At 42.4% G+C, this 72,089-nt stretch overlaps 4 protein-coding genes across 4 annotated transcripts; 2 read left to right on the forward strand and 2 right to left on the reverse strand.

Annotated features, from left to right (window-relative positions):
- Nucleotides 1-5,036: 5,036 nt before the first annotated feature.
- Nucleotides 5,037-10,262, reverse strand: nt5m (5',3'-nucleotidase, mitochondrial). The gene is made up of 5 exons (XM_083903368.1): nucleotides 9,688-10,262; nucleotides 8,178-8,278; nucleotides 6,910-6,970; nucleotides 6,684-6,798; nucleotides 5,037-5,791 (listed from the first exon to the last, which is right to left on the reverse strand). The coding sequence occupies exons 1-5, from the start codon at nucleotides 10,090-10,092 to the stop codon at nucleotides 5,652-5,654; spliced, it is 822 nt and encodes a 273-aa protein (XP_083759494.1). The 5' UTR covers nucleotides 10,093-10,262; the 3' UTR covers nucleotides 5,037-5,651.
- Nucleotides 10,263-11,284: 1,022 nt separating this feature from the next.
- Nucleotides 11,285-19,192, forward strand: cops3 (COP9 signalosome subunit 3). The gene is made up of 12 exons (XM_083903489.1): nucleotides 11,285-11,443; nucleotides 12,321-12,450; nucleotides 13,837-13,949; nucleotides 14,326-14,375; nucleotides 14,462-14,554; nucleotides 14,656-14,835; nucleotides 14,914-15,054; nucleotides 15,517-15,690; nucleotides 16,330-16,416; nucleotides 16,848-16,961; nucleotides 17,082-17,162; nucleotides 18,387-19,192. Exons 1-12 carry the CDS (start codon nucleotides 11,389-11,391, stop codon nucleotides 18,438-18,440), a joined length of 1,272 nt encoding a protein of 423 aa, XP_083759615.1. The 5' UTR covers nucleotides 11,285-11,388; the 3' UTR covers nucleotides 18,441-19,192.
- Nucleotides 19,193-19,986: 794 nt separating this feature from the next.
- usp22 (ubiquitin specific peptidase 22) lies at nucleotides 19,987-35,116 on the forward strand (the record flags this gene model as incomplete). Its single annotated transcript, XM_083904232.1, has 13 exons — nucleotides 19,987-20,139; nucleotides 24,236-24,368; nucleotides 27,761-27,874; nucleotides 29,050-29,151; nucleotides 30,168-30,334; nucleotides 30,426-30,573; nucleotides 30,801-30,903; nucleotides 32,247-32,405; nucleotides 33,066-33,192; nucleotides 33,270-33,361; nucleotides 33,489-33,551; nucleotides 33,856-34,005; nucleotides 35,061-35,116. 13 exons carry the CDS (start codon nucleotides 19,987-19,989, stop codon nucleotides 35,101-35,103), a joined length of 1,554 nt encoding a protein of 517 aa, XP_083760358.1. The 3' UTR covers nucleotides 35,104-35,116.
- A 22,519-nt stretch (nucleotides 35,117-57,635) lies between these two features.
- Nucleotides 57,636-60,124, reverse strand: LOC310939383 (somatostatin receptor type 2-like; the record flags this gene model as incomplete). The annotated part of the gene is made up of 3 exons (XM_083904121.1): nucleotides 57,636-58,070; nucleotides 59,037-59,362; nucleotides 59,737-60,124. 3 exons carry the CDS (start codon nucleotides 60,122-60,124, stop codon nucleotides 57,636-57,638), a joined length of 1,149 nt encoding a protein of 382 aa, XP_083760247.1.
- Between the last annotated feature and the right edge of the window lie 11,965 nt (nucleotides 60,125-72,089).

Here is a 72,089-nt window from a genome sequence, read left to right on the forward strand (position 1 = left end):
CGCCACCTACCGCCGTCTACCAATCACTGCAGTCAGTAGAGTCTCAGCTGCCGAGCAACCACGGGTTGCCAGTTACGTCAGAAAACGAAACCTAAATTATTTTTTGAATTTTAATGTAGTAACCGTTTTTTGGCCACATTCTTGCATATGGCGCCTTTAACAAACGTAGCGACTGTTAAAAGTGGCTTGTTTTTATTGTACTTCATCCAAAATACACTAAAACGCAAGCGGATTTCGTGATGATGGAATTTAGGACCGTGACCCCCACACCTCTGCTCTATCCCCCCATTTCTCCTTTCACCGCAACCTGTCTAGGCAGATGGCCGCACATCTTTGAATATGGTTCAGTCACAGTTTTTCTCTCTCCACTGATGCCTAGTGCTTGCTCGTTGTGTAAACGATTGGGTTTCTGTGCTCTATAACGTTTAAAAGTCTTTACTCGTTGGTGTTGCTGATGACAGCGATCGACGGCGAGCGTCATTTTCAATATTTACGTATGTCCACCGGGACTTTTGTCAGTTTTCCTGAAAGATTAGTCTATCGACTCTTTACCGTCGCCGCGATTTCTGACGGTATCGCGCAACGCAAAGTACGGAACGAAAGTCTCCATCTATCTCCGTCTTTTGCGTAGAGTTCCGTTATTCGTTACCCTAGTTCCTACACTTTAAAGGTGAAAACGTCGAATGCAATCGTCGCTTTAAAGACGCCAGTTACATAACCGTCATGAAGTGTAACACGACGAATTCTCAGTATTTACCATCTCTTCTCCCGCCCTTGTCAACAACAAACAGTTGAGCAATTCAAACACAAGAGAAAGGACAACAAAGCGTGTGTGACAGGGGAGAGGCGTTCAAGGACCTGTGACATTAACGCGACTCGACAAACAGGAAGAGGCTCCACCTGACTCCTTCTCTATACGAACAGTACGTGCTCGGTAGCCACGTTCTGTTCATCCAGTTTTTTTTTTTCACACGATCGAGTATCCGAGCGCTGTTCTCTTTTCGCTTGATTGTGTCCTGTCCGTGTTTGTACTTTCTGCAGAGGAGGAATTACACCCACGATGAGTACACAACAACAAACACGGCGGAACGTTCCCCGCCCCAAGACAACAATGGAAGACTCCACGGTACACTTCGCCACCGGCACACAAAAAGGACATCTTGTATATAACGTACTCGACAGCACCAGCAATACAAATCTACACGTTGTTGTTTTTCTTCATTTGTTCAATCCGAGCTAACTCCCCTAAGCCCCCTCTCATTTAGTCCGAAAGAGAAATTCAGTGCTCCAGTTTTACTGCTCCGTGGAGATTTCCCCGAGACTCTGACGCACTCGCCCTGCGAGGACAAAACGTCTGCAGCGAAGTCGACGGCTGTCAAAGGCTGTTCTCGGCTGTGCTCTGCACTCCAGGCCTGTGTGCAAGATGTTTTGATTAGAACTGTTCCTGATAACGCTCACGTTTGTCTGCTCGCATTGTGCTCATTAAAGCAGAACACCGCGTCCGGGGTTCGCAAGGGGTTTAAGCGTGTCGTGCGAAGCGGCTTCAAATACGCTTGCAAATATGCTAAATCCATTTAAATGTAAATGCGTTACTGTGTTCTTTATGCCCTTATCGTCGTTGAAGAAACAGAAACAGGAGGGGGGGGGGGGAACCAGCGGAACCTGCCATCGACCCCGAGCTGTAATATTCTATCAACGTTTGTGTTGAAAACACACAGAATTCCTTGAATTTTGAGGCACTAAATATCGGTGAAAACGGATGAAAAGTGGGTTATACGTACAAGTGGTGCTAAATGGCTCAGTAGCGCCCGCCAAAGGTAAAACCCGGGAGGACACAACGAAATCTAAGCTCAAGACGAACCAAAAAAATCCACGAGACTGTGGCCTCAACGCACCGGGAAGTCAGCCGTTTTGAATTTGGTGTCCATCTTGGAGCAGTTATCAAAGTTGGTGAAAGGTTAGCAAAAGGTCTCGTAGATACAAAAAGGGCGTGGCCACGGCAACCATCGGAAATTTGGGCGAATTTCAAACAAATCAACCCAACCCTAAACCACAAAACAGGAAGTGCGCTATAACTTCGCCATACTTTGACCGATCTGCTCGAACCTTCATACGTGATAATGTCTACGAACTACACCCATTAGGATGTCAGCCATTTTGAATTTGGCGTCCATCTTGGAGCAGTTATCAAAGTTGGTGAAAGGTTAGCAAAAGGTCTCGTAGATACAAAAAGGGCGTGGCCACGGCAACCATCAGAAATTTGGGTGAATTTCAAACAAATCAACCCAACCCTAACCCTAACCCACAAAACAGGAAGTGCGCTATAGCTTCGCCATACATTGACCGATCTGCTCGGACCTTCATACGTGATACCCGAGACCGACCCTGAACATGTCTACGAATTACACCCATTAGGATGTCAGCCATTTTGAATTTGGCAGCCATCTTGGAGCAGTTATCAAAGTTGGAGAAAAGGTACCGAAAAGTCTCAAAGTTTGAAAAGGGCGTGGCCACGGCAACCATCGGAAATTTGGGCGAATTTCAAACGATTCAACCCAACCCTAACTCACAAAACAGGAAGTGCGCTATAACTACGCCATACATTGACCGATCTGCTCGAAACTTCATACGTGACGCAAGAGACCGACCCTGAACACGTCTACGAACATGAACTAGACCCAACAGGAAGTCGGCCATTTTGAATTTAGCTGCTGTATTGGCACGAAACGGGAAATGTCCTGTGACTTCACCGTACTTTGACCGATCTGCACAAAACTTTCTACGTGAGACAAGAGACCTGGCCAGAACTCATCAGCACATGAAAACTAAGTCAAGGGCATAGCGCCACCTGCTGATGCACAATGCTGCGGGCCTTTGCAACACTGAGGGACATTTATAGAAAGTATGGAACAAACAAAGGTTTTTTGGGTGCAGAGAAATCAACTTGTCACACACACACAGGGAAACTGGCCGCCTCTCAACTGACTGTGAGTCAGAGAGTGAGAGACCAAACACATCGTTAGACAATAGTATGACGCTACGACCAAAACTGATGTTTGGTGGCAACATTTATCAAAATGGAACATGATATAGGCATCTCAACACCAAAAGACAAAGTTCTGAGTTTATTTTATTTGGCTGAAGATGCAGGATGAGGTGTAGACTTTCAGTGTTGTTCCTGAAGTGTAAAGTAGGACAACCTGAAAGCACACAAGCAGCGACGGTACATGCAGTCCTGAAGAAAACCCAATGAAGTCAGTCTTATTTGTTCAACCCCACTGAAGTATGGACACGGTTATGAAAGTTCACACACATTCTTCCAGAGCTTCAAAAAACAGTCATTTTAGGGACGTAAACACCACGGACGCGCCGCTCGTTGACGTCGCCGAGCAGCTTCCACAGAAACAACACAAAACCATCGTGAGAGTGGTCACATGGAACGGACGGACGGCGCTTCCCGATGAATTGCTCCACATGTGACGCTCCCAGCACTTGGGAACAGGAGCTGACCCAGTTGAGTGGTCAGCAGAGGGTGGAAGAATGTAAGGGGAAACATGAGGGCGAGGGGGGGGGAGGCGTGGAAACTGAGTTCAAAGTCTCCGCTCTTGTGATCTTCCTTTTGTTTTTATATGTTGCCAAATTGGATGTTTATTAGTGATTATTTTTATTATTATTATTAAGACTTCACACACACATCATTTGTCTGCGACCCTGTGATCGACGGCAGTATACGTGAGCGAGTGCTGCAAGCCTCAAAACTTGGTAGTTTCTCGCCGCGGTTGTTCTGAGACGCGAGAAAGACGAGGCTGAGCTTTTTCTATCAATAACAACTGGTGGCAGAAGCTGGAAGTTTCATGAATAAATAAATAAAACAAGACCGTGGCCTCGCGCCAAGTTCCATGTAACTCGGAATTCAGAAAAGTCTGGCATCCTGCTTAAAGAATGAGAATGTAAACACTGCTCAGGATTCTGAGCTCCTACTTAATACCAGCACCCATAAAAGGGAGGACGTCTATTGACTGAAATGTCGTACTTTATGTACAAACGATCCAAATATAAGTAGTTTTACCATCTTCTTACAAGGCCTATTTACATATCGTTACGGCTCAGACGGGTATTCAGCAAGAGGAATTTACACGACGTGATGCACGGCAGAATTTTATTAACATGTAAAACCACAAGGTCCAAAAATGTCAAAAGCTTTGTGTGATTTTTGTTGTTTCCTGTGTGCAGCGAGAACCGAAATGACCCAAGAACAAGTGAGGTGAAAACAAACCAACACAGCATTAAAACTTGTACATTAAGCTCGGCACAAACAACATCCAAGTACATCTCTGATTAACCACTTTCTTACTTTCATCCTCCCGAAATAAAAACACTTTTACAGCAAGAGACAAAAATGAATTCCACTTACACCGACGTGAAGGAGGAGAATAACAACGCTGCAGAAGTTATTTTCTACACCTCAGACAAAAACATTTTTATGGCTCGTGTCAATCCAATATAAGGTTATTTTGTGCACATGGTAAAAATAGAAAATAGTTGTTTGGAAATAAAACGGTAAAAGTTTACATCTTAACCCTTTAAGGTTCTACTCAACCATTTGGTCGACCACACTTTAAGTCGCTATATCTCACTGAAAAATGCATCAAGCCGAACTCACCAACACTAACTTAATGTGACTTGTTCTGAATGTTGTACTTTATGAATTACGCAAACCAGGTTTATTATGAACAGACGTCTCAACCGTTTGGTAGAGGCCTGTATCTTTAATACTGCAGGGTCTAATTTAAAAAATAAAAATAAAATACTGATTGATTGAATAAAGGGTTTAAAATAACCTATAGGTACAAGTATTCATGTATTGACTCATTGTCTTGTATTTAAAACAGTAATATTGACCAAAAACTAATGACTAATGTATGAAAGTCTAAAACTAAAATGTAAGAGAAAATATATATCCTCTCTTTTTTTTATTTTAGTACCAATAAATCACCCTCAAAAATCACAATAATCCATAATAATGAGGGTTTTTTTTGGCAACATGCATATGTGTGTTCATTTTGTGCAACTCTACGGCGACTTTAACAGCTTTTCTTTATTATTATTATTATTATTATTATCAGAGTAAAATATAAGATGTTAGTATGTTTAAAAAAATACTAAGAATGAACATACAGCAGCATCCATATGAACTCTTTAAAAATCTTAAGAGGTATATGTTTGTATGTTGGATTAACGTTGTCGACAGTGGCGTGTGTGTGTGTGTGTGTGTGTGTGTGTGTGAGTCATTAATGCAACACTTTTGTGATGGGGAAAATGAACAAAAACTGAAAACAAAAACTAAAAACAGAGCAGAGGAGAGGACGGCCACTTCCCTCTGCTCTCCGTGAGTCCACTCAGTCTTTCTGACCTCGTGGTCATTTGTTTTGTCGTGATAGAAAATGTGGCGGTCAACAACGGCTTCAAACGCAGTCTCACAGTGCCCCCTTGTGGTCCAATAAGTGGACTTCTTCTCCTAGAGTGTGAAACATCTCAATCTAATTTTTTTTTTTCTTCCTCAGGATTATTTTCCCAACAATCCCTCCGAACTTTGATGATGATGATGATGATGATGATGTCATCAGCGTCCACTAACCGTGGAAGTGTCCTCAGTGTCTCTTGCTGTCCAGTACGGCCTTCCAGTCGTCCGACCAGGACAGGAGGCGTCTCTGCGAGGGACCGAGCGACAGGTGCTTGTTGTGGCAGGCGGTGAACAGGACGTGTTCCCACGCGGGTTTGGCCTCCACGCCTGTGACAGGGACACATTAGACACGTAAGTGACGACCAGCGGCGTCGTATTCCTTTTATTTTCGTATGTTTTTTAATGCTTTGGCAGATGTCACGCTATCCCGTCATAATTTGGTCCAAGAAGCTGCATTATTCAGATGCATAGACTCTGTTTTCATACAATTTGGAGATGATGGGGAGCTGTTGTGACCCCAAGGATGCCAAAATAGTCCTGAGAGAGACGGCAGAGTTGGATCGCTGCTATAAAATGCACTCAACATGAGAAAAGAAGACATTTACATGGTTTTATTGCGATTTTAAAGCAACGGAAATTAAATTATGCTTCACCTTGAGTATAAATGCAGATTTCTACTGATTTAGAGAGTACCTTTTAAGGCAGAAATGCTCCATAATCCGTCTTTAAATAAACATTTAACGTTCGAAAGTGCGTAGGCTGACTTTTCCAGTAATAATGTCTTTTTTTTCTTTCTTTCTTTTCAAACTAAAACATTCAAATATGGAGATGCTGGAGCGCTGCTGTGACCCCAGGACGCCAAAATAATCGGGGACAAGCGAAGAGGAGCACTGAGAGACGGCAGAGCTGGATCACGGCCATAAAATGCACTCAACGTGAGGAAAATAAGACATTTAGATGCTTTTATTGTGATTTTAAGGCAAACCAAAATGAAATTAGGCTTCACCTTGAGTAGAAATGCAGATTTCTGCTGATTTAGAGAGTACCTTTTAAGGCAGGAATGCTCTATAAAACATTAAGGGTGAAGGACGAAGCACAGAACTTTCTTTTGAAACTAAAACGTTAAAACCAAAGTTTCAGAGACACTTACATATAACTACGTAATAAGTAATACTATATATATTATGACATATGGTGTTTTGTTGTTGCGAGTCCTCACCTAGAATGTCAGGCTTGTCGTCTATGAGGACGTCCCCACTGATTAATGTCTTGTCCCTGGTCAAGATGACCTGCTCCAGGAAGTCATGGCCCAAATGCCTCTCTACCCAAGCATACTGGACAAATACACACACACACAAACAGCACAGAGAAGAACTCATTATCCCTCCAAAAAATGAAGCACAGCATTTTCCAGAGGGAAAAGACGATGTTTTTGATGGACTTACCTTCTCATACGGGCAGTGTTTGAAATGCATTATGGGGCTGGTGCAAATAAAGACATCTGTGCTGCGGAAAGCAAGAGAAACAACGCGACCAGGTGAGAAAGAATTTAAAAAAACAGACACATTCTTGGATATTTATAAATGGAATTAATAACAAAAGAGAAAAGAGGAGAAAACTATCCATTACAGTAGATTTCATTGATTAGGTTCATTCAAGCTCTGTAGCCACAGGAAGTCATTCACTTCCACAGTAAGAGGAAATGTAAACATAGAGTTTCATAACCGTGGGCAGGCGGCTATTTTTAGTTTGTCATTCTCTGGAAACGGCAATCACAGCCTCCTACATCATGTAAATGAAATTTCACGCATGAGCAGTGGAAGATGCTTTGGTCAACACGTGCAGTTACTGTTATCACAGTCCGAACCAGTGTTATGGTTCTGACCGAAGCAGCTCGTCGTTTTAAATCGCCTTTAAATCTCAAATATACAAACACTGGGACCATGTGCAGCAACACAAGTAGAAAACATGCTCTCGTCTATTGAAATAAACGCGTACGGACAGATTTTGCATGTAAAGTCAGTGGAGGATGTGTGTGCAGTGCAGTGGTACAACATCTCGATACTTCACTTTTCGAATTATCTGTAACTGAATATATAAATCCTCTCTTTTTTTATTTCAGCACCAATAAATAAATACATCAATAAATAATTCATATAGACTTGAATATATTCAACAATAATGGTATTTTTGGCAACACGCATGTATTTATTTTGTGCGTTATCAGAGTAAAATATAAGAAGAAACGTCCATCCATCCATTATCTACCGCTTTATCCTCATGTTTAAAAAATAAGAATACTCAACATACAGCAGCACTCGTATGAACGCTTTAAAAATCCTAAGAGGTATATAATAATAATAATAATGCATTATATTTGTTTGTATTTTGGATTAACGTTGTCAACAGTGATGTGGTGCACCCCCAAATTACTGCACGTGAAATAACAAGCTGATAAAACAATGACGCACTCCTGTGTTTACATATTGCACGGACGTAATATGCAAAAATAAATGTGCTATGCTATGTATGAGGCTGCTATAAGTGCTATGAACCACCAGGTGTCACTGTGTTGCTGCTTTTTAGGCCCCAAAACTTTTTTTCTCAGCACAAATAGAAAAACTTGAATATATTATGCAAAACATCAAATAACAAGATGCTTGTAGTGAATGCTGGTCACACAACGGTGACTTAAAGTATCTTTAGGACATACTCATCCATGCTGGCCATCTCCTTGACGGCCTCCACGCCTCCAGGCAGAGGCTCCAGGTCTATGAAGAAGTCTTTGGACTCCCAGATACTCATGGCTTTTTCCTGCACACACACACACACACACACACACACGGTTCATCACTGAATGTGTATCGGCACAAGTGTTCATGTACTCGACAAAGGACCTTACGAAACTCATGCTTTTCAAAGGGTTAGTGAGATAAATATCTCACCTTCTACACACTGAGCGAAGACCTTTTACGACCTTTGCGCACAATCTATGTCATTGGACAACGCTGTATGTTACACAATGACATGTGCGTATAGAAACTGAGAACTTCTTACATAATGGTTGATTTATATAGGCTTTATGTTCTCTTGTACACTCCAAACCTGCAGTTGAATTTGTCCTCAAATGCATGCATGGGACATTTGGTGCAGGGATATATTGACAATGTTTTATGTCTATTTAGATTAACCATTAAATTAATGCATAGAGCATTAACAGGACTACATTGACGGCATATTGACATTTTGTTTACTCAGTTATTATACTTACGTTTTCATACAGTCTGTAGTGTATGGCATCTAGATTTGAATTCTGTGTGTTCACTGTTCAGTGCATTTTTCCCTATTTTTAATTAGGTCGTTCAGGCGCAGTTTGTCCCATGTACATATAAGTCTAGATTACGCACGTACGTGTTTTTTACAATGAGTACGTTTACATGCACACTAAAAAACTGATTAATATCGGGTTTTTGTAGTTATCTGGTTATTCAAGTGCTCATGTAAACGGAATAAACTTTTCATTATCAGTTTTTTGCCATCATCGTTTTTTTTTTTTTTTAAAACCTGTTTGACTCACCTTGGTTTCTGTCAATAATCTGATGGACACACCTTAAACGGTTTATTCCAGTTACCAGATTATTACCAGTAATCGTTTTTTTTAGTGTGCATGTAAACACACTCTAAAATAGTATATATTACTATAAAAAAAAAAAAGCAATACAAATTCCATGATAAAAAGTTAAATTATATATAACCAGGGCTGAACAATGAATCGTATTATAGTCGGAATTTGAAACAACACATTAGTAAATTGTGCAAGACAGACACGGTATAATTTTATAGATTAGTGTTTTGACAGTGTCATAACAATAATATTTAAAATCGCGAAAAATGAACATTCGCTTGACTAAATTATATCGCAATACTGTCCATAGAGAACGTTTTTCCACTTTAATCGAATCAATGTGATAATAATCAAGATTGAGCATATAGTACGGCCCTTAAATACATCGCGAAATAGGTCAGATCGCTTTATATCGTGACATATCGCGATATTTCGTGATATCGATCATGTCATAAGACCACAATTCAACGTCAACCCTCAGTAAAAAACCTGAAACTACTCACACACACAGTCTCTACATGCTAATATTGTCATTATAGTAAAATAAAAACAATTCATTATTTTATTCTAAAGGGAATAGTTGAATGAAGACACTCACACACAGGTCCCTCCTCAGCCGTCCGTACTGCGCTGACACCCAGAAGCCTCTCCTGTCATCCAGGGTGATGTAGGGTTCGTCCGGGTACCTCGCCCTGTACTTCTTCAAGAACCCGCCCTCGAAGTCCGCCAGGACCCCGTCCATGTCGACCAGAACCCGCAACCTCTTACCGGTCGTGGGGGACGAGGACATGTTGACGCAAATCCTCTTACACGGACCTCGGAGCAGAGTGTTTCCTGTTCCGAGGAGGAGGCGGGTTGTGCCGCACAGGAACATCGTGTTGACTCGAAGGGGATCGCAACTGTTGACCTGGTCCAGACTCGGAGATATATAATCCGCATAAAAGTTGCCCGAAACACTGCGGCCGTTTGTGACACTTATTATGACGTTATTGCGTGTTTTCATCAAGTTTTGTTTAAGTGTAACTCTATCATTCTGGGCGGCTCTCCGCCAATCAGCCGCAGCTGAGCTAACGTTAGCTAACGGGTTAGCAGAACCGCAGCGGGCAGGTCAAATGTGACATTCCCTTTGGTAACAGTACACGGGGGGGCTGTTTATATCGTTTCACACAGCGTATGAGCTGTCATGCGGAACATAACACAACCAACTGCGGAGCCCACAGTGTTTGACGGGAACTTTTAGAGCAACCGTGACTGACTGTGCTGCATCTTCCACGGTAGAAACTCAGAAACAGAGCTAGCTGCAAAGATGTTTCACGAGTGAGATGTCCCACTCCTCTCCACATCTGCGTGTCGTGACTTTATTGTGTACACTCACAATGTACGGTGTTACGAAACAATAATAACAATAACATGATAATTAATTAAAAAAAAAATATTTTTTTTTTTTTTGGTTTGTCAAAAGAAATATTGCTGACATTACATTAAACTACACAGTTTAACTTACTGCTACTACTATTACTATTATTATTATTATTATTATTATTATTATTATGTTACTGCAGGATTTACTATATATGTTTTGTGTAAAACAATAAATGAATGAAAATAAAGAAACAATAATAATAAACAAAAATAAAAAAGAATGAACTAGAGTAAGCCACACTAGTTAAGGATTAATTTTTGTTATAAAATATCACTGGCTGTATTAAAGACTTTTATTAACTCATTATTATTATTGTTATTATTAATGATAAAATATTATATTATATTTTATAACACAACATTATATAATATTATGTAATGGGGGCGGATACAGCGGCTGAATTAATGATATAATCCAATAAAAGTCAAGTAGGCAGGAGATCTTACGTTTTATAACATCTTTGTTCAAAGCCCGGTTAATGGTAGGCCGACCTCACGTCAGTTCCTGTATTTATTTATGTATTTCCTAAAGAAACATATTCACTATATTCAGCGTAAAAGTGACACATTTAGATGCTTAACACTTACAAGACACGATAACAGATACAGATTCATTTTAAAACTGAAAAGTAATAAACAAATAAAATGTATTTCTGCCGTGTTTACAAACACGATTAGGACATCGTGTACCTGTCTCTTTAAGAATCCAAACGGTCGCTTCCCAAATCTCGTTGCAGTCACTTCTAGTTCGTAGGATCTCGCGATAACGTCACCTTAGTGGCGGCTGTGTGGCCCCCTGTATCTGTCCGGACGGAGTTGTTTCTGACGTTTGAATGAAAAACAGTGCAAATTACCTCCACTTTGGACCCAGGAAATAATGGCTTCAGCCTTGGAGCAGTTTGTGAACAATGTGCGGCAGCTCTCCGCTCAAGGTAGGCTCGCTAAACTCATTCATGTGGGGAGTATTAGCTAGTGAGCTAGCACAAGCTATCCAATGCCTTGCCGATAGCCAAACTGGTCAGAGCCTCTCTTTTTTTTGCATTATCATGTAAATACACCGTTAAAATGGCTTTATTCGGCTGCGAGAGTTGTGTAAAGTATCACCGGGGGATGCGTTAGTGCGCAGTGACGTCAGGGATACATGTGAACTAAGCGCCCCGGTAAACAAAATGCTATAATCATACTTTTTGTTTTTGGTCTAGAAAATAATTTCTGGTAACTGCCTACCGGTAGTCCCGCCCTCGTCACACGTAATTGGCTGCCGGACTGAATCGGCGAATCCTATTGGTTTAAAGTCACCTGTCAATCACACTGGCATTACCTCTGTTGCAAGGCCTTGACAGGACACTTGACCGGCCGAATTGCATTGAAATACACAGCCGCAGCACGGCAGTTGTAAACAATATTGTAGGCCGGTTTCTTCTTTCATTCCTAAACTATAACCTCACAGCCGGCGCAGACGTCATATTGCAATTAATTCTCACGATCTGAGCACTCAAACAATACACAACACTTAAGCCTTCTCGAAATTAAGTATATTCCTGTTGTAATCTGTGGCTAACAACATTACGTATATTATTTACAACTGCTTTGACAGATTGTGTGTGTGTAGTGTAATGCCATCCAACCCCACAATTTTTTTTTTATTATCAGCAGACCGACCTCAAACCAATAACTATGATGAAATGTGATCTGTGACTAAAATGTAGATATTTTGAGGTTCTGTCTATTGATGTTAATGCCATGGAGGAAGGTTTAAAATGACCCTCTATTCTTTTGCCCTCTCCATTTTCACCCTTACAACCCCAGGCCAGATGACTCAACTATGCGAGTTGATCAACAAAAGTGGGGAGCTGCTGGCCAAAAATCTGTCCCACTTGGACACGGTGCTGGGGGCCTTGGACATCCAGGAGCACTCCCTAGGTGTGCTGGCTGTGCTGTAAGTAACAAACCAACTTTTTTTTCCCCCCACTTTGATCACCGTATAATTACACGCTAAGCTGATTGACAAATGGTACAGTGCAGTTCAGTTTGCTATGGTATAGATGAGCCCTGACTGGATGGCTATAGCAGCGCCGTTAGCTATGTAAATTACTAGTTTAACACAGTGTCACTGACAACATCGTTTATGAGAAAATAATGACACAGACAGCCTTGAATTTTCACTCTGTCCTAGTGCTCAGCGTATGCATATAAATAATGCATTTGGAGTTTTTCCTGTTGTGAACAGAATGGTGCCAAAACATGATAAAGTATGGAAAAGTTATTTTGTTACTCGTCGCAGCAACTTAGCACAAATATAACGGCATCTCTTGGTGGAGACGGGGCTCTGCTGCTACTTTCATAATGTTTTTGACTTTGTTCATTCCCTGTCTTCATTATGCTCCCTGCTTATGCTCAACTTTTGTCCCAACTAGACCAAAACTTAGTGTCATTGTTTGTGGTGTCTGCTGGAGGTCAAATAGTACTGTGTCCGGAGCTGCAGCTAACGATTATTTTTGTAATCGATTAATCTGTTGATTATTTTCTCGATGAATCGGTTGGTTCATAAAATGTCAGAAAAGGTTAAAAAAAACGTTGATCAGTGTTCGTCAAACCCGGAAATGACGATGTTATCGAAAGTCTTGTTTTGTCCACAAACCAAAATTATTCAGTTTTAATGATTTCTTTGTTTTCCGTGGAGCAAATTAACAAAGAAACTATTCACATTTAAGAAGATCAGAACGATCGGAAATCTTGTTTTAATAATGATAAAAGCTTCAAACAGATTATCGATTATCAAAACAGTCGACGATTCATTTAGTAATCGATTAATAATCGATTCAGCTCTAACTGTGTGTAATTAACCGAGTAGACAAGCAGAGTGATTTTAAACAAAGACAGTTATGTTTGAAAAACAACATTCTGTTTGCACACATGTGGGAGTCTCTCCACGATGCTCTTTCTCTCAGTCTGTGCGTTAAATGCTAAGTGTGTCACTGGAAACCTGATGTTGTCACTGAGCAGCTGAAATGTACCTGTTGCTTATACAGCAGATGGACTTTGTAACAATGAAAGTGATTATGTAGGTATTTAGAAAGTCAAGAAAAGCCTCTACTGCACTGAATATCAAACAGTTTTGAAGATTGCAATTTAATTCAACAGTGTTTTCCCATCATAAACTGTGACTAAGCTGGATATTAATAGCTTAAATCTGTATCCTAAACATCAAACCACACAGCACCTAAGGTCGACTAAGTTTTTGATGTTTATATTTACAACATTGCAAATAAATGCACCGCTTTCACACTTTTTTTGCATGCTTCTGCACACTCTTTTCTTCTAGATTTGTGAAGTTCTCCATGCCAAACATCCCTGACTTTGAGACGCTCTTCTCCCAAGTCCAGCTCTTCATCAGTACCTGCAATGGGGAGCACATTAGATATGCAACAGACACTTGTAAGTCCTGAATAAACCAAACCCTCTCTCTCGATGAGAATTTTATGACGCACATTCCCGAAATATGTTCACCTTCTGCTTGTTGTATTTTTAGTGCCCTCAACAATTATTATAAAATGTTTTTCGGTAACAATGAAAAATACACAACACATTTTATTGTGTTCAATCAATCAATGATGTGTTTTTATGTATTGTAATGTAATTCTTTTCTGGCTAATACCTTGATGCGTTTCATATAGTTACTTAGCTGTATAAATTCTACGTTTTGATAGCCTGTGCTGTACACAGCACTGCATCGTAGATAATCAGCACCTATTTAAGTCATTATCAAGAATTTACAATTCACATTTTCCTCTCCCTCTGTTTCTTTTCCCAGTTGCTGGTCTCTGCCACCAGTTGACAAACGCCCTTGTAGAACGCAAACAGGTAAAAACTGTGGTTTATGTTTTATGTTTTCTTTTAGGTCTCAGCCTAAATGCAGCTGAATAAATTTGAACTTTTCTCTCTTGCAGCCATTGAGGGGTGTAGTCATCCTAAAACAGGCAATAGACAAAATGCAGATGAACACAAACCAACTTACCTCAGTTCATGCAGACCTGTGTCAGGTGAGTCACGGCCACTACAGTTATTTGAATGGTCTATTTATGAATTCGTCCAGTGTAAACCGTCCGCCCACACTCACTTCACACCCCGATTCCCCCTGCAGCTGTGCTTGTTAGCGAAGTGCTTCAAACCGGCCCTGCCCTTCTTGGAGCTGGACATGATGGACATCTGTAAGGAGAACGGCGCCTACGACGCAAAGCACTTTTTATGTTACTACTACTATGGTGGCATGATCTACACGGGCCTCAAAAACTTTGAAAGAGCACTGTATTTTTTTGAACAGGTACGTGCAGATGGTTTCCACGTCCCGGCATATTCTCTGCGGCGTTTCTGTTAATATTTCTGATCTGTCTTTTGTCAGGCAATAACCACTCCAGCCATGGCAGTAAGCCACATCATGTTGGAAGCCTATAAGAAATACATCCTGGTCTCACTCATTCTCCACGGCAAAGTGCAGCAGCTGCCTAAATACACCTCACAGATAGTAGGGAGGTTCATCAAGGTAGGAACACAAGAAAGATCTTGTATGTCCTGTAAAACCACATTGCATTTGTACAGGTAGACATTGTGTGTGGTAAATGGTAACTGATCCATTGTTTTAATTTGTTATCTTATAATTTCCGGCAAGCTGCACACTGAGAGGTGTGAAATTTCCTCCACAAACACATTTAGAACAATATATACATTGCAAGTATATTATAGCCTAATGCAAAGTTGTTCCCTAATAATGACGAGGAGCATGCAATATGATGGCTAACATCAATGTTGCGGCTCAATGCTCACTTTTCTTCGCTCTGAAAAAGTGAAAGATAAATCACGAGGCATTTTTTTTAAAGTGTAACAAAAAAAGAAAAATCTGCAATGTCGCAACGTGTAGAACTTCCGTGGTGCTTCGATCCCACGTGCGGTGGCTTGACTCGCCTGGAGACATGCATCTGTCTCATATCTGTCTTTTCCCCATCAGCCCCTGAGCAACGCGTACCACGAGCTCGCCCAGATTTACACCACCAACAACCCGGCGGAGCTGCGCGGCGTGGTCAACAAACACAGCGAGACGTTCACACGAGACAATAACACAGGCCTGGTCAAACAGTGTCTCTCCTCGCTCTACAAGAAAAACATCCAGAGGCTAACAAAGGTGAGTGTGTCTGTTGTTTTTATTTTGTATCAATAAGGGTAAGGATTACATTTATGTTTGACATTATAGCACAAGCAGTGACAGTGACAATTAAAAAAACATCAGGAAGTGACTGAAACATGGGGCGTGTGAAGATCCATGTATCCATGTGATAAGAGAACAAAGACTTTGCTTCATTCAGATAGCGCAGTGTAATCCGTCAATCTCGCGTGCATAATCGTGATGCTATTATATAATAATTCATGCTTGATTTCAACTATCTCACATGTATTCTCTCTGTAACGACCGTGTCTCGCAATATTAAGAATTGGAAGAAAATAAAGTCCCGTCTTTGCCACATTAATCGGATTTGCTCTAAAATTAAATCAGTTATTCCTATGGTTATTCCCCAACTCTGCACAGAATTTCATAATGATTATAATACTGTTGCACTCGTGGAGTTGCCCCCTGGTGGCTATTCAGTGACTCCACAGTTTTTCGCGTATGGTCTACACATGCCACATGGTTCCTTGTTGTGCTTTAATGTAAACATCGAGTTACTGAATAGTCTTTCGATGATGTGCTGTGTTTACCCTGTCTTTACACGGTGAGCAGATCTAACATTTCTGAATCTGTTCTACTCTCCCGTGTCTCTCGTAGACTTTCCTGACACTGTCTTTGCAAGACATGGCGAGTCGAGTGCAGCTGTCTGGCCCCCAGGAAGCAGAGAAATATGTCTTACACATGGTGAGTTTGATCTTACGTACATTATGAGAATCATTTATTATTACAGAAGTCGCAGGTTTTGTTTGTATTAAACTGATGTCAGAGATCTTAAGATGTTGTTTTCTATTAGTGTATTTCATTTGTTTATCCTTGAAATGTCAATTCCAGACAGATTTAGAGGTGTTAAATATGTTTCTCTAGTTTTGTACTGATCAATGAGCTTTATTATTCACTCCGTCCACTCCCACACTCAACCCCTACGGTCAATTTAGAGTTGCTTAATCCCCAAATCTGCATGTTGTTGGACTGTGGGAGGAAGCTGGAGAATAAAAACCCACACACACATGGGGAGAACATGGTCATCTGTCTCCATGTGGCCCTGTAATGGATTGAAGATGAATAAATTTAATGAATAAATGTTGCTTATGTCCTCTCCTCACGCTCCTTTGCAGATTGAAGACGGCGAGATCTACGCTAGCATTAACCAAAAGGATGGTATGGTCTGCTTCCACGACAACCCCGAAAAATACAACAACCCCGCAATGCTCCACAAAATCGACCAAGAGGTAAAAAAAAAAAAAAAAAAAAGATTGTGTCTCTGTGTGTTTTGTGTTTTCACATGAACTCGTGTGAATCGCTCATGCGTGAATCGCTCGGTTTTATCCTTGTCACTTTTCTCCTCACAGATGTTGAAATGTATAGAGCTGGACGAGAAACTAAAGTCTATGGATCAGGAAATCACAGTAAACCCACAATTTGTGCAGAAGGTGAGATAATTTTTAATTGTTTTCCTTAATGTATGAGTTGTCCTTTTAAAGTAGTGGTTCTTTTTTTTTAAACTTTTTTATAGCAAGTACCACCTGGGAAAATATTGAGTTTTGGAACTAACATCATTATCGTTAACTAATGTTCAAATATAATAGTCAGCTATGGACTTATCACAGGAGGCAGATTTTATTGAGTTTCCTCCAAGTACAAACTAGAGGAAGCTTGCGTACTTCTGGTAGTACACGTACCACAGTTTGAGAACCGTGGCTTTAAAGTTATCTCTGGAACATTCACATTTTACAATTGGTAGGATGACTGATTTTAGGGATGTGAATGGAATGTTTTTCTTGGGCTAATTTTCACTAGTGCTGTCAAACGTTAACGCTTCAACGTTAACGCACAACTCCCGTTTGTTAAAATTAGTCTCTAAAGTAACGCTAAACTTTAAAAACAGAGACACACATACGCAGTACACAGGTACGCTGGTTATTTGTAGCGCTGCTCTTTTCGTTCAATAACGTTGTGCTAACGGAGCTAATGCAGCTAACGGAGCTAACTGGTAAATGGTGTCTGGACTTTGGTGGCACTTAAACATGACGTCATGCACGTCTTTTTCCGGTCAGTCGTCATGGAAACGCGTCACGCGCTATCGTGCGTTAACCTATTGCACAGCACTAATTTTCACATAAACACAAAATATTTCAAGCACAATGTTAGCGTTTTGCTTTTTGGCATTTGTTTATCAATCGAGGGGCTTCTTAAAAGCTTATAAGATTAAAAGAGACGCATTAATATTTTATCAGAGATTTGTTCTTGGGGGCAGGAGCAGAATCTGTGCATACTAAAGAGCACATTTATGCAAATAATCCTTTATTCTGTTTTCCTCCATTCCTCTCTTGTACATTATAATATTCTAATTACTATAATTTATCATCTATAACACTTTATTTTTAAATTATTCCTACCATTATTTCGGTTCCGTTCGAGAACACATTATGTATCTGACATGGAGTTTTCCTATGGTGTTCACCATTACACACTAATAGGTCACACCTACTAATTGTATGCACAGTTGATTTTGATTTATTGAGCTCCCCGAGTTGATTTCCTGAGCAGAATCGGGAATATGCTGCTATTCCCTGAGGAAAAACACCCGTGATGATCAATTCCAAGACAAACAAATGATGAAAAGTGACATTAATTGATGTTTTTTTTTTTTTCAGAGTATGGGATCTCAGGAGGACGATGTCGGTAGCAAAACGTCAAGTTATTCCTGAGGAGCCTTGGACTGGGACCGAACGCTGCCACCGCCGTGACACGTCGGTCCCAGGATGAGTTGGATTTTTTTTTAAAAGAGGAAAACAAACATTCTATTGCATAAGGACATTTGGTCAAGGAAAAAATCTAATTGTGTGGAATGATGATGATGATGATGATAATTTGGTAATTCTTTCTTCACAGTGTCGAAAGGATATACCGAATGATCATTACAGAAAAGGAACAAAAAAAAAGAAAAAAAAAAAAAGAATTACAGTTTTGTCAGTGTTTTATTTATCAATGTTGAGGTTGGAGCGCCACTGCTACATTAACAGAAACCACAATAATAAAAACTGGACTTATTTGTTCCAAATGTATGTGTGAATAATCTCACTGTTTGTTTTGGTTCTGCTGCATGATGATGGCCGAGAGCATTTACACTTGAGATAAAAAAAAAAAAAAAACAGTCTGATTGTCTGGCGATGACTACGTTTCTCTCACTCACCCCTTTTGGTCCGACTGTAGATATCATCAATAGAAAAAATCTGTACTCGTGTACATGCCCTTGCCCAAAATTGACCACAACAGAGGAATTGTTCACAATCTGGTGCACTGTTATTGTTGTTGTTTTTTCTCCTTCCTTTTTTCTCTATTTTTTTTGTTGTTGTTTTTTTTAGGTCGGATCCACTAGAGGTCGCTAGAGCATTGTACAGCAAACCGTTTTGACAGCTTGTTATTACAAGAGACATGAAGTCAGCAGATGAAACCAAACTGTCATTTAATTTGGTATCTTGAGCTTTGCGATTGTGGATCTGTTAATAATAAATTGTTTAAGAATATAGCTCTGATTTATTATTACTATTATTATTATTATTATTATTTTTTAAATATTTCTGTGTATAAAGAAAATGCTTTGCCTGTGTTATTGTGAATTTCCCATTTATTCCCTTGATTGTCATATTGGACAATTCGTGGTCGTTGGGTGAAGCTGATTCGCGGGCTCGGCCAATCGGCGTCCTCGTATGGGCGGATGTGGTTTTGCGGGGAAATCGCACCAATCACAGCGCGGCATCCTGCTCGGAGGGGGCGGCGCTTAGCCGCTCAGAGGGAAGTTGGCACACATCAGTCACGCGCCGCTCTCCGCTCTCATTGGTCCACCATTTTGAATGAGGTGGGTCTTGTCGCTCAGCGAGTAAGCCACTGTTGAAATTCCAATGCTAACTAACTTTAGCCAGCGTGCTAACATGTAACTCAGTGAATTTTAAGAAGCTGCTTCCACTGCGCTGCTGTGGACTCGAGTTTTAATTCGTCTCCACTTTTTTGGGGGGGGAGGGGGCTGACATTCAAATAAACACTATCGTTTCGATGCGTGCTACTGCGCGTGTCTCCCGTTACCGCAGCCAGGTCATGTCCAGTTAGCCAGAACGCAGCAGTTGCTGGATAGCGAACCTGGCAGCCGAGCTAGCCAGCCAGCCCCGCTCGGGACTGGGTCTGCGCGGAGGGATTTGTGCAGGAGTCGTCGTCGCCGCCCGGAGAGGACGCCCAAATCCGGATGCTGTGGCTACCATGAGTCCCGCAGGCTGCCCCCATGTCAGCGGCTTCAAAGTGGACAACTGGAAGCAGAACCTGAGGGTCATTTATCAGTGTTTCGTGTGGAGCGGGTCAGCCGAGACCAGAAAACGCAAGGTAACAACAAGTGACAGGCGGAAAACGAGCACCTGAACACGCCACGGACTTCTCCGTGTTTGTGAGTGTGTGTGGGGGGGTTCGTGGCGTGCGTGGACAGTTCCCCGCCCTTCTGAAAACAACACAAACAATCCCGCAAACAGACACGCGGAATGCTAAACTTGTTAGCCCACAGTCACCTGTGTGCTGCCCGCACTGAGTCGAGTTAACCTTGGGTTCAAATGTCACCCCGCACACCTGCTTGTGAGCAGGTTAGCCCCGTTATCTGCCTCCACAGATCCACACACACACACACACACACCGCATCATGATGTGATGATGTGCATCTGTTTGCGTTGGCACTGCGCCTGCAGTGGCTCCACACACACACACAAACACACACACACACACACTCATACATACATACACACGCAGGTCAGTGATGCATGCAGGTATTTCCTCGCTATTTTAATGAAGGGGAACATAAATGTGTTTAAACTGAATTTGAGTCTCTTTTTTATTTTTTTTTATTTTACCTCTTTTCCTGGTTAATGCGTGTGTGTGTGTGTTTGCTCCAGTGTGTGTATCAGCATCTCTTTCACTTGGACCACTGTGTTGTAGTAAGAGTATAAACCTCAATTTTATATCATTTCTATTTCTGATCCAGTGTTTTTGCAAAGGTATCCGATGGCACAAGTGTTGACCACTTCATTCAGTGGCACCCTTCAAATGAATCAAATTGCAATGAAATTAAAACACTTGACTTAGCAAATCATAAAGCATCACTTTAATCATTATGTTTTTTTACATTTTTTAAGTGTTCTATGTCAATACATTAAAATACAGTGGCGTAAATACTTCAAAATTCCTCAGCTCCACTCCAGTCACATACCCTGGTACACTATTAAAGTAAAAGTGCTAAGTAGAACCATATACGGTTCTTTGGCTTGTCCTCATAGGAGAACCCCTTTGGAGGGTTCCATCAAGAACCTTTTTAAACCTCTTTATTCAGGGAAAGGGTTTTTCAGAAGCAAGTGGTTCCAGGTAGAACCTCAGCCCTTGTAGAAGGACCCTTTAAGAACCTTTAAGTGTACACTCTTAGAAATAAAAGTGCTAAGTAAAACCATATAAGGTTCTTCGGCTTGTCCTCATAGGAGAACCCTTTTGGAGGGTTCCACCAAGAACCCCTTTAAAACCCTTTATTCAGGAAAGGGGTTTTAAATGGTTCTCTGGATCAAAATGGGTGTATATAAACAGTACAACAGTATTTTTTTTAATTTTTCGATTGAGGAAGCTCACGTACCACTAGTGGAACACCTACCACAGTTTGAGAACCAAAGCACTAAAGTATCGTATTCATTAGGATGGTGTCTCGCATGGAAGTGCTCCATCTTCTCTGAAATCCATTTTTTTCCCTCTATAAAGTTTGACCTAAAACATGTTTTCCGTCCATGTTTTTGATGTTTTCTCAGGTCATTATAACTTAGAAACCCCCCCCCCTTGTGATGCCGTTTTATTATCGGCACGAACGGATTCAGATGACGTGAGGGGATTTGTTTTCTGCTCATGAACACGGATCAAAGTGAGGCGTCCCCGTCTTGTCGTTTCCGACAGCAATAATCGCTCGTACATGGCCGCAGAATGGGAGGTGCTGCCGAAAGCCCTTGGAAAGATAATTATAGACCTCTACGGCTTGCCACTGTTAATTAACCCCAAGTATAAAAATGTGTTTTTCCCACTTCAAGTGTTGTTATTCCCTACAAATTTCACTTTTCTCTGCTTGTTTATTATCCGTGTATGTAGACACTGATCTACCACAACCGTACAGCAGATAACTGCTCGCGCTTTTAAGGGTTTTTGGCTGATCAGTATGCACCGAGCAGATGATGTTGTAAACAATATTGCATCTGCAGTGTACGAGAGCGTGTGCTCGGCCGCCTCCTCTGGGACAACCTTGCGTCACCTTTTTCATGTGAATGAGATCAGTGGCAGCTGGTAGTTGCAGAGGAGGAGGAGGAGGTTTTTTGTTTGCGTACTGTAATAATAATAATAATAAACACAGTCAACATTTGCCGGGGGTCGTCTCCGTGCTGTAATCGCGGCCCACTTCACTTTACCCCTGAAGAGCCCACAGAGCCGAGCTGGCAGGAGGGCTCACATCCCCCCCCTGATTCTCCTCCTGCGTTACCTCCCCCCCCGGTGACTGGCGCTACATTTTTTATCGATCGCGGCTCAGTTTTCCCATTCAGAGCGGAGCGTGCAGTTCATTGGGGAAGCTTTTATTTCAGTCTCGCACCAGTGTGAGCGCAGATGTTTTCCCGGTCGGTACATTCACCCCTATTATGTGTTCATTCTCCAGCTCATCCTTGACGTGAATTTGTCTGTACCACTTCCAGAGTTAAAGCCTGGGCCACGTCCTTCACTTGCTGACCTTTCGATTTAAGACGAGACGAAAGAAAAAAATCATTGCCTTTTAGCAAAATGGGACTCTTTCTTTTATTATTAAGCAACAAGCGGCGCCTTAAAGTGTGACTGGGGTAAAATATAGGCTCGTTCTTGGCCACAAACGAGTCTAACAGATTGAATTTCAAGCATCCTTTCACCTTGACTCTATTCTCTGTTGACTCGCAGAGGTGTGTGTGCGCCGCTGTCTCGTCGGGGTGACGGGTGCAATGCAGCTTATTAGTCCGTCTCAAAAGAAAAAATCTAATTTCACATTGACGTCTCCATGGAGATCAGTGGCTGCTGGCGGTGCCTTGTAACATTAGTACAACAAATACCGCTCGCGCCGGCTATATATTTAAAGGAGCCATGTGTAAGAATGTGGCCAAACACGGTTACTACATTCAAATTCGAAATACAGAGGTCGTTTAGGTTTCGTTTTCTGACCTAACTGGCAACCCGTGGTTGCTCGGCAGCTGAGACTCTACTGACTGCGATGATTGGTAGGCGGCGTTAGGTGGCGCCACATGCCAAAACATGACTTCAAAACATAAACATGATTTGCAGTCTGCAATATTTTGTCTGTACTGTTGTTGTTGGTGAGTTCAGTTTGTTATATGAACATTATTCCCGAGTCTGTGTGACATATTAGGAGGATTTTATGGCCAGTTGCTTTAGATTTATTACATAATGCACCTTTAATATAAAAATAAGACGTGCAGTGTCAGTTGTCGGTCTCAGGGGGTCAGCAGCGGAATCTGCAGTATTTTTCGGCGGTGTAGTGGCTAGCACCGTTGCCTCGTAGCGACATGGTCAGGGGTTTGAATCCATGGATGTTTATCTCTACATCTTGGCCCTGCGAGTACTATAAATGAATGGCTGAATTTACTCCTCCATAACCTCTTTTTTTCTTCCCCCTCTTTCCTGCCTTCTCATTTCCACTTCTCTCTCTTTCCCCCCCCCCATCTCGTCATATTCACGCTGCCTCATCGGCACGCCAGCTTCTCATCTGCATGCTTTTGAACTGTCGCTATCTGCTCCCCTGCTCCCCCACATCCTCCCAACAAGGCTATCAAACATATCATATACAGTAATGTATTATTCATTATATTGCTCATATACCCCAGTGTAGGGTTACACTTTCATTACCTGAATCTTACATGATCGCCACGGGGCCCTGCAGCCGTCGTAAGACAAGGGGAATATCCGCTTTATAGACAGAAGCGCGCGTCTCTTTCTCACACCCACATCTTTGAAGGATTACCTGTCAGATTGGTTTCCAGGCACATGTTGTTTTTTTTTTATCCTGCACGAGAAGACACCAGAGGCTGATGGGAAACGACGTGGAGCTGCTGTAAAACAGTCGAAAATGTAGTTGTAGCAGGCTTTGGCGTGGGGGAATGTCATCTGAAATATCACAGCTGTCGTCACGTGAGGTGCTGGTGTACTTGTTTAAGGTGGATGGAGTGAGTTTGAGGCTTGGGGAAACACTGATCATGGACTAAACCACTAATCAGCAGATTAATAGCTTATTCAGTTAATTGGTTAAATATCTGGCTTTTACGCTCCCAAAAAATCCAAATAATAACCTCTAAGATGCATTTGATCCATTGCAGCTATAAAGCATTACTCTGTGAGTTAAGTTGTCAGTATTTCGAGTTTGTAATATGCTTTTAAAACTTTAAAACTTTTTTTTTTCTTTTTCCAGGCCAAGTCATGCATCTGCCACATGTGCGGCGCCCACCTGAACAGACTCCACTCCTGCCTCTACTGCGTCTTCTTTGCCTGCTTTGCCAAGAAACACATCCACGAACACGCCAAGAGCAAAAGGCATAACCTAGGTATGATGCGCGCCGGCAAAAACTGACCTCTAAAAGTTGTCACGATACGTGCACAAATCTACTTTAAATGAACACGGTTCCAATCTGTGCGTGCATGTATCGTAACACTGAGCATAACGCGCTTTAAGATGTTCACAGTGTCCACACACGTGCAGCTGTAGTAGGTCATGAAAACAAGCCGATTGACCCCCGTTTGTTTAAATAACTATACATCAAGTGGTAAGTAAACACACACACACATCTACATATGCAGCAGCCATTATCCTCTCTCAAAACAAAGGCTGCTAATAGGGCTAATTATACACTTGAGTGGCTAATGAAGATGTAGCCTTGCTGCAGCTGCACATGAAGCACTGATCGTTTATAAACACAAGAGTGTGTGTGTGTGTTCTTTTATGTCTTTTATATGTGTGTTTATATTGTGTTTTAGTTATATATTTGATAAGGCAAATGCCGTGCGGAGTGACAGAGGGAGCTATTATGCAACCTGCTGCAACATAACGCAACAACAGTCTAAAGGGCATTTCATGTCACCTGTGTATTTGCAGCCCATTAGAGGCGACGCATGCATCGGTGAGCTCGGTAATTAACACCGAGGTCTGTTACGAAGTACATTAATGCATGCTAACAATCAATTGAATTGCTTCTTATCCTCCCATGTTTGCAATTTACATTCCGCACAAATCCTCCAGCGGTGTGTGCGTTATAGGCGTCGCATTACAAAAAATGAGATTTGTCTCTACTAGTGCCTGGTTTTGACAGGATTATGAATCCAGCTCTGAGGATATAGCGGGAAACATTACATTTTCGGTGATAACCTGAATCTGAGATAAAATGAAGTGAATTCTATTTTCAGAATTTTTTTTTTTCCCTCACCGCAGCTCGCTTCACACCAAGGTTTGCTCCGTCAGCGAACTCTCGCAGCACAAGATGCGCTCCCCCATACTTTGAATTAAATATTTGCATCGGAGTCGCAATCTGCACGGATCGGGATTCAAACGAAGATGTGGGTGTTGTTTGCTTGAACGCCGAGAAAACATTTGGCTGTTCTTCTTACCCCCGTCCCTGCTCCTCCCACAGGGACGTGCAGCCTCCTCATAATCAGGACGGTGCTCAAAAATCACTCGAGAGAAAAAGTAATCAAACTATGGATATTTTTGTGAACGATGGGGTGAGAAGGAAATGTAAAACACAAAGTGTTTCTTTTCTATACATTTTCTCTACAAGGGCTCTCACACCGTCGTTGAGCCACACAATCTTTATATTATCTGCTCGTTATGATTATTGCGTCCTCCATTTTCTGCAGAAAAGAGCATAATATCATTGTTTTCAGTGCCCTCTGCTGGACGACGTTACTTAAAATGGACCGTCTGGTGCGTTTCTAGGCTGTACGTTGTAAACTCAAACAGGTTTGTAGGGTTTTCAGAGGTGAGCGGCTGTCTCCTAAAAGATATTCACTACCGTTCAGGACTTTAGGGGTCACCTATACAATTTTTTTGTGTTTTCCATTAAAACTTGCACTTTTATTCATCTAAAGAGTTGCAAAATGAATAGAAAATATAGTCAAGACAATGACGAGATTAGAAATAATGATTTTTATTCAAAATAATAACCGTTTTCAGCTGTGCAAGGGTTTTCAAGGGTTCTCTTATCATCCAATAGCCTTTTAACGCGATTAGCAAACACAATATACCATTAGAACACTGGAAATGGGCCTTTATACACCTATGTACGTATTCCATTAAAAACCAGACGTTTGCAGCTAGATTAGTCGTTTACCACATTAACAATGTATAGAGTGTATTTCTGAGTCATTTAATGTCATATTTGTTGGAAAAAAAGTGCTTTTCTTTAAAAAAATAAGGACCTAAGTGACCCCAAACTAATGACGACGACATGTAGAGAGTGCTGTGTAACACTCGGGTTGAGGTTTTGGCGACTCTCACAGTTTCATCTTCTTTTAAACCAGTCAGCCATATTTCTCTCCAGCCAGGTTTTTCTGCCTCTGTGCTGGCAGCGGTACATCTGTCCATCCCATTATCTTGATCGCGTCAGCTCGGAAACGTTTTTGTGGGGAATCCTTTTAAATGTCCACTTTAACTTAGTGTACCGTCTTGTATGCTTTACTTTTGAATGGTTTCTTATATTAACATTGCTCTGAATTGGATATTTTTTTATCAAGATGTGTCTTATAGTGGCTCAGCCTCAGCTTTACTCGTTTGACGTCAATGGAAAAATGAGACTAAAAGTGGGCAGCGGCCGTTGAGCTCTATATGTTCAGTTCAGCGTCTGAACGCCTCCGTATATAGCAGCTCTGTGCCCGGTATCTGTTGTTTTTAAATCCTCCACATAACACGTACATAACGGTGTCATCAGTGTTTGGAGCAGCAAAAAAAGACTCTCGACAAAGGCTGGATTTGGCAGATGTTGAGAAACCTGCTGTTTTGTTTTTACGACGGCTCCCTTTTTTTCATCCGGCGTTATCGCTCGGCTCAGGGAAGACCCCCCTCTGCTGTGTGTGTGTGTGTGTCTCCCGCGGTGTAATTGTGGGTTTAATTAGGTTAGCTGCTGAATTAAACGTAGCAACAAAAAAAGCGTGAGAAATGTTCTAATATAGAGGGAGAGAAAAGGCAGAAAAAAAAGGGACAGATCTCAGCAGACGAGTGAGGAGGTAATTAAGACGACTTAAATACAAAAAAAACCCTGTGGAATTATTAAACCCTGGCTCCTCCTATTTCTCCACCTTCCTGTTTTTCCCCCATTTATTTGCTGTAGCTATTTCATACGGGATAATCCCCGTCTCCCTTTTTCTCTTCTCATTTCCCCTCCGCTTGTTCCCATGGTTACCCGACGACCCCGTCAATATTTTCCGAATCTGAACATCTAATTGCTCTTCTTATCCTTTTATTTTTTTTTTGCCTTTTCAGCTCAATTGCTTCTCTACCTCCCTTCTCCATCCAGTCATTTCTCTGCCTCTGTATGCCTCCGTACCTGCAGAGGATGACAGGCCCACAGGCGCGTTGTCATAGCAACAACAAACAGGTATCTGCAGGGCACAGAGCAGGTGAGGAGAGGGGGGGGGGGAAGAGACAAGGAGGATGAGCATTGAACATTTAAGTGAGTGCGTGACGTTGAGGGATTGCGGCTCCCTCCATCTCATCACCTCACGACTTCTCGGAGCTGTTCCTGGACGGTGTTAACAGCTCGCCGATAAAGTCGGCGGATAAACCCCCCTGCTGCTCCGGCACCGGCCGTGTCCAGAATAGATACAGACTGGAGAGATGGAGCAGTCGACGCTTCACACTGCCTTTTATTACACCCTCGTGACTCTGTGTGTCTCTGCGTCTGAATTAAAAACGCTCCCTCCTTTGTGTTTTTTTGTTTCCCTCCAGCGATCGACCTGCTGTACGGGGGAATCTACTGCTTCATGTGCCAAGACTACATTTATGACAAAGACATGGAGCAGATTGCCAAAGAGGAACAAAGGAAAGCCTGGAAAATGCAAGGTGTGACAACGTTACACACATTCAAATCCAAACTTATTAGTATATAGTAGACTCCAAACAAACAGAATATGCTAAGTTGGAACTAACGAAAACCAAAAAAATCCCAATCCATTCCAGTGGATTTGACCTATACATTTAACCCATCTCTTTTTCACACCATAAGTGAGGGGAAGTGAGTAGCAGCGGGGGATTGGGTTCCTTCCTCTGGGGGGAAACCCCAGCCATTGACCCGTTCCGGGATTTGAACCTCTCTGGTTACAAGCCCAGTTCCTTTCCTCTTGGCCATGGGCTGCCAGTTTGGTGGTGATAATCGTAAAAATATGATTTTGTTTGTTTGATTGTTTTTATTTAGATCCCCATTAGCTTTTGCAAAGCAGCAGCTATTCTTCCTGGGGTCTATTCATATTCAGTGTGACAAATGCAATGCAGAATGATACAAAACAGTGAAATCATTTCACCTAGCATCACAAATGGAATACATGTAGTAATGTGGAAAAACAAGTCTTTGGAAAATTGCTGGCTCCCCCTAGTGGCACTTTAAAACAAATATCTCAAGGATAACAAGATAGAGACTTTTTTTTGTAAATGTATTAAGCTTAAAGTCAAACACCGTCCCCCAGTTAACTGACCGGAAAAAGACGTGCGTGACGTCATGTTTTCGTGCCGTGGCACCGGAGTCCAGGCACCGTTTACCCGTTAGCTCCATTAGCTGCGTTAGCTCCTTTAGCGCCGTTGGCTGCGCCTACAGTGGAACTGGAGCGGTCTGTTTATTAAACCAAAAGAGCAGCGCTACAAATAACCAGTGTACTTGTGTACTGCGTATGTGTGCCTCTGTTTTTAAAGTTAAGCGTTACTTTGGAGACTCGTTTTAACAATCCGGAGTCGCGTAAACACGACGTCACGCGCGTCTTTTTCCAGTCAGTCGTCATGGAAACGTGTCGTGCGTTAATGTGCGTTGACGCCGACGCCGTTAACTCGTGCCCAGCGCTATTATTATATATCTTACAAAGTGCAGCTTTTGTTCTTTAATTCTTTATTGTATTTGCATACATCCTGTTTCTATATTTTAAATTTCCTCATGTAGACACCGCACCATGAAGTATGTCTTTGCAGTTCGAAGGTTATGTACAAGTAAAATTGCCTTCCTAACACGTCGTTGTATTTGCGTTTTCCAGGCATCGGAGAGAAGTACTCGACATGGGAACCCACGAAGAGGGAGCTGGAACTTCTCCGCCACAACCCCAAGAGGAGGAGAATCACATCCAACTGCACCATCGGTGAGTGTCTGTCTTTCTCTGTGTGTGTGCGAGTGTGTGTGTGTCTCCCACAAACACACAAAACCCATCTCCGTCTTGCTTCAAATTGCTGGTTGTCAGTCTGGACAGGTCCATGACAGAGAGAGAGGCCGTTTAGAGGTTACAATGGAACCACCGACATCTGCAAATACACTAAGTGGTGTCGGCGCAAAATTTTCAGGATGAGCCGTGTTGTTTTTCAGCAGCAGTGGGGGATATTTGTTTATTATATCTTTAAGAAAAAGCAAGCATTAGCTAGTTAAAGCCACTGTCTGCAATCTAGATCATAAAATAATAAGATTTAACTAAAGTATTTCACTCACTGGCCGCTTTATTAAGCACAGAAACGCGCTAAATATGTAATCTAATACAACACAAAAATATTCTTAATTATATTGATATCTGGCAGCTCTTTATATGTATAAATAATACGTTATATTTATTTGCTCAGAGTAAAAGCAGCAGGACCTGATTGTAGCAGCAGGAAATTATTAAGACAAGCAGCATGTGGGAGAGACGAGATTTGACATACGTTTAACACCTCGTAGCTGCCTGCAGGGCTGTTTCTCCAGCACCATTAACATCCCTGGCACAGTCTTAGGTAAAGGGGGGAAATTACAGGCCTGGCTGCTCATCTGTGAGAACACTACGCCTATATATCCATCCTTCCTCGTTTCACTCGTCCCTCGCTTCTCCCTGTCCTTTTCCCTCCTGCCTTCCCCTTCCTCCTGTGTGGTTTCTCTATGTCGTAATCTGACAAGGGTTCCCCTGCATGCAGTGCTGTGTTGCCTGAGGGACATCATGGATTTACTGTGTGTGTGTGTGTGTGTGTTTATCATTGACAGCACTGCAGCTTAGCTGCCTCGCTGCATCAGCCCAGAAAATGACAAATCATCAGGGCTCTTATCTGTCCTCCTCTTTTTCTCTTTATTCCTCCTCTGCTCATTCTTTCTCTTTGTCTTTTCTTTATTCAAACCTTCTTTTTCTCTCATTCTCAGGCCTGCGCGGGCTGATTAACTTGGGCAACACGTGCTTCATGAACTGCATCGTGCAGGCGCTGACGCACACGCCGCTGCTGCGCGACTTCTTCCTGTCGGACCGGCACAAATGCGAGATGCAGAGCAACTCCTGCTTGGTGTGCGAGATGTCGCAACTCTTCCAGGAGGTAACCCGTTTGTGCTTTTAATAAACATTTCTCGTCATCATCATCTTAAGAACGGCGAGATTGAGCTCACAAACGCCACCCCCCGCTTTAGTTCTACTCAGGCCACCGCTCGCCTCACATCCCTTTCCGCCTCCTCCACCTGGTGTGGACCCACGCCCGTCACCTGGCCGGCTACGAGCAGCAAGACGCCCACGAGTTCCTCATCGCGGCGCTGGACGTCCTGCACAGACACTGCAAAGGTCAAAAAAACCCACATTACGCACACGGTTACACACACACTGGCATGTGATAATGGTCGTTTTAAAACGCAGCAGGAAGATTGACAGGCAGGGTGTTTTTTTTCAAATCTGAGTGCAGGCGAGAGTAGAAGAGGGATGTTTGTAGAGATGTGAGTGCCTCTTATCCAGAGAGGGAGGCAGCGTTTGCTCACTGTGTGTGTCTGTGTGTGTGTGTGTGTGTTGTACAGATGACAATGGGAAGAAAGCCAACAACCCAAACCATTGTAACTGCATCATCGACCAAATCTTCACAGGGGGCCTGCAGTCTGACGTCACCTGTCAAGTCTGCCAGTAAGTGTTTGTGTGTAATGTGTGTGTGTGTGTGTGTGTGTGTGGTACAGAAATGTGTACTTTAAAAAAAAACGGGACACACTTCACTCCGAGCGACAATTCTCGTCTGATTCGCTCCGATCCTTTTGCACATTGCACCATCAGTCGCGCCGACACACATGCACGTTAACGGCTACACTGCAGCAACAGGGAAAAACGCACACACACACACACTTGAAAATGAACATGTAGCTCCATCTGGTGGTTAGAGAGAGCGATTGTTGCAGCTTCACGTCTCCTGATAAGACTTTCTGCAGAGGCTGTTAAAGAATACGGAGCCGCCGCAGTGATTCTGTATTAATGTTTTTGATTCACTCATTCATATTATTGATGGATGATTGGTATATACAGTGTAAATGTTGTCAAAAATGACAGATGATTGGTATTCAGAGTAGAGCTGTAACAATGAATCTATTATTAAGCGATGGCTTAATCGATTTCTGATTGTTTTAGCCTCGTAAATGTGAATATTTTCTTTGTTTCTTTGCTCCACATCACAAAGAAATCATTGAAACTGAATCATTTTGGTTTGTGGACAAAAACGAGCTGTTTTTTTAAACATTTTCTGACATTTTTTGGATCAAACGATTCATCGAAAAAATAAGAGACAGATTAATCGATTATGAAAATAAGCTCTAATTCATAGGATTTTACACTCGGTCCAAATGACAATAAAGTTGAAACTGGGGAACACGGAAGGCGTCTGATGACATTTTCAGTTCATCATGCAACAAACTGAGCGTAATTGGCCTTAAAAAGTCCTGAAATCAAAGAAAGCAGTGCATCGTAAAAAGAGAAAGACAATGGCTGTTTTGATGAAGCACAGTTTGGCAGCGTTTCCCTTTACTGAATCATTTTAAAATCTGAGGTTTTAAAGCTTCTCTGACGGATGAGGCACTTATGAGATGCGACGTGAGCCGCCACGTGTAAACTGACGAGACTGGACATCAGCCTCGGGTGCATCCAGCATCTATCTCCTCCACACACTGTGACCTGGGAAACACTCCAACACCTCACATGATCAGCAGAGTAGAGAAAAGACGGCCTCCTCCCAGATGAATCCCTGTCCAGCGGTGTATTCTTTATTTTATATCATTGTTTGGCGCCAATTCAATGCTGCAGTAATCTTCACAGTCCAGATGCACAAGCCGCGCTGCCAACAGTGTCGGGATCCAAGCCTGAATTAATTTTTCATCTCTGTCATTTGTTCTCACGTTTTTATGTCTGTGAATGTAAAGGGGAAAAACACACACACAGTGTCCTCGGCGGATAACAATCTCTTTCTCTGTCTTTCTCTTTCTCAGCGGCGTTTCGACGACCATAGACCCGTTCTGGGACATCAGCCTGGACCTGCCGGGATCCTCCACACCGTTCTGGCCCCTCAGCCCCGGAGGAGACGGATCGGCGCTCAACGGGGAGAGTCACGCCACCGGAGCCACGACGCTCACCGATTGTCTGCGCAGGTAAACGACACGGGGCTAACAAAGACACGTTTGATTCAATTTTATATGTTTATTTGATGAAGTCTAGTGTTTTTCATGGTCAATTTTCACTTATAAACACCTTAAATATAAGTGGATAACCAGTGTATCTATGGAAGTCTGGTATACAGTAGGTTAGACTATAACGTAATGTAAATTTAAATGTATTTTGCACACACTTTTGGCTCTAAAACAGTGTCCTCTGTGGCTGCCTGCATATTCAATACTGAATGTATTGTATGCTGTGACTACAATAACAATAATAATTCATATTCTGGTCTATTCTATATTCCTCTACTGGTCATGTACATTAAAAACAAGCCACAGCAAGAGTCTCTGGCTCTTTGAGAAAGAGCCGATTTTTATTTTTTTCCGCAACAGACGTTCAATTTTTAAACTGAACAAACAAAAAAACAACATGGAGACAAAGAGACAAACATGCTGACCAACTCAGAATCAACACATCAACACCTCAGAGAGCAGCAGAGTCCGATTCAGCTCCCTGCAACTGCAGTAATTAATGTTCATCTCCAGTTCACTAGAGCAGAGACATCAGGTGGACACAGCAGCATCACTTTACACACACACACACACACACACAAACACACACACGGACTCTAAATCCCATCCCCTCTTATCCAGGTTTACCAGACCAGAGCACCTCGGCAGCAGCGCTAAGATCAAGTGCAGCGGTTGCCATAGTTACCAGGAGTCCACCAAGCAGCTGACCATGAAGAAGCTGCCCATCGTGGCCTGTTTTCACCTCAAAGTGAGTGTGTCTCTTTGTGCACGTCTGAGTGTGTGTGTGTGTGTGAGGTCTGACACTTTGAACGTGTGTGTTCTCAGAGGTTTGAACATTCGGCCAAACTACGGCGGAAGATCACAACTTACGTCTCCTTCCCCCTGGAGCTGGACATGACTCCCTTCATGGCCTCCAGGTGAGCGCACTGCCACATCACACGTCCTCTAAAATATCCTAATAATATAATATTTTGTTAAAATAGTAGCTAAAATATCTGGATAAATGTGTTGTTTTTCTGCATCTGTTGTGTTGTGTTGATTCAGTAAAGAGAGCAGGATGAATGGACAGTACCAGCAGACGGTGGATCCGTTCAACAACGACAACAAGTAAAACAAACACCTCAATAAATCTCCTTAGATTTGACTTCACTTCCTCTTACATCAGTACATCCCATTCTTGTGAACACAGTGCCTCAAAAACTGAATTTGTTGCAAAATAGTGCAGTAGTTGTTCAATAATGTGCCTGTTTTTATGTACAGTATTTTTTAATGGTCACTGTCTGTTACTATTACTCACGAGGGCCTTATTTTTTTAAATTTGGCCCAATTGTTCACTAGTAATACAGTTTACACTATAAAACACTATGGAATTATGTTTTTATTAACAACCTATCGATGTATCCTGTTTCAGGTATAGTCTATTTGCAGTGGTGAACCACCAGGGGACACTAGAGAGCGGCCATTACACCACCTTCATCCGGCAGCACAAAGACCAGTGGTTCAAATGTGACGACGCCATCATCACCAAGGCCAGCATCAAGGATGTGCTGGACAGTGAAGGGTGAGCGGCTCAGTGGTCAAAGTCTTCTTCCTCCCAGTATCGTTTTCAGAAAAGGCTAGTGCTGGGCACGCTAACGCACGGCGTGTTTCCATGAAGACTGACCGTAAAAAGACGTGTGTGACGTCATGTTTACATGCCGCGAGTCCAGGCACTGTTTAACAGTTACTTCCGTTAGCTGCGTTAGCTCCTTTAGTTCCGTTAGCTCTGTTAGCATGCCTACAGTCGAATTGGAGTGGTCTTTCATTAAAGGTGACGTAGAGTGGTCCTGTTGCACATAAATGTTAGTTATGGAGGTCTACTTACATACATTAACTTGTTTTTATGGTCAAAAACCTCCTAGTTGCTGTAAACGAGCCGATAGAAATCCTCTTTTCTGACGGTGTTTTTCTGCTGCGAGATTTCAGAGTGAACTTTCACCCCCAGAAGACAGAGTCTTGTGATTGGCCAGTACTCAGAAGCGCAGTGCCCCCCTCTGGAACGGTGGATGCACTGCTCCTCATTATCAAAACATTGTTTTAACAGTGTTTAAAAATAGCTTCGTCACGACTCCCCGCCACAGTCCCTTTTATGACTTTAAACCGGAATCAGACCCAGAGTCAGAAGACACTGTTGCTCGTGAAACACCTCCACAACGGACGTTATTCTTCTTCTGCGGTTCAATGTACGCAACCGGATGTGGCCGGACTAGTGCCCGGAGCAGGACGATCGGTTGTTCAGGAGAACCGCTGCTTACGTAACTATTACGGGATTTTCAGTGATCTCGTTGAGCCCGGAGATTACAATAAAACGCAACGTTCTCAGCAGTGGCTGAACTGTTTGTTTCGAACCGTCAGGGCTTCATAAACAAGGTAATGACGCAGATACACACCAAAAAAAACAGCGTTAATAGGAACTTCCGGTCTAGTTCCGCTTTAAACAAAAATAGCAGCGCTACAAATACGTGAGTCACGTAGACATTGCCGTTAGCCGTTAGCGTGCTAACCTGCCCAGCACTAAAATAATAAAGCTGATTCCAGCTGACTCTGTGCTTCCTTTCCCCCCCCCCATCTCCTCAGGTACCTTTTGTTTTACCACAAACAGTTCCTGGAATACGAGTAGAGTCGCCTTCATCCGTTCGCAGGACAGAAACGGGGAGGACGCGAGGAGGAAGGAGTTGCATGGGAACAGGTAACGGGAGACATCAGAGAGGTGAAGGAAACACAAACACAAGCCTACCTGAATCGTTTTTCGCGCTCGCAGCTCTCACTCTTTAACATGGAACCACCTTTCACCACACACTATAATCCAGTCTGTATGACACTCGAGGCCGAACTATCGCTTCTTCTTAACTGCGTGCGATGCAGGAAAATCCAAGAAAACTGGGAGGATGTTTTTGTTCGGGGCACTGAAGGAATATTGCGTATCTGCAAAAGTCTTTCGCTGGATTTCAGGGGATTAAAAGAAGAGAAACCTGTGCTGTGATAATCTGCTACGTGAACGGAAATACCGAAACGGAAAGATGGGCAGAGTTTCTTTTGTTTTATCGGTTTGTATTTTTTAAACCGTAGTTGATCTGGGGAAGGTTTACACGATCACGAATGCTGTTCTTCACCAGTGTCCTGCTTCACGCTCACACGGCTGCATCATATTTACACCTTGAGGGTGCTAAGAAACAGAACCTCACACTCGCACTCCTCCAAATAATGACCAAATATTTCAAATATACAAGCGAAATGATGCATTGTGTGCAAATGCAGACAAAAAAAACCAACATGACTCATGGTGTTATGAATATTGTATAGGGGAAAAAGTTTATTCCAATTATTATTTGTGACTCTGTGGTCATTGGATGCTTTTCTTTTTTTTTCCCCCACAAAAGGATCTGTTCTTCTCTGCCTTTGCTGCTTCCAACAGTCACAGTGGGAAATAGACGACACAGGAAATAATATTATATTTTTATACATAGTTTTGTTTACGGTTCTTTCTTTCATTCTCCCAGAAAGGGTCACATTGTTTGTCTAGTGTTTCGTGCTGTTAAAATAAGTAGTTCAGGGTTTTTTGTTTTGGGCTTTTTTTTTTGTTGTTGAAGTCTGGTTGTATGAGGTAACGACACTGATGCACTGTGCTCGTGCGCCGAGAGAAAAAAACCCAGATTTTAGCCACTTTAAGGCCCTGGTTAACTTGCACGTCAGTGTCCTGTTCTATCTCTATTCACCAGCGGGTGGCAGTACACGTCTGGACGCGAGGAATAGGGCGCTATCCTTCCAATGAAGAAGAGAACGATGCTACAGCACCCTCGGACGCGTCTGGTTCGAGGGTTGCCGGGTCGAGGCTCGAAATTAATCTCCTTGGCGACGACTTCTGTTTGGCAAGCAGGGCTGAATACGCCACCTACTGGCGGAGCGGAAATACACGCGCTGTCCACGTACACCCAACGTACTCTTTGCGCTAGGTCCACCTGCGCCAGGGCCTTAAGGAGACTCTGCTAATAAAATCATCGTCTGCTTAGGTCTCCGATATCTTATGAATATCTATGCCGTCATTGATCAGAAAACGGAGGTGTTTGTAAACGACTCACTCTCCCGCACCAAACTCCATGGAAAAAAATATATCTTTTATATAGTGGCTGAAATTTAGTTTTTCCTTGGTGGCAGCCATGTTTTTAGTGGTAGTTCCTGGTGCATGCTCTCTGCTAACGGATGTGTCACTACATAATACAATCACACTTTAAAAAAACAAAAAAACATCAGAACTTAAACTGTTAACCATGTTTTTTTGTAAACGAGCAAAAAAAAAAGTGCTAATAATTTTCACCAACCTGCTGCTAAAGCGGCTTTTGTTTTTTTTTGTTTTTTTTTTAATTTTGTGGCGGGCGGGGGTTTAATCGTAGATGTTACAGAGACGTAAATCGTCACGTTGTCATGATGCTATTTCAGGTAAATAGCAAAAAAATAGAATCAAAAGAGGAAGATGTTATTTAAAGGGTGAGAAGCCTGATTTTACAGTGTTAACCGTCAGCCGCATGTCGCTCTAATTCGGTGTGTTTGTATATACAGTATGTGTGAGTGTGTGTGTGTGTGTGTGCACGTGAATGTGGGAGGGGAGGAAAAAATGTATCTCAGTGTAGGTGAGTTTGTATAAAATGTTATCGCGTATATCAAAGGATAGAGAAGAAGAAAACAAAAGTGGACGTGTTTGTTTGTGTGTGTGTGTGTGTGTGTGTTCCTGTTTGTATGCACGTGTGTTGTGCGCGTGCGTGCGTATGTAAACCCGTATGTTCGTGTACTGAATCAGTACTTTTGCTTTCAGCATGCCGTTTGAGCTGGGTATCACAGTTTGATAGGATCTCTTTTTTTGTTTGTTTTTCCACACGATAATGTATGTAAAAGTATACATATATATATATACACATACACATATATATATGTATATATACATGTACAGTTTGTATGTAAGAGACAAAATGGTGAAACCTCAAAAGTCGGATTTTTTTTGTTCCTCTTCATTGCTGGATCCAGCCACATGGGGGGGGGGGGGGGGGGCGGTGGCGTAATCCAAGGAAACTTGTCATTCCTCACTCTCTCACACACACATGTAACTGCTGCAAGAACTGGACACAGTGACGGAAAGACACTCAAAATAAAGAAAAATATATATCTGTAAACCTTTTTTCTCTGGCGCTTTATTTTAACTCTCGTGGAAAAGTAGCGTGACATAGATTTGCGTACGTTGTCTTAAGTTACACATGCACACACACGAGATTCTCATATGTATGTATATATCCGTCTGTATGTATGTATAGGTGTGTGCTTTCGTCCTCAATGTGCAAGAAAGTTGAAGCTCTGATGAGTAAGTAGACCTTAACGCATTTTGGCGCCCCCAAGTGGGGATTCGGAGTATGTGACGATGTGCATCACTGAGATTGACAGGTAAGTTGTATTAGTATTTCTGAGAATCGTGTAGAGTTTTAATCAGGTTTTCAATTGAGATACATTTGTGTTTGTGGTGTATTTATTTTATTTAAGTTCAGCCACCGTTGTGTCTGACGACGAAGACGTGATCACGTGATGGTCTTGTGAGGTAGTTGGTGATTGGCCTTTCGGCCTCTGCATGTTTGCATGTAGGTGGAGGTATAACTGAGAAATAGATCATCCGACGTGTGTCGTTTCTGTGATGTTTCCGTTCCGTCGTGTTTCCTTGTTTGGATAATTTACAAGTATGACGAGACTGGACCGCACAAACAAACCCTTTCATCATTGTCTGTTGTTAAAAGCCTTTCTCATAATTATAGACATCGATGAATTCCTGCTGTTGCCGCTCATTGAGAGGCTCATGGTGGGGTTGCAATTAAACGCGACGCACCTCATTCAACTTCCGAAGGTTTCGGGATCGGTTGCATTTTCATGCACTCCAGTTTCCCCGAGAGGCACTTTGATCCGAAAGGCGACAAATGGACGTCACCCCAGTGCCGCACGCCTCCCCAAATCCAGACGTGCGAAGGCTAGCGTCGGTCCAGAGCGGCCCGTCCTCCTGGTTCGCTTGACGAAATGCGACGGGCTGGTGGAGAGCGGAGGAGACTTTCGGTGTCCTGTCGCTGCCTCTCAGATCCGGGAAGCAGTGGACGCACACGCACGTCTCCGTCGGGCTGGATTCCGCCGACGCCGCCCGTCGCTCAGTTGGACCCCGTGAAGTCGCCAGATGATCTGCAGACGTCGAGAGAGAATAGTGTGAGATGTTTCTCTTTGAAATAAGATAAACACATCATCCTATATGACCCACAAACATCTCAAAGCGCTAACGCTGCTATCGAACCTCATCAGACCACTGTAGGAACTGATGTAAGAATCTTTGAGGGACAGTGAAGAGTCTTTCTCTGGTGGAACCAGGGTTAGGGTTAGCGTTGGGGTACATGAGCCGCTATTTGAGCCAGTTGCATCTGTATCTGGCTGAAATTTAAAAAGTGAACAATTGGGATCTGCTGTAGTTAGTACATCATCTACGGTTGCACCAAGAACCCTTCTCTGAAGGATTGTAAGTAGTCTTTAGCTGGTGGACCTTCTCGGTCTCCATCTACAACTCGATTAGACTGATAAAAGATGGAGCCAAAGGTCTCTTTGATGATTCTCCAACCTTTAGAGGTTCCCACCAGGTGTCCTCGTGGCACGCCGACCTCCTCGCCGGGCAGGACCGCTCGCTCTCGCTTGTGCGTCGCCGCCTTGGCTGCGAGAGTGGAAGTCTTGTTTCTGGACCTCCTCAGGAAGACGGTGAGGGCCAAGGACAAGCTGGAAAACAGCAGCAGCATGCACAGAGCCAGCAGGGAGTAGAGCAGCATGGTGGTGGCGTCATCCAGGGCGATGGGAGGCGGGAGGTCCCCGGGGCGCGACCGGTGCGAGGTCACCTTAAGTGCTTTTGAGGTCGCGGCCAGTGATGTAGCTGTGAGGGGAAACACGGGGAAAGAATAATGGCTTTTTATTCGTCTGAATCATCAGGGGATAGACCTTTTAAAGATACAAGAGCAAGAACTGAGGCTTTCTACCACCGTGAGATATCGGGGGAATTTCCGTTGAACTCCTTTTCTTCCCCGTCACCTCGCCGAGATCAGGTTTGTGATGAAAATATGTCGTTTCTGGAAAGATTTCATGATCAAATATGTGCTCCTCACTTTGAATTTGAGTTGATTTACATCAATAGTAGAATTATTCATGCAGTATATGGAGATAACTATTGAAAGATCCAATCTCGTCACGTACATGTTCCCATTTTACGTTATCTTACATTAACTGTACGGCTTTCAAGGTTCTGCGCAGATTTTTGCGACCATGTCAGCGTAGCATTCATTAGCTTTTACCATTTTACATTTGAAGAACCCAACACCCGCGTGACCCCTGAACAGGTGAAGTGGTAGAACATGGATGTACGGACCTCAACGAGTATAGTGATGTACTGTACTTACTGAGGCAGTGCTGCGAGCACTGTGGCGGATGTCGGCCACAGATTTCATCGCACTTTATACATTCCTTGAGCAGCCGGTCGTAGTAGTGGCCGCGCACCGTCTTACAGTGAGCGGACGCTGCAACAGGAAGTGGAAGTTACACCGAGTTCACGTCTGTCCTGTTTCTTCTATTAGTAGATATACAATCAACAGTTGTAGAGGACGTCAAGGAGGTAGCGGCCAATTTTTGTACTACTTTTCTAGTCATATCAGCAGATCTTTTTGTGTGTTTGCAGATATCGGATAATTCACTTTAAAGCCGATACCGTGCTGATAATATAGTGTGAGCCCGCACTACGTGTGTGTCCGTGCACTCACCGCAGTAACTGTTGCATCTGGCGGGGACATGTGGTAGCCGGCAGGTCGCCTGACAGTGGATACATGTTCTGACCAAAAGATCCCGGTACTGACCCTCGGGGCAGCTTCCACCCATCAGCACCGATAACTGTCACACTGACCAACACACGCACATACGTGGGTTAAATGAGGCGGATACAGCTGTGGCATGAGAGCGGCTATGAAGATGAAGTGAAGGATGTTGTCATTCTGATGCACATAAGAGCGGGTTTAGCCGAGGACGAGACGCTACTGCTGGTGGGATTGCGCGAGGGGGTGAGACCTGAGAGTTCTGGTCCTGGTGTGGTAGAACCTCCGTTTATTTTGAGGAACTTAACCCTTTAGTTAACCCTTTAAACCAGGGGTTCTCAAAGTTTTGATACCTGAGGGCCAATTTAGGAACCCAATGTTGGACTGAGGGCCGCCAAAGGGGAAAAAACAGTAAGAAATCCCATTTGTAATCATTTTAATGACCAGATTACAGTTCTTAATGGTCTGTATCCAGTAATGTCCAATAAACATTTAACAACCTTAGTAGCTCCTGGATTAAAACTATCGACTGTAATTCATTGCGGGCCGCCAGAAATGTTTCTGCGGGCCGCCATTGGGCCCCGGGCCGCACTTTGAGAACCAATGCTTTAAACCCTTTTATACGTAATTAAATAGCTTAGCTCTAAAAATTGAGATTTGTTTTGTGGTTGTGTTTAAGGTTAGGGTTTGTCAGTGCAGTGTCCTAAGAACAAACCTGTCATATTATTAACTATATTTTGGTATAAGAATTGTTGTGCATTAAGAATTCAGTTGGAGTAAGAACTGTAAAATGCGTATACTATACTATATTGAAAAATGATTGTTTTATAGTGCGTTATTACTCTCTGTAAGGACATATGACATAATATATTGAGTCGTTATTGTATCGTGAAAGAGTTTAGAATGTGGTTTTGTAGTTGCACGAAACAACTAGGGCTCCGTTTCCTTCACAGAACTTTTTATTATGATATAAATCTGATCACATTCACGCTATGAAATGATTATTTTGACCTAACTTCCATTTGTGGTCTAGTAGGGCCCCCGTGTTTCTCAATCTGTGGTACAGTCCGAGAGCGAAAAATAAACAACCCGAAAATAACAATTAAATACAGTTACTTTGATAGATAATGAAACGAGACGCTTCACATTGGTAGAGAAAAATACAGTTATCTCTTCATCAAAAGTCTGCTGCTGTCAAACACGCTGTGAAGTTTGTCCTCGCAGAACAATCTTCAGAAATCATGTCTCTGTTTGCTCTCAGAGGCTGACGTCCTCGCTCCGCTGAGCGCTGAGTCAGCGGACTGTGAAGGACACACGGATCCAAATCTCCTCCACCCTTCACACACACACACACACAGACTGATTTATATCCGTCACACCCTGTTCTGGTGTCTTTATCAGACACCAGAAGATCTGTGTCTTTATCATAATTAAAAGATTAGACTTTTCCCTGTTGTTCTGATGCAGAAATCAGGGCGGCCGATGACCGATGTTTGACCTTTTAAGTCTTTAAACATCACTAAAGGTTTGTTAATGTACTTCAGTGCAATTATATACAGTATTTTCAATAAAAACAAATGTACAAACTAGGTCAACTAGCAAATGTTTTCCCAATTTACGGCCCCATCCTCCCTCTAACTACACATGATGTTTTTAAGTCAACAATATTCCAAACAAAAGCGCTTATTCCGACATGAACGTAAGTCTTTAGTTTGAATTATGTCCTCTTTTCGTCTGTCATTAATTTATGTATCTTTCTTATATTTAAAAAAAAAAATTTCAGACTCAGGTTTTTCCTTTAGCATCCTTCAACGACATAACTAAATATAACATACTAGGTAAAAAGTGAGAAATGATACATTTTATACTTTGTCAAAGATGGACGTTTTCCCTCATTTTTGTTGCAAAAAGTGAACTTTGACCCTAAATTACTCCAAAAGTATGCGCTAAAAGTACTTCGCATCTCTTGCGTATGCAGTACAATAGGTATTGAGTCCAATGAATGTGAAATCATCAACTACTAATATTAATTGTGTATTTTATTCCTCTTCAAAAATGGACGAATATTACATTTTTGTTGCAAAAAGTGAACTTTGACCCTAAATAACTCCAAAAGTATGCGCTAAAAGTACTTCACATCTCTTGCGTATGCAGTACAAGAGGTACTGAGTCCAATGAATGTGAAATCATCAACTACTAATATTAATTGTGTATTTTATACCTTTTCAAACATGGACGAATATTACATTTTTGTTGCAAAAAGTGAACTTTGACCCTAAATTACTCCAAAATTATGCGCTAAAAGTACTTCACATCTCTTGCGTATGCAGTACAAGAGGTACTGAGTCCAATGAATGTGAAATCATCAACTACTAATATTAATTGTGTATTTTATACCTCTTCAAAAATGGATGAATATTACATTTTTGTTGCAAGAAGTGAACTTTGACCCTAAATTACTCCAAAATGATGCGCTAAATGTACTTCACATCTCTTGCGTATGCAGTACAAGAGGTACTGAGTCCAATGAATGTGAAATCATCAACTACAAATATTAATTGTGTATTTTATACCTTTTCAAACATGGACGAATATTACATTTTTGTTGCAAAAAGTGAACTTTGACCCTAAATTACTCCAAAATTATGCGCTAAAAGTACTTCACATCTCTTGCGTATGCAGTACAAGAGGTACTGAGTCCAATGAATGTGAAATCATCAACTACTAATATTAATTGTGTATTTTATACCTCTTCAAAAATGGACGAATATTACATTTTTGTTGCAAGAAGTGAACTTTGACCCTAAATTACTCCAAAATGATGCGCTAAAAGTACTTCACATCTCTTGCGTATGCAGTACAAGAGGTACTGAGTCCAATGAATGTGAAATCATCAACTACAAATATTAATTGTGTATTTTATACCTTTTCAAACATGGACGAATATTACATTTTTGTTGCAAAAAGTGAACTTTGACCCTAAATTACTCCAAAATTATGCGCTAAAAGTACTTCACATCTCTTGCGTATGCAGTTCAAGAGGTACTGAGTCCAATGAATGTGAAATTATCAACTACTAATATTAATTGTGTATTTTGTACCTCTTCAAAAATGGACGAATATTACATTTTTGTTTGCAAAAAGTGAACTTTGACCCTAGATTACTACAAAAGTATTCAGTATAAGAACTTCAAAGTGGTCTGATTCATGCTGGAAACCAAAAATGATGGCGGAAGCTGACGATTTCCATTTCCCCATCTCTACCACAAACTCTAAAAACAGAGTTCAGTTTTAGCGATTGTTATTGTTGTGTGATGTGAAGCGCTCGCTTACCTGATGAGACCTGAAGAAGCAGCAGTGGTGGTGGTGGGAGAATCCTGGGTTTGAAGACTGAGACTGAGACGGACCTGTATTTCATTTCAGTATGAAAGCTCATTTGAGTATGAACTGGGACTGCCCCTGTGTGTGTGTGTGTGTGTGTGTGTGTGTGTTGGGGGTCGTCCTCCACACACAGGTTCTCGTGCAGCTATCCTTTGAAGGAAGTGCCTTGATTCCTAACCCAACCCATTAATTTGAACAGCCTAAACTTAACCAGTTAACCCTGATCTTAACCACAGCACAATTAAGCACAATTCACGCCGCCTCTAAACTTAACCAGTTCCTCAGAAGTGACCTTCTGCCTCATTAGGACCAGGTTTTTTGGTCTCCATGAGGACTCCTGGTCAGCGTTCATTCCAGAAAAAGGTCCTAAAAAATATAACGAATACAGATATACACACGAGGGTTTCCAGAGATCCATGAAATCATTGAAAGTGCTTGAATTTTGTGCAAGAAAGACGCTAAGTTGATATTTAGGTAAAGCTGTCAGCTGAGGTTGGCACAGTGAAAGTGAAAGTGTGTGGTTCTGTGTGGAACAGGTGTGGCACACCTGAAATCTCTGGAATAGTCTTTTGTCCAGTATTCGGTCGTCTTTCTTTTCTTTAATTTTTGCTTTTGAAACGTACCCATGAGCCGAACACTCTCTGTCCCACAGTGACTCAGTGCTGCAGGTACAAAGTCAGATCTGACTGCGCTTCACTGTCACTGTGAAACTGTGAAACTGTGTTTTTTCCCCTCCACTGAACACACAACGTGATTCCTCACGGTTTCACTTCAGCTTCTCTTCTGTGAACCGTGGTCCTTCTGAGTGAGTGAGTTCACACTTAATTACTTGAGAGATTTTTTTTTTTCCCCCCTCACAAGAGCAAATCTAAGAGGTTTTTCCATCTTAAATATTAAACCCCCCCCCTGCACAGCAATAATGCCCTTAATTATTTTAGATCACACAGTGAGTTTTTGGCTCTTGGACAAAATGACAGAGGCGGCTTTTTATTTATTACAAGGTGCCCTGTTTCGCTCGGCTAATACTGACTGTAATTAAAGAGGGAATGAAATAGAGGCTGTTCTACTGTAAATAAAGGCCACTTTAACTGTTCAGGTTTGAGTCACAGAGTTGCAGCTGTTTGCGGCGGAAGTCGTGCGGTGACAAAGATGTTTGTGACGTTTTCACACTCGTGTCATTTGGCTCGAGTCTTTGTGTCATTCGAGACAAAGACAAACGGTCGCGATAAACGATTGTTTTAATCCCGCCGTCGTATAAGAAAGAAAGAAGTCGTTTATTATTATTATTAAATAAGGTACTTTAATATCCATCACATGGACCAAGGTTATAATAGTTTGGGATTAGTTACTTTTTATTCGTTTTTGGAGCGGGTTTGCCAGTTTTTATCAGATTTTATTTTTTGTAAATGCTTAGTTTTAGTTGTTTTTTTTGTAATATGGAGTTGATGCCATTTTTAAAATGTATTTGGACAGACGAACAACCCTCTCTGAATTAAATAGAATGTGCAAAAAAACATGAAGATCACATAAATAATACTAAATAACCCAAATAAGCCTCTCAATCTGAGTAAAAACATGAGCAAAATGTAACAAAACAACAATAAAACCATTAATAAAACTAGAAGTTTGATTCGCTCCGATGAACCAACTCAAGCCAATTAACTATATAACGAACTTGCAAAGCCTTATGTCCCGCATTGTAAACAAAAACACATTAAAAACGTTGTATTATGAATGAAAATACAACCTTTCAACAACATAAATCCACTTCATATGAACGCAAATGGGTCATTTATGAAATACAGTTAGTTTCAGCTAGTTTTTATCTTTATTTCAGTTCCCAAAAATGTTACTTTTGATCATTTTGTTATAACCTTTGACACGGACCGGATCAAAAGAAAACAAGAGCCTTAACCTAAAGCAAAAAGCTGTGAATCACTCAGAAATAAAAAAAGAAATGTTATTTTTGATCTTAAAATCACAATGTGTGCAGTAATAATTGTAACTTTTCAGCAAAATTAAAATATAAAATGCTTTTTTTTAAAGATAATCAAACAATTATATGAATTTTCTGGCCCACAGCAATAATATGGGAGTTGTGCGAGATGCTTGACATGTACTTAAACTAAAACAAATGATGTACTAAAATGTGATTAGCCTGCAATTTAAATGATATAAATACGGCTACACTCAATAAAAAGTCAATAAAAGACAGAAGAAATCATCACTCAGACACATTTACATTCTCACAAACAAAATTTTTAGTTTAACAAAAGTTTAACGTTCACATAATGACGAAAGCACGTGATCAGCTGTGAACCTAAAGTAGGTGTTTGAGGAAGATGTCGCGCTGGATTCACACCTTTAACCAAACAACCGCCTCCAGAAACTACATCTCGCCCAGAATAAACTCACTGCAGGTGCGTAGTCAAATTTCTCTTTTTAAACCGTCTAAAAACAGGAGTTCACACGAGTTTAAAAGGGAAGAAAAAGCTCAGAACGGCTTAAAAATAACAACATCAAAACCAAACTAATGTCAAAGAGTTTCTTTCACAATCTCTGCATCATGTGAGCTACATCAATATACTTTAGTTTTTTTTAACCCTTATTTTACAGTAACTACTACTTCTACTACAAACAATACCACCGTTGGCAAGTAGGTGGCGACAGCTGTCAGGCTTTGAAAAGAGCCTTTCTGATGCAAAAAATCCAGAGAAATTCTGCACTAACCTTTATTCACGTCACATACAAGCCCCGTGTTCGCTGTTTTTCTCTTACAGTGACATCAACAAGACATTTTCTGGACAGAGAATTTGATATTTTCTCATTTTTTAGACCATTCTCTGTAAACCAGGGGTGTCGAACTCAAAACCAGTCAAACCATAAAGCATAATAACCCATTAAAAAACATGAACACCAATTGTAATTGTAATTGGAATTAATTTTTCCTTTGATTTACATGTAATGAAGCCTCTTTACTATGAACAACCTCAAATTTCTTGAGATAAATACCATTAAATGGTGAATTTAAGCATAATATTGTTGAAATTGCACTTAGAACTTTGACATTTTTAGCTGAGTCATGTTTGTGTTTCTTGTTTTTGGGAAGAACAATATTTGTTGCGGAATTATGTCTTTGAAATGATGTTAACAGCTTCATACGTTCATAAATGGTCTAAAAATTGTAAAACTGTATCGGAATAACATCGGCATCGGTAGTGACACGAGTTCGCGATATCGGTATCGGACACAAAACAGTGGTACCGAGACGGCCCTGGTTTTAAGCAATTTAACCCTTTAACACGGCAGCGCAATCTGCATTACTGTAGTTACGCGACGGTTGAGAAGTTGCACGTCAAAGCCGACGTGTGGTTATTACGGTAATTCCACTTGCGCTGTTCCAGGAAGACGGCGAATCAGCGTCTTTGTCACCAGAGAGGAGAGCGTTGGAAAAACGCCCGTACATAATATAGCCTGTTCTTGTAAAAATTCAAACAAATGTTACTTTAAAGGGACAATGTGTAGTATTTATGGGTTTATATGACCCAAAATCCACTTTTTTATACATATTATGTGCTCCTGCATTGTCTAGTCGCTGTATAATAGTTTTTGTTTCATTTTCGTAGTGTTTCAAAAAGTCATGTAAAATAACATGGTCGCGGGCCGCGGTTGCATAGCCACTGTTAGCAGCGAGACGCCATGTTTCTACCGGAGCCTGTAAGGACAAACGCGAGAGAACAAATCAAGCGTCTCTTTACTTGTAGCGGAAGTCCCGCCTCCACTCTCTCCGCTTCGTCTTCTACGGCCGCGGTAGCTCCGCCCTCTCCCTCACCTCACGAACCTCATCTGCTGACACGGAGAAAGACGACGAGGACGACATTTGACCGGCTGAGGACACCGTAGTGCTCAGGGAAGGGAGGGGGTGAGCAGAAGAGCAGTTCTTTGTTGTAAATTTCAGCCTCTCCTCTAGATGGCACTATAAACTACTTACTTCCCCTTTAAGATATCAAAACCGTACCGATACTGTGGCCCAAAAACCGCACTGCATACCGAACCTTGGATAAACTGTACCCTTGCATCCCTAATTGGAATAGCATCGGTAGATACATGTGTTTGCGATATCGGTATCGGGACATCTCGAGTTTTAAGCAATTTAACCCCTGAACACCGAGCGTATCGCAGCGCAATTTGCATTACCGTAGGTATGCGACGGTTTGCGCTAGCGGAAAAATTCCAACGGTCCCTGAAAGCTGAGAAGTTGCACGTCAAAGCCGACGTTTGGTTATTACGGTAATTTCACTTGCGCTGTTTCAGAAAGACGGCGAATCAGCGCCTTTGTCACCAGAGAGGAGAGCGTTGAAAAAACGTTTGTACATATAGCCTGTTTTTGGACAATGAGACAAACAAATGTTACTTTAAATGTGTTTTATAGTGTTCAAATATATATATAATACATATAAATTGGTAATATGCTATTTTAACATGGAAAAATAACTGGAAAAATTGGCAAAAGCACTGAGTTGCAGTTGAACAGGTGTATATAATAACCTACCCACTTGATATCACGGAGGGAAAACATCTTCAAAGTAAAAGTTCACGGTTACTGACACACACACACACACAGAGAGACCATGACAGACAGACGTACCAACTTTTGCGTTGTATGATCAAAGGCCCACATGCGGAGCCAGTGCTTCCACCACGTCGCTCTCTCCGCCCACATGGATTCGTTCGCTAGATCAAAAAGACCACGTTGTTCTTCTTCTTCTTCTTCTTTTTATTCTGCAAGGTCAGTGTAAAGATACCGGGAGAATATCTAGTTCCACTTCACCTGTGTGGGAAGAAAATTGGATGATTTCAGAGGAGCGAAAGACCAATGCTGCATTATTACAACTGCTCCAGACCTTTTCTCCTGCTCCACTTAAGGCATCACTCTGTTATCAGGAGACCTTGTTGGTTAACAGGCAGCTGCTTGTTCATCTTTACATGCCTCTATCTGCTGTTAATCCCACAGTGTGAGACTGCGCTTATGAATAGTAATAATACAACTAAGCCAAATCAGCAGGATCCAAAAAAAAAACCTGAATAATGAACGTTTTCTATTTCGTCCAGTTTAGGTTTTTCCATCTAACGCAAGTTACGTCACCCGAAAGTTGCAAGTTCATTTAAAGGTGAAGTAAGTAGTTTATAGTGCCATCTAGAGGAGAGGCTGAAATTTACAAAAAAGACCTGCTGCTCTGCTCACCCCCTCCCTTCCCTGAGCGCTACGGTGTCCTCAGCCGGTCAAATGTCGTCCTCGTCGTCTTTCTCCGTGTCAGCAGATGAGGTTCGTGAGGCGAGGGAGAGGGCGGAGCTACCCAAGTGGAGGCGGGACTTCCGCTACAAGTAAAGAGACGCTTGATTTGTTCTCTCGCGTTTGTCCTTACAGGCTCCGGTAGAAACATGGCGTCTCGCTGCTAACAGTGGCTATGCAACCGCGGCCCGCGACCGTGTTATTTTACATGACTTTTTGAAACACTACGAAAATGAAACAAAAACTATTATACAGCGACTAGACAATGCAGGAGCACATAATATGTATAAAAAAGTGGATTTTGGGTCATATAAACCCAGAAATACTACACAGTGTACCTTTAAGTCTAAGTAAAGATATTCACGGATTCGAACTTCTGCGATCGATAACATTTAAACCAGAGATACATGCGAGACATATTTTGTCACCGAATCAACGTAGACAACATCGCGTTTTCGTCACAAAAAGAGCTGGAGAAACTGCGTCGATCTCTACGTGCGATCATCGGTCAGAGCGGAGCGCAAAGACCGTCTACAAAGTGCAAGATCGCTTTATGGTTGAATCGAGTGACCGGAAAAAACTGCGCGCGACGCCAGAGTCCAGGCACCGTTTACCAGTTAGCTCCGTTAGCTGCATTAGCGCCGTTAGCGCACCTACGGTTCAAACTGGAGCGGTCTGTTTATTGAACAAAAAGAAGCAGCGCTACAAATAACCTGTTTACTGCGTATGTGCGCCTCTGTTTTTAAAGTTTAGCGTTACTTTAGCGACTCATTTTAATCCAATCCGGAGTCACGTAAACGTCACGTCACTTGTGTCTTTTTTCGGTCTGTCGTCATAAAAACGCGTCATGCGTTAAAGGGACACTATGTAGTATTTATGGGTTTATATGATCCAAAATCCACTTTTTTATACATATTATGTGCTCCTGCATTGTCTAGTCGCTGTATAATAGTTTTTGTTTCATTTTCGTAGTGTTTCAAAAAGTCATGTAAAATAACATGGTCGCGGGCCGTGGTTGCATAGCCACTGTTAGCAGCGAGACGCCATGTTTCTACCGGAGCCTGTAAGGACAAACGCAAGAGAAAAAATCAAGCGTCTCTTTACTTGTAGCTGAAGTCCCGCCTCCACTCTCTCCGCTTCGTCTGCTACGGCCGCGGTAGCTCCGCCCTCTCCCTCGCCTCACGAACCTCATCTGCTGACACGGAGAAAGACGACGAGGACGACAATTGACCTCCTGAGGACACCGCAGCGCTCAGGGAAGGGAGGGGGTGAGCAGAGGAGCAGTTCTTTGTTGTAAATTTCAGCCTATCCTCTAGATGGCACTATAAACTACTTACTTCACCTTTAATGTGCGTTAATGTTGACGCTGTTAACTGTCGCTATCGCGTTAACGCGTCTATCGCACGGCGGACCGTGTAATGCGTATCGTATCGCGAGGTACCCTGTGATTACCATCCCTAAGATCACATTTTTTTTACGTGATTTTAGATTTTAGATTAGAACAGAATTTTTCAAAAGTATTTCCGCCAAGTTTTCCATTACCAAGATGGAGGTCGCTCATGAAAAGTGTTTGTGACCTCCGTGGAGGAAACGGTAGCAGTTTTCAACTGACTTTCTTTCACCTTGACATTCCAGCTCTCCTTAAAACTGGTATTTAGAGAAACTACTTTGTGCATTTCAACTACATTTTCATCCTCCCTTCTGCCGACACACCGCACCGCCGCAATAAATCACCCCAGAGCGTGACAGTTGTTACGGAAGACGTTATTTGTTTTCTCGCTGAATTCTTAGCAGTGCAGTTTGGCACAGCGTCCGGTGTTTTGAGTCATTTCAGGCAGGCGGCAGAGAAAATGAGAGGCGATAGGAGAAAACGTTGTTGCAGGCAGACTCACTCACTCACTCATCTGTGAAGCTCCTTTTTAAATTGAGCTTTAGACGTTTAGTATGAGTTGATGTCTCAATAAATCAGCGGGTTTGTGGAGAATATCTACTAGTCAGCTAATGTCTTCACTGCAGAGGCTCTTATAGCGTGAACTCTTAGAGTTGGTGATGAAATAAAAGAGATTTAGGTGTTTTACGCTTGAATCTAATGCTTGATGAACCATTAGCGATAAGCTGTTTTCTTAATGTTTCTATTTCTTTATGAATCTGGTCCACGCACATCAGAATGTAGACACAGAATAAGACATTAGTAGCATCACTATGTATGCGTATATGCTTTAAAAACAAAACAAACAAACACATTAACATAAATAAATACACAGTAGATACTAATACTAATACTAGTTAGATAACATGCTAATCTCTGCACTTACAGACTTTAACTGGAACATTCACGCGAGCGGTGACGGTTAGCTTACATTTTTTGGACATTACTATATTCTCAAATTGACTGACTTTTTAAGATTTAAGTTAATTTTCGGCTTTTCTTTTTGAAAATGGTTTTGAATATACTTTATTAAGGGTTAGGGTTACGGTATTAGCTAATATATATACCCCAATATTTACTTTGTGTTTCTTGGAATAGCCAAAACAAAGAGTTGCTAGCTTGACTACAAAGGTGGGTAGCAAGAGTAGCAAAAAGAAACACAAAAAGAAATAAAAACACATTTTAAAGTACCCAAACTGTCAAAGGAGGGAGAACAATCACAAACATGCTAGCATGTTAATGTGAGCTTACACGCTAGTGTTAGCACAATAAAAGTTCACCGCGATGGCTGTGCGTGCATTAGCATGCTAATCTTTTCCTAAGTAGCACTAAACACAATGTGCAGATGTGGTCAATAATGACACTAAACGTATAATAAGAAGGAAACTTTATTACATATATATATATATATTTTTTACCGTAATTCTGCGTAAAGTCTTTTCCAACCGACTTTGGCCACGTTTTAAAATAGAAGTCCAGACATGTAGACACGCTTTTCTCTTATATTTATTTGTTAGACTGAGTTAATCTGTACAATAAATCATCACTCTATAATCTACGCAACAGTAAATAGTCACAAATAAACATCACACACACACACACACACATAAGCTATGTTAGCCAGGGACATCAACAACATGTCTGTACAATAGAAAGGCCTTTGGTTGCTCGGCTTTTTGAACAGTTTCATCTTGTTTTGTTTGCCGCGCGCACACACACACACACACACACACACACACACACACGCGTCTCATATCACATGATATTATGCTCCGTTTTGGGGTTCAAGGCACATAGATAAACGTAACAGCACAGAAAAAAGTACATAACCGTGTCAGCAGGGTGCCATTTAATGAAGTTGGATGAATTAGAACATTATTAGAACGTGACGTCAACAGCTGCCATTGCGTTTAAAAGTTACTCGCGTGACGTGGCATTTTCAATTATTTTAATGCTTTTTCTTTCCTTGTGCAGACATGTCGGGTATCATCATCAAATCAGAAGGGTTTAAATGCTAATTTTACAAGCCACGTATTAATGCCTCTTTCATTACCACAGATAGCAACCTCAATATGTAGTAGAAAAATGGATAAACACGTTAGCGGAAAATACAAATAAATATGCAATTTGTCACAGAAGCGATGGACAATAAAAAAGTGACATTAATTTGCGCCATAAACAATAAAAAATAATAACGTGTCCTCCCTCCAGCAAATGACACCCTGCATGACTTTACAACATCAGTAATAATAATAATAATGTACATCATGAGCAGCTCAAAATGAGTCTTAGTCCAGGTTTATTATCCATTGTGAGGAAAACATTCCATTTTATTTCTTGGAACCATTGTTTGCTGGCGATTATGTCTGCAACGGTTGTCATTGTTGTTATCGATTCATAAGAAGACAAAACGCGCAAAACAACAACAACAACTAGAGTACTGCAAGTCTGTTGCTGTTTACTCAGAGCGGTTTTGTTTGGTGAGGTGACGCAGAAAGGGTTAGGCTTTATTAACCTTCCCCCATGCAAGAACACACACACACACACACACAGTTTATATAGTGAACGTTGCATCCTCGGGAGTGCACCGTTGTAGCCCTTCACAAATGAACTTGTGTTTATAAATCAAAGAGAAAAAAAAAACCCCAAGCCGTTGTCTGCCTTCTTGTCTGTACACGGTGACAAAAACATGCCACAAATCTGGACTAAAATGTCCACGTTGACCTAAGTAATCACAACTTCTTTTCCCGCCAAAAAACAGTGACTTCAAGCACCGCCGCTGTCCTTTTTTTTTTTTTTTTTTTTATTCACGCTACATTTACACTGGTTTTGGCACAAACCATGTTATCGACATCTCTTAAAACGTCACAATAAGCGTGTCCGGGTAGCCGACGGACACGATATTGTGTTTCTGTCCGCAGTGTGTTTTTCAGTTAATTTCAGACGAGACGGGACGAGAACGCCGCGGAGAAAGAAAGGGAGCGTGATTAATCGGCTCGTGCACTTCAGGCTTAAAGTGCGCTAACGATCTGATCTACAGTGGGTGGTTTAGGGTACGTTTGCACATTCAGAAATACAATCGCGTACGGAGAGATTTGCCTCTGCGGGCTTCGAGGTCGGTCACAGGGTTTACATGCATGTTAATCAAACTCTAATCCAAACGCTTTGCTACCGACCTGATTTGCACAATTAAACCGGTCGCTATGACGCCGATTACAGCCTTCATCGCCCTCTGAATTATTCACACGTTCTTCGAGATCTACACAAACACCTACATTATCTGTGCGTCACGATCGACCAGAGAGTTGGAACTGATACTGAATCTTCAGGGGGTAAAAAAAAGGAGGTGATTTAAACATCCATCGTCTGACTGTTTCAGGAAAATGTCATCGACTGGGAGTTTTTCCCCATGCCGCCGTTTCTAGGGTTTACAGAGAACGGAACCAACAAAAAACATAAAAGACAAAACAGCCTTAGTGAGAGAATGGCCAGAGTGGATTGAAATAACAGAAGGGCAATCATACCTCCTGCCACTTTATTTGCAGTGACACGCAGAGTCAATGTCTCTCTGCTTAATGCCTTTCAATTGCGCCGGTTGACGGCCTCTGACTCGACTGATGAAATGAATCCGACACTGCGGCATATGGTCCACGGCCTCATTACCTCCGTTAGAGGCTTTGGAGGCGTTTGACAAAATCGCTCGATAACAGAGAGGACGTTACTTGTGCTGGAGAAGCTCCAGGTCACACAAACACACGGAGGTTTTGTTTTTGTTGTTAACAGCAAAACTAACCCTCACCAAGTTTCATTTCAAACACATATGAAAATAGGCGCTCCAATTCAAGCCTGATTGTTTTGCGGTTTTAAAGGTGACATAGAGTGGTCCTGTTGCACATATATGTTAGTTATGGAGGTCTACTTACATATATTAACTTGTTTTTATGGTCAAAAACCTCCTAGTTGCTGTAAACTAGTCGATAGAAATCCTCTTTTCTGACAGTGTTTTTCTGCTGCGAGATTTCAGAGTGAACTTTCACCCCCAGAAGACAGAGTCTTGTGATTGGCCAGTACTATCCAGCACATCCGTTTTCAGAAGCGCAGCGCCCCCCTCTGGAACGGTGGATGCACTGCTCCTCATTATCAAAACATTGTTTTACCAGTGTTTAAAAATAGCTTCTTCACGACTCCCCGCCGCAGTCCCTTTTATGACTTTAAACCGGAGTCAGACCCAGAGTCAGAAGACACTGTTGCTCGTGAAACACCTCCACAACGGACGTTATTCTTCTTCTGCGGTTCAATGTACGCAACCGGATGTGCCCGGACTACCGCCTGGAGCAGGACGATCGGTTGTTCAGGAGAACCGCTGCTTACGTAACTATTACGGGATTTTCAGTGATCTCGTTGAGCCCCGAGATTACAATAAAACACAACGTTCTCAGCAATGGCTGAACTGTTTGTTTAGAACCGTCAGGGCGTCATAAACAAGGTAATGACGCAGATACACACTAAAAAAACAGCGATAATAGGAACTTCCGGTCTAGTTCCGCTTTAACATCGGCGTGCTAACCGTGCAGGTGATGACGGGCAAATTGCTACTACTTTATTTTGAAATTCAGCCACGACGGATCTGCGTTTTTGTCTCCACGGAGAATCGTTTTTAAAAAGATCGTCCCTCTCTCTCTGATCCGAAATAAGTGACTATAAAAAGAACATGACATCATCCTCAGTCCTCGCTCTCATCCGCAGTAACATGAAGCAAAAGTGAAGTTATTAAATAATATTATAGCAAGAACAACCTATTCCTCTGTTTCACCAAACACAGAACGAGGGTCTTGTAGATTGTTGCACTTTTTTTTGCTGTGATTTTAGCATAAAATATGCAATCTAGGATAACAGTGTATGTGATTTGAATACATTTCCCGGGCATGTGACCACATGTATAACTGGCCGCCCTGGTACCTTTCACACCAGCGGCTGGTTCATTTATTTATTCAACAGTCCGACAGTTTGTGTGAGAGTAACCTGGGGATGGAGTCAAATATCCGCCTGAATTATTGATTAAATCAGCTCCTGCCTTGAGCTACACCGCTAGCATTTCTACAAATGTACATATATATATATATATATATATATATATATATATATATATATATATATATATATATATATATATATATATAAGAAAGTCCATCCTGTACCTCTGTAATCAGTGTAGCTTCCCGGTTCCCCTGCAGCAGAAGAAGATGGTTGTTGGGGTTTTTTTTGTGTTATATTTGATTTGTGACACTGATAGTGAAAATGGCAAAAACGTGTATTTGTTATAGAGTTGAATAGTATCCATGGAAACCAGCATCACTGGGTCTCTGGGGGAACAACTTGGAAAAGGCTTGGCCAAGGACTCAAGATAAAAAAAAAAATTATCTTGTGTATTTCCTTTTGGAATAATTTGACTGTAAATGATTAGATTAGAAAGTAACGTGAACTATTTCATATTAAGAAAGGAAATCAGAATCTATAAGTCATGATCATTTTATTGGGAACCTTTCCTGCATTGACCCTGTGACATCACCGTGACCTCTTTTATACGTGAGAGCATTATTTTCTCTGTGTAGGATTTCACAAAATATTGTCACGTGAGATCCATACATTTTGGAAATGACATGTTAGAGTGAACTATTGTTTGTCTCTATACGTGATGTCCCTGTGATGGACTGGCCACCGGCGCCAACCACAACCCAGTCTTGTCACTATGTAGGTCAGGGATCGGCAATGAATATTTGGGCCAAAATATCGCATTTTCATCAGGCAAAAAGTGCCTTAAAACGTCTTCAGGCGGAAACAAAACCCACGTTTGCCGCCTTAAAGTCAACAAACAACGGGTACGCAACAGAATCTATTTGAATAGGTTCATATTTTTTTCAGAATAAAAGCTCTGAACTCAATCTCAACGGGGGTCAAAAGTACGGGAACACTTTCAAAAGAATCAAAGATGATCCTTCGCCGAGCTGAAATCAACCAAACACACAAATGTACTCATCGCAAAGTTCAGTACAGTGCTTGAGCCCGAACAGGCGACGTCTGATTGTTAGTCTTGAGAGTTAATTTACATATTAAGAGTACAATATAAAAAAAAAAAAAGAACATTTAAACATATATATATATATATTTACACAGGATCTCTTCTTGTTTCACCTGCAGTTTCTCACCGCTTTGACCCTCCGTGTTCTGTTATCACCGTCTTCTTTTCTGAGATTGCAAGCACACGCGAGCAGAACCGATGGGCGGCGACGATGGCGACGTTTCGGCGTGAAATCAGAACAAAACATAACATTTTTCGGAAACACAGCGCTTGACAAAACGGGTACACGTTAACCCTCGATGCGTATCACGGCAATGCAGAATTTTACAGCACTTTTTTTTTTCTTTTTCTTTTTTGTTCCAACAAATGGAAATACGTCGACGGAGAAAACGTTTCCTATTTACAAGACCATAAGACTGTTTTGATCTCAGCGAGGTCAGGGCGGCTCCCGAGACGCTTCCACCACACTTGCCCGGGATCAATAATCCAAGATGTTTAACTCAAATCGTTCACGAATCGATGCAGCTCCTTCCCCGCCAAAAAAAAACGCCTCCTAGAAAAGAATCCGAGCATCCTCCGTTTGTGAGATTGCCGCTTTGTTCCTCATTTAAGACCAGACCTGTCAGCTGTATTTGTTATCTTATCTCAAAGGTCTCTGGAGCCTGACTTCTTCGACTGTATTTCCACATTCAATCAGGGCCTTGGCTCTGGAGAACTCCGTCAAAGAAAGTCACAGGTGGAGCTTGAACCACCTCAGACCTCCGTCTATGAACTGTACCATGAACTAGAAACAGAATGTCTCCATTGAGTCCACAGCAGTCCGCTCGCCAATCCATCTCGTTTTGAATTTGTCTGACACCCGAAGTCAAATCTATTAGCGTTTGATTTTTTTGTTGTGTGGGAAATCGTTTCAGTCCAAACAAAAACATCTGCTGCAAACCCTCTCGCGTTAGCTCAGGCTCAACGAAGCACAATTTATCACAATCTTCGAAAAACCCTTAAGAAATAGTTTACTTTTCGTTTAGACTCATGTGTCCGCGCCGCGTCGTCCCGCTAACGTTGAGCAGGGGTCACTTTAGCAGCTCCGCGCGCGTCCGAACCCGGCTTCCCGTCAGATGCTCGTCTGCAGCTCGCAGTGGAGCAGCGCGGCGTTGTGGGTCTCCAGGTTGGCGTTGATGATGCCGGCGTCGTTGACCATCATCCTGCTCCGGTCCGCTCGGCTGTCGCTGCGCTCTATCTCGTCCAGGCCCGCCACCTTCTTCAGGCACAGGACGTTCTGAAAGCTCTTCTTGAAGTTGTCCGACAGGAAGGCGTACAGGACGGGGTTGGCGCAGCTGTTGGCGTAGCCGAGCACCACCACGAAGTCGAAGGCGCTCTTCACGGCGGAGGTGGGTCTGATGGAGCTGGTGACCGAGGTGACGTTGAAGATGTAGAAAGGCAGCCAGCAGAGCACGAACACGGCCACCACGATGGACACCATCCGCGTCACCTTGCGCTCGGACCGCTTGCGCTTGGTGGAGCCCACTCTCATGCCGGACGACTTCACCTGTCGAGAGGAGGAACATTGAGTAAAACATGACCCAAAGTGGACCAGAAGTCCTTGATTTAGTTAGCGGCACGTAGAAACAAGTCAACGTATACCTCGAATAGTGTGAGATTGTCCTCCCTTTGGCCCCAAACTGTGTATAGAAGGGCTTAATAGCCATTGTCCATCTTTATTAGTGCTGGGCACGTTAGCGACTGATGTTTACGTGACTCCCGATTGTTAAAATGAGTCTCTAAAGTAGCGCTAAACTTTAAAAACAGAGGCACACATACGCAGTTACACAGGTACGCTGGTTATTTGTAGCGCTGCTCTTTTACGTTTCATAAACAGACCGCTCCATTGCGACTGTAGGCCCGCTAACGACGCTAAAGGAGCTAACGGAGCTAACTGTTAGACGGTGTCTGGACTCCGGTACCGAGGCACAAAAACCTATGTTGCTTTATTGTCTCTTTTTAACAATCGGGAGTCACGTAAACATGGCGTCACGCGCGTCTTTTCCCGGTCAGTCGTCATGGAAACGTGCCCTGCACTAATCTTTATATATGGCCACTGTTTAGAGCTATTACCAATTAGAGCTGTTATATTACAGATTAAAACATCTGTCTCATTCATAGTTTATAAATAGCAGCGGTAATTTCCTGAAGATTCTGCTCTTTGTCAGCAAAGGAGGTGGAAGAATTTCAGAAAATGTGCACTTTTTATGTAAAAGTGTTGACTTTAGTGGAGGATAAAGTGGAAGAAAATGGATGGATAGATGTATTTACTTTAATATGTCAACTGGAACTCCAACAGATTGGGTTTGTGTCGGGTTCAATCATGTTGGTTGGGCCAACCAAGTGAGTACATTTTACAGTACACAATACTCGTAAACGTCACAATATTCTAGTACTGGAAACTGTTAGTGAATGCGGACGACTGCTGAAATGCATAACCATAATATCGATGTACACTATACTATTCTCTCACCTTCACGATAATGAGCAGGTAGCACATACATATGACGGACAGGGGCAGGAAGAATCCGATGAAAAAGGTGTAGAAGATGAACGTGGTGTTGTAGACGTCCTGCGGCTCCGGCCACACGATGCCGCACACCGGCACCTTGTTCAGGCCGCTGAAGATCATGGTCGGGAGGATGACTAACATCGACACCCCCCAGACCATCAGGTTAATTAACTTGGCAATGCGGGGCTTCCGCCACTTTGTGGACCGAATAGGGTGGACCACGGCCAGGTACCGATCGATGCTCATCAACATCAGACAGAAGATGCTGGTGAACTGATTGAGAGAGTCTGGTGGAGGGTAAAAAGGAGGGAGGGAGGGAGGACAGGAAGCAGAGGAGACAAGTTAAGGTTATGTATCACTGAGGTTAAAAAAAGATGCAGGAGCTGATGACAACTACAGAACATTATGTTCAACAGCTTGGCGTCAGGTGAGGCAAAAGGTTGCTGCTACATCCAGGAAGGTTTATTAGCAGAAACTGAACAGACTGCTCAAAAGTATAAAAAACATCGATATTTGTAGTCTTAGAATAAGCCTTTGTGGCAAGATCCTTGGTTTATAGAGGCCATTGTCTTGTAACGCTATTTACAAGACAAGGTTCTACAGCATGCTTCGTTTGAGGCTAAATGGAGAAGCTTGAGAGTGTGCACCCATCTCCACCCACCTACGCTCATGATCAGTCTGCACAGAGCCTCTCCAAACGGCCAGTGCACCAGCGCCAGCTGCAGGGCGATGAAGGGAAGGCTCATCATGCACAGGACGTCCGCCACCGCCAGGTTCAGGATGTAGATGTTGGTCACCGTCTTCATCTTGGCGTAGCGCAGGATGACGTAGATGACCAGCGTGTTGCCGCACAGCCCCATGGCGCACACCATGAAGTAGATGAAGGTGATGACCACGGAGCTGGTCTTGTCCTGGTGGTGCTCTCTGGTCTGGGAGATGTTCGAGTCCAGGTCGGACTCGTTCCCTTGGATGAAGCTGTCGTAGAGGAGGGGCTCGGGGATGGAGGTGTTTGGGAGAGTCGAGAGAAAGGGCCACGGATCCAATGCCATGGTGGCCGAAAGGGGTTTTTGGCCGTAAGGGCTGTAATATAATGGGGGAGTAGGAAGTAAAGGAGTTCAGAGGTGTGTGGCTTTGGGTTTAGCTGCTTAAAAACGTTGAGGGGGGAACAGGGGATTTAGGAATTGGGGGCTCAGGGTTTTGGGTTTGAGGATTTTCATGCACAAGAAACCACAAGTATCACATCCCAGCTGCAGGGAGATGGTAAAAGAGCATGATAAATCTATGGAGACAAGAGAGGGAGAGAGAGGGAGAACCGTAAGTTGGATTTATAAAAATAGAACTTTTGATGAGCAATTACAGTACTGAAGCATCCATGGCAACAGTTTCAAGGTTACTTTACACAACTGCTTTCACACCTTTATTCACAGACGCGTGGAAAAATAATTTCTCCAAAGAATCTGTCTTGAACAGACTTGAGGCTAAAACACAATGAGTTTCTCATTGTGCTGCTATGGTCGTGCCGTTGTTGTTTGGCTACGATGTCAGCCCCGAAAGATGTCGGTGAATGCTTTCCAGGAATAGATAAGACGACTCTTGAAAGCTATGAAAGCATGACACTCTCGCGTCGACAAAGATAGGCTGATTGTTTACGAGCGTGTCCAACCACCTGCCAACTTTCTGTCCTTCTCTAAACACTATCTGTCCTTCTCCATTGTACAGTTCTGGCACTACTCGGCACGACTCTACTTGTTTTGTTTTTCCAATTCCATTAGTGAAAGTACCTGGTGCCTGGTTGCTCTTTTTTGGTACCTGCTCTGGCGAGGTACTAAAAACACTGATTGGTCAGGGCATGTCCTGAAAGAGTCACAAGTGCTACGTCCTACGCAAGAATCAAACCCGCCATTTTTAACTCATTGACGCCAGGAAAGCATTGCCGCATTTCTACCACGCCAGGAAAGCGGATACTTCAATTTACGGGGTTTCAAGCAAACATGGAGGACTTTTACAGTGGAGAGATTTCTGAAGGCAGTGATTTTGAGGAGTTTCTCGGCTTCAATGACATCATTGCTGATAACTTTGAACGCGCTGAACCAATCGACCGGGATTTATGGTTAAGACATTATGTTATGTCTTGTATGGAAAGCCACAGGTGTAAGCTCTCAAATACTTTTTGAATTGTATTCCTATCTGCTCCAGAGGCTGAGGAATCAGTCATTTCGTAAGCATTGAACCTCGGGTTTAAGAGGTCCTTTCTGAAATAACCAATCGGTTTGACGGGGCATTTTTTCCAGGTGTTTCAGGCCTCAATGGGTTAAAAACTGGGGAGCATACATGGCTTCTGTACGCATAAATACAAAATTGGTCCATGGTACGTCCACAGACCAAGCAGCAAGTACACCATCGCCTCGATGTCCTCCATTGTTTGTGTGTTTGGGTAGCATATAGGGCGACGGTAGCTCAGTGGTAGAGTCATTGGGCAAAACACTTAACTCCCATGACGGCTGCCGTCGTGCCTGATACCCAAATCAAGTATAGTCGAGTCAAGCAGAACCGAGTGGTGGTAGAACTGTCTCGTGGAAAAACACCATTAGTACCAAAAAAAAGTTAACAAGAAACCCAAAAGCTGCCATTGGGGACACCTTCCACGAGCCAACATACCCTCAAACACACAACTTTGAGGTCATGGCACTCGTTTGCATTGATTTTAAACCACTGAATGACATCTGCTCTGAAATTGGAAAAAGGCTATGGGTGCAAACGCGTCGAAATCTCTTGAATCTCGCATCTTGCTCTCTCGTCTTTTCACCTAAACTCTTCTCCAGGCCATAACCCCCCTTCGCCACCCCCAACCAATGACCCCGTGTGGTCTCGGTCAGGCAGACATGTATATGCATGCATACATGGAAAAAAAAGTATGCCCGGAACGAATGAGCGACGAGGGCACCTCGCTGCCAAAGGCAAATGTTTATTTAATTGATCCGGGGACAAACAGCTCTGACACTGTGAGCAGGATCACTCACTCTCTTTGGCAGCAGCTGGACCAAAACAGGGGCAACAGTCCAGTTCTCACTGTCACAGGTGGCCAGAATGGTGACTGGCACATGTGGGCCCACTTTGGACAGCAAAAAAAAAAAATGTAGAGGAAGAAACGTAGAGTGTTCTTTAACCATCACAGATGTTCATCAGTGCCTAAAGGTCTTCAAACAGTCTGTTTGGGGGCTGCACAATCAATGAATCTAATCAATTTCTTGTTCGGTTCATAAAATTTCAGACAAATGTCGACAATTATTGATCTGTGTTTCCCAAACCTTGAAACCAAGATGTTCTAAAATGACTCGTTGTGACCACAAATGGACCATTTCTGTTTTGTTATATGGATGGATTAATCTAGCTACACTAGTCAAAACCACCAAAGGCTGGACCATATGACCAAGATTTGATTATCAAGCATTGATTTTTATACCTGAGTGAAAGTTGAATTAAAAGTTAATTTGGGTTTTAAACAGAAAATCAACAAACATTTGACACATCTGAGGGAACAGAACTGGAAAAAAAAGAAGTGATCGCAGGAGCACATTATTAAGCCTTTGCTATATTAGTAGAGATTACACTGTAGTACTGAACTATGTGTCCTTCAGTTCTTGTCAAACGCTGCCTGTCTTTGTCGGAGCAGAACCCTCTGAGAAAAAGTGTTGAATCACGACTTAAACGTGAGGAAACAGTCATCGCTCTCATAATAGAATTGTCATTAATTAAGCCAATTTCATTTGACTGGAGAAAAAACACTGTTAATGTGACCTGATGACACACACACACACACACACACACACACACACACACACACACACACACACACAGTGGAGCTTCTCCATTGGTTGGATTTGACTGTTATCTGCACTGTAACATGTCCTGACCTGATTTGCTCAACCTAAAAATGATCAGTCTTTAGAATATATGATATTAGTCTATAGTCTCATCATTACTACAATATATTTCAAAGTTATTAACATTGATTTGGCAACACATGCAGTTATATTCAAGCATACTTCAATTAAAATGACAACATATTTCACATAACTCATATAAAATGGGTCTAACTGTTCCTTTACAGGACAATACGCACAAAATCAATCAATTGCGTCTTTTCTAACAATAAGCCAGACTAGGGCTGAAGGAGCCACGTCGAATCCCTCACGCACAATGATTAATCTCATCATAAAGTGCATTTTCAGTCATGATTTTATGCAAAAAAACGCAACTTTTAGCGTTCAGGATTGCGCTGCGTTACGCACAAATAAAACCAGACTCTGCACAGAAATGGCAACACATTACAGTTACAAAAATCACTTTTTTTCCATTCAATTCACATATTATTTTTTTTTACCTCACTTACTTACTTTTCATAAACGTGCGTCATCCTCACGTCTCAAAGAGTCCATATTGGCGACATATTCGTCACCAGAGAACAGGGAGTCCGGCCGCTCCGGCGCGGCTGCGCTGCGCTGCTGGAAAGCTTCATCCCGCCAAGCTTCTCCTCTCCTCTCCATCCACCTGCTCTCTCCCTCTCTCTCTCTCCCTCTCTCTCTCCGTTGCGCACGGCGCTGACGATCCGCCGCCCACACTGCCGCCTTCACTGGAGCTGGTGATTAACGCCACTAATGCATCTCTCAGGTCAAATTACCTCCAAGCGATATTCCGACTCCGGGCTGTTTTTGGAGATGGAAAGTTGTTTTTTTTTTGTTTTTTTTTTGCAAACCTTGTCTGAAAAGAGAGGAAAATACAAGAAAAAATTTTTTTGAATAAAATCAGAGGCAGAGCCGGTGTGCGCCAGGATTGCGCGCAGCCTGCGTGCGTCCAACAGTCACGGAGTCTTGGCACCGAGTCCTGCGCGACCAGACAGAAGGAGCAGGGAGAGAGGGAGAGAGGGAGGGAGGGAGAGAGGGAGAGAGGGAGAGAGGGAGCGTCACCGTGTGTGCGTCGTGTTCCACACTTTGCTGATTCTGACTCAAGTCTGTGAGTTATCACCTCCCATCATCACTGACTGCGACATTCACTCGCTTCCAGCGCGTGAAGTGGAGGCAGGATGAAAAAAAAAAAAAAAAAAAAAAATCTGGTCTCTCATTATCTCCATGAGTCCTGTATCTCTGTGTGGGTATTACTAAACCATCATCAACTCTAAATTATGAAGATCACCAGTAAATAAAAGATGTTTGTGATGTTCTTAACATCTGTTTATTCAAATATTTAGAGTCCATATTGAAATGACTAAACATTGGGACAAGATTATCCTTAACATTTCCAGCTTGGACACACAAATAGAAGTCAGTTAATATGTGAGTGGTGGAACGGTTCTTTTTGTGTTACCATTGCGAATAGTTCCAAAAAAACTGGCCCAAACAGTTCAATTACTCGTTAACCTTCCCTTGGGTTACCAGACGACAGAAACTCCTTTGCGACCAGTGTTTATCTTGTTGGGGCAAACTGAGCAGGACAAGCTGACGAGCTGCTGGACGTCCTCCTTTGTAGCCTGATTATCAAGTAAAGGTGCTGTTCTTAGTCGAAAAAAACAAGGCTAACAGTGGGCTTTACCTTTCCAAATCGTATCGTACTGCACCAAACTGAACTGTACCATGATGGAAACGGCTTTACTTTGCAGGTGCATTATGTAATAAATCTAAAGCAACTGGCCATAAAATCCTCCTAATATGTCACAGAGACTCAGGAATAATGTTCATATAACAAACTGAACTCACCAACAACAACAGTACAGACAAAATATTTGCATAAAAAAAATATATTTTGCAGACTGCAAATCATGTTTGTGTTTTGAAATCACGATTTGGCATGTGGCGCCACCTACCGCCGTCTACCAATCATTGCAGTCAGTAGAGTCTCAGCTACCGAGCAACCACGGGTTGCCAGTTACGTCAGAAAACGAAACCTAAAAGACCTCGGTATTTTGAATTTGAATGTAGTAACCGTTTTTGGCCACATTCTTACATATGGCACCTTTAACAATAAGGATAGAGATTAGTGGCGTCTCGTGAGAAGTGCGAGTACGCAAGATAGTAATGGAGGACTCCTATGCTCACACACACTAGCCTTCCCAAGTGTATTAAGGGACGTCTTTGCGTAAACATTCATTTGCGTAAAGTGCAAAATATACACTTTTGACAATAGTACTAAAAGGCTTATTCTACGATAGTTTTGTTCACTTCCTGCCAATAAACATGCCTTATCTATACACATTTTGTAGCCTTATAGTGATTTTGTAGTTGGAAGTTGGATTTGCCGAGTTACAGGTCGGAGTTTTTAACTGGAACGCTCCCTCAGGTCAAATTTCCTAAGGAGTTTCCAAGATGGTTGAAACACTGCTGCTTTGACTGTTACCTGCACTTCTGTTTTGGTCACTTCTGTCAATTTATATCCGTGGATCTATTGCGACATTGTTTGTGTGTAGAGCTCGGTATTTGTACGTATTGTATGACGGTCAAAGCCGTCAAGTTTGTTGCGTAGTCGTCTCACCACTAAATGACAGTGATTCTCTCATACGTTTACTTTGGTCAAATGTGAATTAACCTCCCTGCTCCTGCAGTCGCACGGGGGGGAAACTATTTTTCTCGATTTCTATTTTTTTTGCACACAAAAAATAATCATCCTCAAGCTGTCAGCTAGAATGATGCCGCAGTGAGACGCTCTGTTGCCAAATCCATCAGCTCCCATCGCAATTATCCCCCCAAGTGTCCACACCGCGAACGTCCCCATCAAAGTCGGATCTGACGGATGAGCTCCCCCTTTTCCCACTTCACGTCTTTGTACGGGAGGGAGGGCGGCGAGGGTTCGGCGAGCAAGTGCAGCAGATGGCGGGGCATCTTCCTCCCGATCTCAGCACACACACACACACACACACAGAGCTCCATGAGAAAATGTCCTGCCACTTAAAGCAACTCAAAAGTGCTGCTATTATTAAGACCAGCTGTTGTCCCATCAAAGATTAATCTATGGAGCCTATTTATGCACATAACGAGGAGGAGGAGGGAACGTGATAAAGGAAGTTTATGAAGAGTTCATGTCAATGAGCTGGAATAGCCCCCCCCCCCCCCCCCCGCTCTCTGTGCAAACCAGTGTTCTGTTTGCTGCTCTGAGGTCAGCGAGTTCTGGGTGAGATCACCGCGGATTGACCGAAACTGACGTCCGACATGCGAAAGTTTGCGTGTGAATGATCGGCAAGAATCGGACTAAACTCTGATTTCACCAAGGACCTTGTACTCTTTGAGTTGGATCAGACTCAGCTCAAATCCTCAATTTAAAAAAAAAAAAAAAACTTGCATTAAAAACATCACACTGATCCATGGTTTCATCAATCTTGCAACACCCTCAGGGAAATCCACATCCTCTGCAGTCGCTTTTAATTCTGCCAAAGCAGAAGCAGACTTCTATCATCCCTTACAATTAATATGACATGTTGTACCTTTTAGATGGGTTTTTTTAGGGTACAGTGAATAATCAATCAATCATATCTTCATTCCACATTTTAGAGTAATGGGAAGAAGCTGGAGCTAATCCAGAGATAAACAACCAGTCTGATTCACATTGGTCAATTTAGCCTCCATTTAACCTCATTTCACTTTCATCCAATTCAAACTGATCACCAATCCAAACCATCTTCTGCGAACCACCATAACCATGCAGGGCTCCCACAGGTCCTGGAAATCCTGGAAAGTTTGTGAATTTAAAAAAAAAAAACATTTTTGACCAGCTTTGGCCAGGCGGCACAAGTTGGCCCTCCCACAATTTGAGGGAATTGGTCCTGGAAAGTTCTTGGAAAGTACTTGAATTTGATGTCAACCAAGACCCTGACCATGGTTCATCCTACTCTCTAAGCAATAAAGCCTCGTCTTAACCCTCCAGGGGTTTAGAGTCTCCAGTTAACCTAATCTCAATCTCAATCCAACCCCAACTTTGAAGAAGAAGATGAAGAATAGCACGTCAAACGTGAGAAGAACCTGCAAACCCCACACAGAAAGGAATTAAAGCCAATAACCATCTTCTGTGAACCACCATAACCATGCAGATCTCCCTCGGGTCCTTGAAATCCTTGAAAGTTTTTAAAAAATTCTAAGGTTCCAAGGACGACATTGGCGAGGCGGCGCTTACAAATTGGCCCTCCCACAATTTGAGGGAATTGGTCCTGGAAAGTTGTTGAAAAGTACTTGAATTTGATGTCAACCAAGACCTTGACCATCCTACTCTCTAAGCAATTAAGCTTATTTACTAAAATGGCTAACGTCTTTGGAACTGTGTTGTAAGACCTTTGAAATGCGAGTGAGATTAGAAGAACTTTGAACTGAGATTAAGATCTGCTAGAAAAGACAAGAAACTAGAGGAAGAATTTGAATCTCTATCCACCCCAGTTGGGATGTGTAATCCCTCCAGCCATTTCAGGTTCTGCCTGGAGGACTCTACCCTCTCCAGATGACTCTAGAGGCTGAACATCCTGTGGAGGAAACCACATTTGGTCGCTCATATCTGCCCTCATAGCAGCACTACTCCACAACTCACACAGCTAATTAGTCAGTTTGCTCAATGTGTGATCTGCGATGCAGCACTCTTCAATAAACTGTCACTTCTCAGAATGGATTCCACTCATCCATACCGCCGCCGCCCACAGAGTTCCACGCTGAAGGACAAATCGTCAGAGTGAGACGGGAACAATGCAGGGAATTTAATGAATATAGTTCTTCTTCGTGAATCACAATTTGACCAAAGGAACGTGTAGTAAATGGTACCTTTTTTAAAATGACTAATCCGTACGTCTCTGACTCTTTCTGCTCACACATGTGAAGCCTTTCAAGTCGTTGCTCAACAACAACAACTCTGAAGCCTGGCCTTCAACTCTGATACACGTCTAAGTCAACACAGAGCCTACACTGGGGGGGGCAAAGGTCCGCTTGTGATAAAGGATCACACGCGAGATCGAGCAGTTTTTCACACAGTCATTGATGGAGCAACAAAAAAATCTATCCTGTATTAACAGGGGTGTTTTCAGGGATTTTGCTGACCCCCCCGCATCACTTCTTTCTCTTCATTGTGGCCCCTCTCATTAGGGGAGATCCAGGACGGCGGTTTGTGCTCGTTACCGCTGCACCTCTGCCTCCTTCTCAGCCCGCTTCGTTGTCATTTCAGGGCCTCTCTCCGGTTTTTACGGAGCGCCCGCAGTCGCGCTTCCAAACTGTGGCCAAAGCAAGAGTGCGGGAAAGAGCGCGGAAGCCTTGACACCGTGCTCGTTTGGTGAAACTCTCACAACATGACGTGATTCATCTCCAGTTTGTCGCTCGTAATATCGCGCCGCGCAACGGGAGCCCGAGTTGCTTCACGCCGACTGGATCACACAGACAAACACGGACAAACAAAAACACAGCGACTGGTCCTCAAGGTCACAGAGCTTCAAGAGTACTCACCTGTCTGCTGCTCTCCTTCCCTGGGATTTGAAATTTTTTTACTTACACATAAAAGTTTTATTGATTTCAATATTTAAGTAGAATGCACTTTACTGGCCCTGCTTGTCAGTGCCACACCAGGTGAAGAGAGGTCCATGGACAGTTGTTGTGTCCCTGGACATGATTTCTGAATCAGTTTCAGCTATAAATAGTTTATCATGCTTCTGTTATTAACTGTTTTGGTAACGCTTTAGTCTCAAAATCGAGATGTGAACCTGTTACCCATAAACCAGCATATTTTCTTCTATAAACCTTCTTCTATTCACCATAAGTGAATTCCTTGAGCCGTGTTCGCAGATTGAAATTCTGTGTTTCCAGTTCTTGAGTGCTGCTGCTGCTGCTGTGGAGACGTGCTGAAACCACCTCTGTACAGATATATTGTATTAAATATAGCATCACAGTGAGAGACTAATGGCACTTTTCTGCCGTACAGTTCTAGCACGACTGGGTTTGACATCAGTCACGGCGTTTTCCATTACCATAGAACCTCCTCAACGTGGAGGGACGTGGTCTTCATAGCACGGCTGTACGAAACTGCCGTTTTATATGTGGCACGTATATAAACATGTTTTCCTCTGTTAAATATTGAGATTTTCTTTTGCTAATTGTTGGAAATTAACGCATGTTCTCTGGATATTTTAAGTCGTTTTAACTGTTCGACAGTTCGGCATTGTTCGGTTTGATTCTTGTCTTGGATGTCGCGCTCATGACTCTGGGTTACACACAGTGTGCGAAATATCCATTAATAATCGGGGGGGGGGGGGTCCCATCTCCCATTTGTTGTGCAATACTGTTTCACCACCCCCAGGTGCCACCCTGTAGTTTTGGCTATATAGTGGGTCTTTTCCACAGCGCCATTTGGAAAGCAATGAATTAATACATTAAAAATACACAATTAGTAATTAAAATAATTGACATTTTGTCTGGTTATAAAGGATAAGAAAGCATGCAAAGTGTATTATGAATGTAGATCATATATGTAAAACTGAAATTACAAAAATCTTTAGGAAAAAAACATGTTCCAATTACACTGTAACATGTTTAGACCCGCCTAAAATTTTGCATTTGAGGCTTTCCGGGGGTCTTGAGTGTTAATCAGGGGGGTCTAACCCGCCCAGACCCCCCCTGTATTTCGCACAGTGGTTACACACCTATGTCCCTATTTTCCAAAAGCCCTACAGAATACACAATGCTAAGCCTAACCCTAACATGCCGGGTCCATCGGGAACATTACGCTGGGGATAAATCCCCTAACGCGTATGGCTCGTTCCGCCCTGCAAAATCGTCCTCCACTGAAAGGCCAGGCCAGTATTTGAAATGTGAACGTTACTAAATTGTAATCTCAAAGCACTGGTCGGAACAGGGCAAGGAAGTCAAACCTCATAGGGCTTTCGGAACATAGGGATTTCGGAACATAGGGGTGTCCCCCTTCCAGTGACGACACTCTCTGACCAATAAGGTGGCCGGCAGTCTGTCGACCTCACGTTTTCGTCACACTGGCTCAGCTCGCTTAGAAACCTTGCCAAAGCAGGTACCATTGACTCAAGAGCAAGTGATTTCCAATGAGACCGTCGCAAACGGTGTAATCATTCATCCTACTGTCAAAGGAGGGAGTTTGACCTAAAAAGAATTGGAATTAGTTTGGTTGTTGTCGAGTTCAGACATCGACCGTGATTACGACACATTGTGTTACCTGTCGAAGAAAGAACGCCTGACGATGAGCCACTACGCGTTTGAGTGTCAAAAACCAAGGGTTTAGAATTTTGAACACTTCAGCCAATCGCAGATAGTGTATTCATTCAATTCTGCATTTCAGTCGTACGAAATCCAGTTATAGCTCTATGACTGGACACAGCTGCAAATTCACAAGAAGGTGTTTCAGCCCTTCCCTGAGTTCCTTTAAAGATTCCACTCATTACCTTGGAGGCACACTCTGGCAGATACCTCTCTCACTTTATCGCGTCTCTTATCAGCTTGCACAAAGCGCGAGGCTCTCACGAGGTAAACAGCTTGCTCTTCCCAAATAGGAAGCCGCGCTGTAGCTTTTAGTGCTCTGTGGAACGACCTGCCACACAAACTCCACTTAGTTTTGGGCACTGAAAGACCAATTTAAAGTTGTTTATTGTGGCTGAAAAAAGAAAGAAAGGTGTCAGTTTGTAATATGTGCCTCTTTGTTCTCTGCTCTGTTGCTGCACTTATTTAGTGCTTTCCTGACCCCAAGGCTGTGTGGCTGTCAACGTGATGAAGAAGCAGAACGTTATTGTAGTGAAATTTACGCTAAATTGACAGGGACTGTTAGTATTTGACAATAGAGATTGAGACACAGTGAAAACTGATGGAAATATGTGATTACACTGTGGTGGACTCCACAGTCCTGATGTGAATATAAAGAGGTACAACATTTTTCTTAATTTCACGTGATTATACACATTACTGCCCATATCTTACTCTGTATCTGAGATACTGGAGCTTTAAAGCCCGATTAAACTGTGAAATGCATAATATTACTCTCAAAAATAGACGGTTTTGGTCATTTTGAGATGTTAGACATTGCTGGTAGCTTGCAATTGTATCTATTTATCTTTGAACCCACCAGAATGCTTTTTATTCAGGGTCATCTTTTTTCCAATTTGTTTTCAGTTTAGTTTGCAACCTTGATGACTGAAAGAGGAAAAATTAATTAAGGTTACTTTCAGACATTCACTGTGCAGACATTTTCACAAAATAATGGTTCGAAGTGAACTCAGGGACCTTTCATCTTGTCAAATGTCTGTAAAACATCTTGTCGAGGTCTTACGTTGCAGTCATTCTCCAAAGTTCTTGTCTGAAAGGAGCTTCAGTTTCTATAAAACAAGACCGAACACTTGTATTTGTACTTGTATGTGTCATACACATGTGGGAACCCATCAGATCGCCTCATATAACCCCGAGCAATTCCCCATCGTTACTGTCTTCTTAACTGCCTCTTTTGACTAAAACAAACGCACCACCAATTGGACTGGAAAGTGATGCGTTAGTCAGCTGGACGTGTGCTGCATACGTGGAAATGGGCCGAGGAAGAAATTTACGTAACACAGTAATGCGGCCGCAACTGTGACAGACCTTTGCAAATACGACCGAAGCCTCAGCTGCTGCTTATTTTGAGCAGCAGAAATATTTTACCTTTATGACTTTATGTTCCCTCACCTTCGATCTAAAGAGAATATTGTTGTGCTGCTAACACCGTGTTCTGGCCAAGTGTTTAGCTAACTTACTTTGCTGCTGTTAGCATTGTAGTGAGTGGTGGCATTTATTAACCGATAGCAACAGCTTAAAGCTGCCATTTGAGCATTTATTACGTATCCTTGATGTCCGACTTAAGGCGCATGTGCTAGTACGCTATTTGACTGTACCAGAAAGACTGTGCACTAGTAGAGCGGCTGTGCCTTCCAATCAATGATTTTTCCACTACAAGTGACACTTTTGGCCTTCTAGTATGCAACCAAACCTTACTAGTAAGCTAATGTGTCGCACT

This window comes from Microchirus variegatus (genome assembly GCF_963457635.1).
Source record: "Microchirus variegatus genome assembly, chromosome: 17".
NCBI classification, from domain to species: Eukaryota; Metazoa; Chordata; class Actinopteri; order Pleuronectiformes; family Soleidae; genus Microchirus; species Microchirus variegatus.

Coding starts and splice junctions, on each gene's coding strand:
- nt5m (XM_083903368.1), bottom strand. CDS start 10,092: ATGAAAACACGCAATAACGTCATAATAAGTGTCACAAACGGCCGCAGT. Junction 6,971..8,177: donor GAGATGGCCAGCATGGATGA/GTATGTCCTAAA, acceptor TGCTTTCCGCAG/CACAGATGTCTTTATTTGCA. Junction 5,792..6,683: donor CGACAAGCCTGACATTCTAG/GTGAGGACTCGC, acceptor TCCCTGTCACAG/GCGTGGAGGCCAAACCCGCG.
- cops3 (XM_083903489.1), top strand. CDS start 11,389: ATGGCTTCAGCCTTGGAGCAGTTTGTGAACAATGTGCGGCAGCTCTCC. Junction 11,444..12,320: donor GCGGCAGCTCTCCGCTCAAG/GTAGGCTCGCTA, acceptor TTACAACCCCAG/GCCAGATGACTCAACTATGC. Junction 15,691..16,329: donor ACATCCAGAGGCTAACAAAG/GTGAGTGTGTCT, acceptor TGTCTCTCGTAG/ACTTTCCTGACACTGTCTTT.